We start from the raw sequence: 72,089 nt of genomic DNA on the forward strand, positions 1-72,089 counted from the left end.
TGGGCCCCGGTTTGGATTTCTTGTATGGCTTCTTGTTGGGCTTTTTCTTCTTTGGAGGGGCAGAACGCTTCTTGCCTTTATTTGGGGCTCCCTTTTTCGTACCATACGAAGGACCCACTAGAAAAACAGGCTTTTCTTTTTAATTGTGGCCTCATAATTAGTAAGCATATTGACCAACTCTTCAAGGGTGGCCTCAAGCTTGTTCATATTAAAATTAACCACAAATCCATCGAACGAGGCAGGCAAAGACAGCAAGAGAATGTCAGTCGAGAGCTCACTAGGTATAACCACGTCAAGCCCCACCAACTTCTCGATGAGCCCAATCATCCTAACACCATGCTCATGGACCGAAGTCCCCTCTCGCAAGCGTGTAGTCATGAGTTCTTTAACAGTCGCATGTCTTTCTGAACGAGTTTGTACAACATACAATTCTTTCAGATGAAGGTGAATGTCAGCAGCATTCACCGCCTCCTCGAACCTCCTCTGAAGTTCATTCGACGTGGAAGCCAACATGTAGCTCTTAGCTTGAAGATCATGATCCCAATGTTTCTCAAGCTTAGCCAATTCAGTCCTACTGATATCAGGAGCCGCCTCCTTAGGTGGCCTCTTCTCAAGCACATACGCAATCTTTTCGGAGTTCAGAGCAATCTTTAAGTTTCGAAACCAGTCATGATAGTTAGTGCCAGTCAATTTGTTTTGATCAAGAATGATTGAAAGCGGGTTACGAGTAGACAACGTAAATATACTGAAATTGAAAAACAGATAATGGTTACTGATAATTTTAAAATAATTCTAAGATATAAAATATGGATTTCATTTTATAAATTACCCTCCTACTATTTTGACATTTCCACCACCCTCTGATGAAAAAGGGAAATCGTATTTCTTTAGTAGGCACGTAGAGTCCAATTAGCCAATTATAATCCCGAATAATATCAGCCAATTATAATTTCTAAAAGGTAGAGTCCAATTGCATTCCTATGCAACCTCCACGTGTTCTGCCTCACGTTTAATAAGGGCCCAATAATATGACGCCGTTTATTTTCACGTGTCAAACTAACCCATCGATATTGAATTGTATTAGACGTTCGCCATGAGTTCCCCCAATAATATGAGCCGAAGTCATGGGAGTTCCACTCAATTCACATCATATGTCCGGTGGAAGTCACAGCTTTCCGGCGTACAGGTCTCCCCAATAATATGAGCCAGACACTGTCCGCGGGTAGCGATAAACATGCAACCACGGTTGATGGAAGGCAAGGAAAAATTAAACTCTTTTAATTTTTACTTTTTCGGTTTGATATAAATTTTGAATCTTATTCAAAATGAGGGATTTTAATTTCAAAAATTGTCTCATCATTTTAATTTAAAAACGCGTGCCACGAGTTTGTATGTTTGCCGGATTCATGCAACTATATTATTTAATAATATACATACATGCATACTACTATATATCGCATATATCATAATATGACATTCAACAATAAATAAGGATGATCGATCGCCAACACTATTAGATCCATGTGAGCCATACATGGATCCAGGTCCAAAACCTAGGTGAATGCAGGGATGCAAATGCAACGATTACAAAAGCTTCCAATATTTTACATGTCTTCATCTTGATCATCGGGTCCACCATCTTCCAGTCTTGACATCCCACTATTTCTAATAATTACATTTAAATAGCCAAGGTACATAAGGGATACATCTCATGGGGTGGGAACGGGCCATAAACCAGGCTCACTTTAATAATATCAAATATTAACAAAATGAATAAAACAGTAAAATATCATAACATACACCTAACACATTGGTCAAGGCTCTCGATCATCCTTCATACATTTAATATCAAATATTAACATCAATTTAATTAAACAATTTAATTAATTGATCAATCATATATCTAATAATTTTATCACTAACAACCACAATTATTAAAAATTTAATAAATTAAATAAACTCCTTTATTTAATTTCCAATTAAATCAATAATAATTGATTTCTTGTAAAAAATCATTTTTACCATAAATAATTAAAATCATATTTTAATTATTTATTTTACAAGAAAATTATTAATTTTTCAAAAATTAATTTTCCAAAATAAAAATTGAACCAATTTTCAAAAATATCAATTTTACCCAAAAATTTGAAAAATCAGAAAATTGCACCCTGGGCCCAAACAATTCAAGCCCTTCAATTTGCACGCTTCCCGAGACGATCCCGGGCAGCCGCCCTAGCTGCCCGCCCGCTGCCCGAACGTTTCAGGCAGCGGCAGCGGCCCTGCGCGCAGAACGCGCAAAGGCGCTCGCTGGCGCGCCGACGCTGCACGCCCGCGGTCGCGCAGGCGTCCGGCGCCTGCGCTTGCGCGGTCGCGCAGGCGTCTGACGCCTGCGTGCGGGCGTTGCGCGATGCCTGCACGCACGCTGCGCGCTGCCGTGCGCGGCCCTGCGCGCTGCCATGCGCGGCCCTGCGCGCACGGACTGCCCGGAACAGTTCCGGGCAGATTTAAATTTTTTTTTTTGTTTCGAAAATCTGAAAAATAAATTTTCGTGGTGCTAAATTTTCTGAAAAATTTTCTTGTGTAGTTAGAAATAAATTATTCAATATAATTTAAAATCATACGATTCAGAAAACCTGGCTCTGATACCACTGTTGGATCTGATTTTCTACACGCCCAAACGCAGCGGAAGTTTTAAAATTTTTTATTTTATTTTGAAAAAAAAATAATTTTCTTTGGGCGCTCATATGATTTTAACAAAACATACATAGGATGTTAAAAAATTATACCTTTGGTGAATAAATCACTAGACACCAACCGATCCGGTATAACAGATCTGGCTCTTGATGAATCCCCACGATCTTTCTTCAAGAGACTCCTTTCTTTCCTTCTAATCAGGTCCACGACTGAATAGATTGATCCCATTCCAAATTGCACTAGAAATATTGGAAGATATTTAACATAGGAGAGAATTATTTGAGAGACGGCTCAAACCCTAAAATAATTCAAGGTAGCCAAATTAAGTTGTAAATTAAAATAATTATTTATGCCAAATAAATTTTAGAAGTGTGTTAAAAATATGTATTTTAGAATATCGGAGAATTTAACGATATAAATTATATATAGAGTTTAAATAACACACGAGAGCAAATAAATACAGACCGGGATAAATGGGCTTGAGTTACTATTTTAGTAACCAAATACACAAGATATATATATACATATACATACACATAACTTACCAAATAAAAGAGAAAAGAAACGAGAGAAGAAGGAAAAGGAAAGAAAGAGGAAACCCATTCCCGTCACTTGTGTAGCGGCTGCGGGAAAATCGCGATATCTCCTCCGCCCGGCGTCCAAATCTCAATCGGTCTGAAGGGGTGTCTTCCTAACATCCTAAGCTTCGATTCAAGTCAGAAATCGCGAAGTTTGAGCAAGGATTCGGGTAGATCGAAGCTGCTGTTCGGGTGCTTTGTTTCTGCGATAATTCTTCCGACTTTAGGTGAGAGTTTTGGGTTTCTGCGACTTTTGTAATTTGAATTTGTAGAAATGACTTAAAAAGAACTTGTAGCTTTGTTTGTTAGCTTTCTATAGCCGCTAGAATCATCGAATTTGGATAAGAAACGGAATTGATATGATTTTTCTACCAAAATGTGTCAAATCGAATTCTGAAATGGTGCTGTGCAGGACACCTACTGTAATTCGAGTTTTTGTCAAATATGCGCTCGGATTCTGGACTTGTGATTCAAAAAAAAGTTGTAGAGCTATGTGTTGTCTTCGTAATGATATAAAATTCGTTAAATTCCATTAAGAATTGAGCAAGTTATGCTTGTTTTTCTGGAACTACTCAGTGTGTGAGATTCTGTCCGCGAATTCGTAAGTAGCAATGTGTTCTTGGAAATTCTGAGCTTTATCTACTGAGATTTGGAAAATGGTTTCCTCTAGAAAAAGTTAGATATTCGTATCTTTCATTTCCAATTGGCGGATATTGAATTGAGTTAATATTGAGCGAGATATGAATTTTATGCTCTTTTGTGCCAAATCGGACATTGGTGTGGAATGTAGTTTTCACGATCGGCTTATTGTGGTTTTGTTTAGGCCGAGAGTCTTGAAGTGAAGTGATATTGGATTGTCAAGTTGGTATAGGTATGTTACAGCTCGGTAACATACGACGGTAAAACATAAATTATGTTTAATTGTCATTCTGTGTTTCATTGATCAGGTGTATGACTTGTTGGTTGTTGTAAATTGTTAAATGCCTTCGTTGTGATATATGTTTATGACATATTATTGGTATTTAGCATTGGGCATACAGTTATGACATTCATGTTGAGCCCTATCGTTCTTGTTAGCCATTGTTGATATCCGTTGTTATCTGACACTGTTGTTTATCTCGGGATCATTGTGTGGCTGATAGGCCTATACACATGATACTGTAGATGTGATTGAACAATCCCATGATTAGTGCAGCCTTTTGAGGTGAGCGCTGGGATTGTGTCATCTAGTTCGTTCTGTTGTGCCATCCTGTTATATCGTATCAGCTGTATGGAGGCCGAGTCAAGGGTGTTATTCAGCACAGCTTGGCATACCTCGCATACTTGGCAGGGCGGTTTAGCTGCATGACGATGTAGCTCCCCTGTGTTGTTGTTGCTCGAGCATTATTCCAGTTGTTATCGTACCGTTTGTTGGCTCATGTTATCCCAGTTATTCGTTGAGCCTTTCATGCATTGCATATTACATTTTACAATATGATTATGCATGATTTATGTTATTGTTGTTATTGTTGAACTGTTTCATACCAGAATCCTAACCTCAGTTGTTTACTGGGAGGGCTGCTGTGGTTGTTATTGGACACCATGGTAGATCTCTCGAGTCGTTTTGCAGCATCAGGCCGAGGTTCCGCCAGTGGAGCTCGGGATTGAGGTTGGATTGCTTGGTTCTGTTCAGTGGAGTCTCCCAGTTAGTTTATATGTATGTCTTGAGTTTGTTTCAGACTTGTATTGTACTTTATTTGCCGGGGAGATGCCCCGTGTATCTGTATTGATATTTGGTTGTTCTGGTTATGTTCTGAGGCGACTCTGTGATATTCTTGATCTGGTGAGTATTTGGTAAGTTTTAAATTCTGTTTAGTCCTGGACAGTGCGGCTATAGGTTGTTGACTTTGGTTGTTGTTTTAATGATTCTAGTTGGAGTATATTTTGATATAAACTGTTGTTTGAGTTTTCGGGATGTCCTACTTACGGGGAGGTCATGCCGAAATTTTTTCTAGGCCCTGAGGTCCGTTTTAAAGTAATTTAAACCTTTTTCCGCTGCAGTTTTAAGTCAAACCATTATTGTTTGATCATTAATTGTTATTAGAGTAAATGGGCCTCACAAAAACTTTGATTATTTATTATGCTGGACTTGTACTCCTACAAGCCCATTAAACATATTACCCACCATATTTAATTTATTAATTAATCAACTCAACTCTTGAGCTTAATAAATTAAATACATTATAAATTCAACATTTGAATTTATTATTTAAATTATAAATTCAACTACTTGAATTTTTATCACCTCAAAAATTTAATATTTAATAAACCCAACATTTGAGTTTAATAAATTAAATCCTCAGATTTTTATAAATTCAACTCCTTGAATTTATTCTCTCAAAATTTAATTATCATAAATTCAACTCCTTGAATTTACTATATAATATAAATTCAACTTCTTGAATTTATTCTCTCAACGGGAACAAACAATCCAGTGCTTGTGTGACCCTCAATGGTTCAGGGATACAGCTAGCCGTGGGTTCACAACTCTTTGTGATTCAGGACATAATCCTTTATTCGGGCTTACCCTAGTTAGCCCTATTCTTTTCATCAACACCTTGATCAAGAATGTCAGAACTCATTTCTGATTGCACCCATTGGATCATGGTAAGAGCGTCTGGTAGCATCGCCCCATGATCCTCTAGGTATCACTGATATTGCCTGCAAGAACCAGTCGATTATGATTAACGTACAGTAAGGTCACTTCATCTCATATATCCCGATCAAATCTGCAACCATTGGTTTATCGAGGGTTGCATATTAATTCGATAACTATGTGATAACTATAATAGTGGCATCGCGTGTACTATTTGAGAACTCCTTCTCTAACGTACATCTCATACTCTGGCCAGAGATTCCATGCACTATTAATTCATCAGATCACACAGGATATCCACACCCGTAGGTGAGCGGTGAATCCCCGACTACAATGCACTGTCTCCTATATGTGTCGCATTTGTACCCAACCTCGCCACCTGATGACTCTCCTGGAGCCGGTAAACGAGTCAAAACACAGCCCTAGCATATAGAGCCTCAGTGTTGTCCCGGGTCGTAAGGACTAATGGTGTACAATCATAACCACGGACTTATCCTCTCGATGAATGATAACCACTTGGAAAGTCCGAGGGAGGGTTGTTCGGTATAATCATCATATGACTACCTATCTTCATGTTTGGACATCTCAATGCCCTTACCAAGAAACGCAGTACACAACATCACAGATGCTAGTCTCAAGCTCAAGCGACCTTTATCCATGTTTTAGGCGGCTGAATCGACTAGGAACGAATTTAGATTATACAGTGTTTACAAACGAGTTTCAACATCGAATTACGATTCATTTGTATTAAAGTATAATCAAGGTCTTTATCTATGTTTGATAATATTGGTATACAGAAAAAGAAATAACAAACCATGAAATAAGAATTATATTAAAATAAAGATTGTTCTTTACAACTGAGTCAATAAAATCCCTAGCCAACAGTTGGCTTGCAGGGCATCTTCTCTAACATATATACCAAATTTCTCATTTTACAAGGATGAAAATAATGGTCAAAAAGACATTTCCTCAGTTTTTCCCTTCAATTAAAGAATTAAATTAGATTTAAACAACAGAATCAAATTATAATTAAATTTCATACTGAAACAGGAGGTAGAGGAAACTCAAGTTGGGCTTTACCTCTCTCAATAAAAATATGTCAATGTTCCATCAGCATAATCCCAAAGCTCCTGTTTGCTCAACGTTCCATTCATGTCTTTATCAAGAGAAAAGAACATGTCTGCAAACATCACCCATAGGGTCTATAAGCTCATGTATTGACTAAAATACAAAGAAAAGAAGTAACTATAAACAATCTCTCAGCAATTAACTATTTTTATTACACAGAACCTACTTCAATGAACACGAATATAATGAAAAATACTCCAACGTGAAAAAAGATTGTAGCCAGAGTGTAGAAATGGAACAATCAATTTTGAGTTGATTTCTTCCAACCTCTAAGTCAAACCTTACAACTATGCTCGAAAGCTACTCGACCAAGATCAGATAAAGAATAAGATGTTTCATGGAACATAGCTCCATATATTAATATGAAGCCCAGAGAAGAAAGTCAGAGCAAAATGATGAAGCTGAACAATTCATTAAAAATAAGAAACCTGTCCCAGAGTATAAATTCTAACCACATATGCGCTCAGCAGAAGTCAAAGAGAACCAATTTTCTGCTTGTTCATTATCAGTAACTTCTTCCTCACTTTCCTAGTGCAGATCAAAACAGAAAATAATTATTAATGGAACAAGCATCATAAGACAAATTTATTTTCATTGACTAATAAATTCAAACAATGTACCTGGTGAAGTTCCATCAATTCCTGGAGACAATTATTGAGTAGGACTTTCTTTATGCATGCCTTACCTGTTGCCATCGAACACTGTTAGATGCAGATAGAGCCAAATTATTTGACATGATGCGAAAAAAGCAGTCGAGTGTGAACCTCGTTTATGAGGATCACAAAAGAAGAAAAACTTGTGTGCAGCTATGCGACAATACATCTGCATTAAAGCTGTCGGCAAATCGCGCAGTTGTGCCAAATTACGAATAAGACCTCCAATATATGATTCTATTTCCTTATTTTCGTAAAAGCGAGAAATAAGCACGTATAAAAATCACCAAATTATGGTAATTAGAACATAACATCGCGACCATGTTGCTGAACAAAATGATCAAAGCACAATAAACATACATGAGGCTGTAGAAAGCCATCAGAATCTTCGTCAAGCTCACTCATATCATTTCTGGCTTGAATAAGTTAAACCTGGAAAGGAACCAAAGAAAATTACAAGGGTTCTTTTCATTCATCTATCGTTAGTTTTTCTTATTGCTGAAAACTAGTAAATCCTTATTAATTTTCAATTTTCATTAAAAGGGGCTCGTACATGTTCTGAAGTAGCGTTCGTGAATAATCCACCAGCATGAAAAGTTCTCAATGTTAATTGAGTACCGGTAGGTTCGGTTTGTAGGTAGGTATATATAAATTCTAACAGTTGAACTATAAAACCCAAATATGGGGTATAAAGGGAGGAGGCAGTATCCACACCATGCTAGTCTTAGAGGAGAAATAGCACTTACAGAGTTACAGTAAGCATGACATAAAGATAGAAAGGTAGGATGGCGATTCTTCCCAGTTCGTCTTCCTCAAACTTCATGAAATATGAAGGACTGAAAAAACGTCGGCATTTAGGGCCTATTTGTGTTAGAGTAGATTCTCTGCAAGCCAACGGTTGGCTAGGGAATTTATTGACTCAAGTGTAATAAACAATCTTTATTTTAATATAATTTAACTTTTTATGGTCTTATTATACTTTATCTGTATACCCATGCAAACAGCATAGATAAAATCTTTGATTATGCTTTAATACAAATGAATCGTAATTCGATGTTGAAACTCATTGGTAAACACTGCACATTCTAAATTCGTTCCTAGTCGATTCAGCCGCCTAAAACAGGGATAAAGTTTGCTTGAGCTCGAGACTAGCATCTGTGATGTTATGTACTGCGTTTCTTGGTAAGGGCATGGAGATGTCCAAACATGCAGATGGCTAGTCATATGATGATTATACCAAACAACCCTCCCTCGGACTTTCCAAGTGGTTATCATTCATCGAGAGGATAAGTCCGTGGTTATGATTGTACACCATTAGTCCTTACGACCCGGGACAACACTGAGGCTCTATATGCTAGGGCTGTGTTTTGACTCGTTTACCGGCTCCAGGAGAGTCATCAGCTGGCGAGGTTGGGTACAGTTGCGACACATATAGGAGCCAGTGCATTGTAGTCGGGGATTCACCGCTCACCTGCGGGTGTGGATATCCTATGTGATCTGATGAAATTATAGTGCATGGAATATCTGGCCATAGTATGAGATGTACATTGGAGAAGGAGTTCTCCAATGGTGCATGCGATGCCACTATTTATATGTATCACATAGTTATCGAATTATTATGCAACCCTCGATGAACCAATGGTTGCAGATTCTATCGGGATATATGAGATGAAGGGACCGTACTGTACGCTAATCATAATCGACTAGTTCTTGCAGGCACTATCAGTGATACCTAGAGGATCATGGGGCGATGCTACTAGACGCTCTTACCATGATCCGATGGGTGCAATCAGAAATGAGTTCTGACATTCTTAATCAAGGTGTTGATGAAAAGAATGGGGCTAACTAGGGTAAGCCCGAATAAAAATAAATATTATTCTGAATCACGAAGAATTGTGAACCCACAGCTAGCTGTATCCCTGAACCATTGAGGGTCACACAAGCACTGGATCGTTTGTTCCCGTTGAGAGAATAAATTCGAGGAGTTGAATTTATATTATGATAGAGTAAATTCAAGGAGTTGAATTTATGATAATTAAATTTTGAGAAAATAAATTCAAGGAGTTGAATTTATGAGATAGTAAATTCAAGAAGTTGAATTTATGAAATTTGGAGAGAATAAATTCAAGCAGTTGAATTTATAAAATTTGAGGATTTAATTTATTAAACTCAAAAGTTGAGTTTATTAAATATTAAATTTTGGAGGTGATAAATTCAAGGAGTTGAATTTATATTTAAATATTAAATTCAAATGTTAAACTTATAAGATATTTAAATTAAATGTAATGTGTATATGTATAATGGGCTTGTAGAAGTACAAGACATACATACATATTATTAAGGTTCTTAATTGAACTTTAAAAGATTAATTAATTAATTAAACTAATTGGACTAGAATAATTAATTGATTAAGCCCATTAAGTATTTAATTTAATTAATGGGCCTTATGCTTATACATATGTGTATTAGGTTTAGGGTTAAACACAATTCATTCACAATTTTGAAAACCTAGCCTCCACTCATTCCATGGTGATTCACGAGAATTGCTCTCAAAATCCTCAAAATATTTTGGCCACTTTTCAAGAAAAAGAAATTTGAGTCCTCTCTCAATTTTTGATCTCAACGTAAAAACTTCTTTCAAATATTCTAGTGCTATTTGAAAGAGGAACAAATCTTCTAGTCGTGGACCTGATTAGGAGATTGAAGAAAGAAGATTTGAAAGACATACGTGGGATATACAACAAGAGCTACGTTCGCTTATACCGGCGTAGTTGGAGCCAAGTGAAAATTGTTCACCAAAGGTAAAAGTTTTAAACATCCTATGTATGTTTAATCATAAAACCATACAAGTGCCCAAAACAAATAAATTTTGATTGTCAAAATAAAATAAAAAATTTAAACTTCCGCTGCGTTTGGGCACGAGAAAACCGAGATCCAACAATTTGTTCCATACATATAGAGGCAATGTGGCAAAAGTCTTCGTAGTTCATCTAAATAATGACAAAAATTGTTAATTCAGTGTGATTATATTCATTTAAATACAGAAGATACTGGGTAATGGACTAATGAAAAGAAATATAATGTAACAGTGAGCCCAACAAAAAATGTCATACTATTATATATTTCCTATCGAAATAAAAAAATTTCACACGCGCAATCCACATGGGAACATAAACAATATAGCAAGATGATTGTTAGGATTATTTTGTCCGACAGATGCTCAAAATAATAAAAATATCAGTATACGATGTAAAATAGTAAATTTGTGTTTAAACATAATTAAGTGTTGTTCCAGATGTTACAACATCTCGGACAACATGCAGCGGAAAATCATATTTTGCAACACAAATTCACTTTCAATAACTAAATGGACGAGATTAAATATGCACAAGTATAAATACTTGTGCGGTGCCTTATGGCGAAAATTAATCACTAGAAAATCAAACCGATTACAAAAACCTAACACTAGTGATTATGACAAAAATCAATTTTCTCAATAAGTTGAGAAAATAAAGCTTTCTAAAAACAACCAACAATATTAAAACATGAATAAGAAAGCAAAAAACGAGATCCCTAAAAACACGAGCAGCTAAACACGATCTTCAGCCAACATCGTTACGGATGTTGTCTGTAGATGTTGGCAACATTCAGGGCAACACGTAAACCAGCACTCTTCAAAACAGCAACGTTTTCGTAGAATTATTTGTCTCTGAAATCTCGACGTGCAAAAGTGCATGAGTTATGCATTCATGAAAACCTCCAAGCGAAGAGTGGAAAACAAAACGGACGACTCCTCTTCAAAACAGCAACGCCTTTGTAGGATGTTTTTCTATGAGAACCATGACGTGCACAGTGCGTGTATATTGATTGAAAAGAGAGAAAAGACCACCACGAAGAACTCCCACGAATCACCTCCACGAAAAACTATCTCCACGAAAATCTCTTCCACGAAAAATCTCTTCCACTAAAACTCTCTGAATTTTTCTTCGTCTCTCTCTCTATCCTTTTTATTAAATCTCCGTCCCCCTTCACCACAAGTTGATCACCTCTTATTTATAATTTATTTCATCTCACCAGGAAATCTACAAAATAAAGAAATCAAGAGTTAAATCAATAATATCATATCTTCAAGATCTTTATCATAAATATAATATCTAGAAATGGCAAACCCAATATTCCACATAATCTTATCTAAGAATGAAATTAGATTTAAGGAAGATATTACATCACAATAAAATCTTAACATAATTATCTAGAAAGACAAAACCATAATTAAATATTACACTCAATCAAATCAACAAGGAATAGATAATATTAGGGAAATAAATCAATAAAATATATCAATTAAAATTAGGAATAAATATTTCTCTTTAACGATAATGCCATTTTATTGAAGAAAAAAAAAATGAAATTTGGAATGCAATAGAGAGCTAGCGTGGGAAAAGTTCCACCACAGCAAATATTTCTGATGTGGAAGAAACGAGCAAAAATTAGATAAAAAATAATAACTCAGAGGAAACTTTGATCTAGTACTCACCTTTTCAGCACCCGTGGCATCATCTATAACACAATTTTCCCTTAGGCAAACCCACATAGCATCCAAATCATCAGCATTAAGCAACAGATCAGATTGTTTCTGATAGGAAACGGAACTTTATCAGGCTCAGGATGTCAAAAAAGTAGATTCGAGTAAGGAATCATATAAATTCATAATGGACCAAATATTGTAAGACAAACTTCCTGCTTACAAAGAGATATCTCCTTGACAAAAAACTTCAAAAAATAATTCCAATGCTTAATATCATGAAACAAAGCTCTAATATCGGTAACGAGTAGCTCATAAGTGAAAGTAAAAACCTTCAGAAACCGATACTTTGCCAGTCTCTGTACCCTATGGCTGATGGAACCTTCTTCTGGTTTCTAAATGAAACAGGAGTGTCAGTGTAAAGAAAGGCAATTTCAATTAACCCAATAAGAAGAACAAGCCATGCACGATTGAGGATTAGTGCAGAATGTTTGCAGGCAAAAGAATCGATAAGCAAAACCTAAAAAGACAGAAAATGGAAACATTTAAGAATTAAGGAGATTATACATCAAAACATTGGAGTTCTTTTTCTTTCAATTATTTTATTTTCCATGAAACTTCAACAAAATACCTTCTTGTAGAAGCTTGGGATTGTGCCAGCTTCAGCGTTCTTATGATGCTTCTCTTTAAAAATTTCTAGCAAAATCCTTTTCGTTTCTAATTCTGGAAAACAGAAATTGTATACTCTAAGATCGCAAGGGTACTTCATATGCATTTGGTTTCATATAAGAAAAACTTAGCCTACAGCTGCAGAGTATACCGAAACGATCAGATTACTTGAGGAAATCCATATCCAAACAACCTCAAAACTGAGCCCAAAGAATTGCAACCAAACGTATGCTTGCCACTTAACTCACATCTCGGATCTTTTGGTGGTCTGCAACATTGAGGGGGTCCTCCTTGAAAAAAAAAGATTTTGTTTCCAAAAATTATTCATGCCTATGTTCTGAGAGCTCAATTTCAAGAATCAAACCAATTTGATCTTAAAACACACACACGTTTCCATTTCATATATTTAAAAACCAACCGTACTTAGCTTCTACTCGCCAACAAATATATTGTGCTCATAACTACAGAATTTCTCTTGAGCAATAGGTAAAACCAGGCGGGGAAATTTTGAGCAAAAAACGTTTCTGCTGAAATTCGATGACTCCCTAATTACTGCTGCTAATTCATACAACCAGAGTTAGAGGGGGAAGAACAAACAAACCAATGAGAGCTTCGGACCCGAGGCCCGCCCCGGCTCCGATATATCTGCGAATGTTCGGGACCCAAAGCAACGAAGAAGACGGCGGAATTTTCCTCGCCGCAGACATATCGTGACTTTAACCATCACTCGATCCACTATACGTGCTTCACTTCAAAAAACCATAAACCGATAGAATTATTTTCAAAATTAATATAGTATACGTAAGAATCACATGGCACTTTGAATTTTAGCAAGGGATAACTAGTGGGAGTAAAGGGAGAATCATAATATATAGGCATACATATTAATGAGACATCTTGTAAAATAATACATCCTCGATGAGGTTCTCTGGTTCTTATAGCTTGGAAAATTAATTAAAACTAACAAATAAACAAAATTATTTAAAAAATAAAATAAAAGACATCACTTATATAATAATGTAAACACTTATATAATAATGTAAACTTAAGGTGAAAACTGTATTTTAAATTGCATACGGGTTAATATTATTTAAGAGATAATAATCTCTACATCAGACACAAAAACTGCTATAAAACAATCTCACGTGTCAATTTTGTGTGACAAATCTTATATTTGACTTGACCATTGAAAAATTATTATTTTTCATGCTAAAAATATTATTTTTCATTTTAAATATGAGTCAGATCGTCGTGCTTCACTAATAAAATTTGTAAGACCTTTTAGGAGACCTACTCTTTTAAAAATGACTTGCATTTGCAACTGTAAGAGAATAGTGCAATTTCTCTACTTGGGATCCCCTGGTTTGGTCAATGGTCACTTAAGCCATCCACCGTCCGAGACATGTTTTTTGTAGTATAAAGTACTCTGGGAGATCGACAATCGCTCAAGGGAACCAATGGTTTTAAGGATGTGAAAATGAAATGATACTCAGTCTCTGTCTCTCTAAATCCATTAAATTTTACTTCTTCCAATCGAGTGTCACGACAATCAAATGTTCCATGAACAGGCTACATGCACAAGAACCAAAGTAAGTATTAGCCACAAATATTCATAAAGCAAAGCACATTATCATGGTAGACTAGATGTAATGTGATGAATACCATTGATAACTGGAACTTTTGTAGAAGGGAGAGAGCATCCAGGAACGTAGAAGGGGAGCTTATCTCAGGTTTGATGGGTGCAACTATCCGAGGTGAGACGGATATCAAACGACGAGAGGATAAATTCAAGAACAAGCGACCCCTTCATCGGTCAGTCGTCTCAAAATGGTCAGAAGTTGAAACTACAAAATCAGTTCGGTGGAACATCCAAGGGGACCCCCGACACCCAGAACTCAAGCAGTGTCCTACATGCAACTTCCGACACGTTGGAAAATGTCCCCAAAAAACTGGTGCTTGTTTCAATTGTTGAAAGTTGCTGATTGTCCCGAACCCATAAAGGCAAGAACGGGGCCAAACACTAGAGCTACTCAAGGAAAGCCGAAGGAAAATAATCCAAACGCCCATGTGTTTGCCATCACTCAAGAAGAAAATGATGTCGTGACAGATAGCATTTTGAATTATATACAACATAAATAGAAAGAAACACGTAATACAATAACCGATAAAATGGATTATTCATAACGAGGAATAGTAATCTTATTATACTTGTTGGGATGCAACCAAAGTTCCATATTGGAAGATCTAGAGAAAGATCATGAGTTTATAAAGATGGAATGATATCTCCATTGGTATGAGGCCTTTTGGGTGGTTCCAAAAGCAAAACCATGAGGGTTAAAACCCAAAGTGGATAATATCATACCAGTGTGGAGATATCCGGATTCCATTGGTCCTAATAATACTCATAGACTTGCACGAATACCTCACTTTCTGACAAAACGAAGGTGCGCACTGATTGAAATGGAAAGGCCTTTTTTCTTCCCTTCCATTTCTTTTTTGTTTTTGATTCTAAAAGGATAGAACAACTTCGGTAGAATTCGAATATATTTAGCTACATTGCTTAGTTATTGATTTTCTCCCATAAGCGTAAAAATTTATGGTATAGCTTATTGTTTAAGGAAATCAAGCCATGATTGCAAAATAATGTTAAGTTACATGGGTTTTTCAGAGAACTGTGGAAGTTGACATGGTATCATTTCATGGAAGTGGTATGATTTGGCTACACTTGGGAGCATGTTATGGTTCTTATGGAGATTGCACTGGCATCCTCTAATATCTTCCACTTCCTCCCGACCTCTTACTATTGATGTCCGCATATGGTCGAGCATTTTAGCCTAGGTAAAATTGATATATGAGCTAGGTTCAAACCTTCGCCTCACTAATACATTGATTGATATGCATTATGTATATTAAAATGGTCGAGCATTCTTTTGGCCTAGGTACAATTGATATATGAGCTAGGTTCAAACCTTCGCCTCAATAATGCATTGATTGATATGCATTATGTATATTAAAATGATAAAGACTTTATTTGATGGAATACAAAAAAAAAATCTCGTCTCATGGAGTATTATGATTGGTGGGTACACCTACACGAGCAACTATAAAAATGCCTATTGGAAAGATTCCTTCATGTAGATCAACCAAAGACCATACTTTGTTTGATTACATATATTCCGTCACGGATTTCATGGCTTCAAGCCATTTGGATGAATCGACATCCGATAATGTAACGTCACCTACTTTTTAGCTTTAAAATGCTACCAAATTATATTTTATTTTTTTATAAAATTCGAAACATTCATACTAAAATAACCCAACATTTCCAAAATCCTAAATGCATAAAAATTCATAAAACGTAAATCACCAAAATCATACGTCAACATTCAAAACAATCCAAAATTAAACTTTAAAGCAAATCCTCAAAATCTTTTCGTAAAAACTTTAAATACTAATAAGTAAATAAATGCGAAAAATCAATGTCCCTCGGGAGAATACTTTCGGACCCGATCCACTCAAGCGTCAACGCCTCTCTCCATCTCATCCTCACAACCATCCAAACCTAGTGAATCTAATGACTCAGCACGTTCTAACCATGAGTAACAAATAATACATATACAAGCACATGCGTAAAAATCATACTTTTATTTAATATATAACGTAAAATTGTAAGCATAAATAAATCATAAATCACTTAATCGTAAAGCTTTTCATCATCATATATAATTTCGGGTGAAGTTTGATTCCTGAAGTGACTAGCTGTAATCGTATCATAATGTGGTTGATTGATCAGTCTTAACTCACCATTGCCCATATGGACGGGCACTAGGCACCACCGTAAGTGAAAATACAATCGTCGAGCTCCCTCTAAGCCTTTTTCCAGTGAACGGGCACCCTGTGGGCCTTCTCTCTCGCGATATTCCCAGTCATATCATATCATATCATGTTTGTCACAATCACTTCACATCCTTAAAAATATTTTTCTTTCCTTTTTTATTCATATAATATCGTGTCATTTACAAATTCGTAAATTAGCATTTTAAGAAGAAAAATCGTACATCTTTAGCATATATCATAAAATTCCATTTTTCATCATATACCTTTTAAAATATCATTTAGCATGTATTATGATTCTTCGAGACACTGCCAAGCCTTTCGTATTACCCAGGACTCAAAATGACCATTTTACCTTTGGACTCGTAAAATTCTCGATTTTGACGTTTTCTTACTTTTATCGACCCAAGCCTATACCAAAAATCATCCTATAAGAGTTTTAACCCGAAATAATTCCAAAACTCAATATTTTATTCCCAAACTTTAAACTTAAGCTTTTCATACCTAAACTACCCTCATGAACCATGAATCGACCAGAGTTACTAAAAGCGTGCGCCTAGCTACGCCTAGGCGACAGGCCCAGCCAGACGCATCCATTGCGCCTGGGTTATTACCCAGGCGAATCACTTGAAACAAGCGTGCCTTAAAGCATGCGCCTCTGCCTAGGCGCGAGGCTTCGAGAGGCGCAAAATCGTGTGCTTTAAAGAAGTGGACTGATATTTTGTAGGTGAATAAAAATTAACTCGAACTCAACCAATTTTGAAGCTCAATTAGCAAAGTCCCTGGCTATTTAATGATTAAAAAAACCCCTATTGTCGCTAATTTATGCAAGATTTTTTTAACAAAAATTTCATAAGTCAATTATTCAAACTTTTACTGTAATCTTCCTTCTTTTACGATGATGATGATAGTTGAGCAGGATGATAAAGAATTTAATGATTTAGATGATAGTGTAATCTTTTATACAAACTTTTATTCATATGATATCGTGTCATTTCCAAATTCGTAAAACAAAATTTTAAGAAGAAAAATCGTACAGCTTTAGCATATATCATAAAATTTCATTTTTCATCATAAACATTTTAAAATATCATTTAGCATGTATTATGATTCTTCGTGATTCTGCCAAGCCTTTCGTATTACCCGGGACTCAAAACGACCATTTTACCTTTGAACTCTAAAATTCCCAATTTTGACGTTTTCTTACTTTTATCGACCCGAGCCTATCCCAAAATCATCATATAAGCGTTTTAACCTGAATTAATTCAAAAACTCAAAATTTTCTTCCTAAACTTTAAACATAAGCTTTTCATACCTAAACTATCCTCATGAACCATGAATCGACCATAGTTATTAAAAGCTGTGCGCCTGGCTACGCCTAGGCGACAGGCCCAGCCAGGCGCACCCATTGCGCCTGGGTTATTACCCAGCCGAAGCACTTGCGTGCCTAAAGCGTGCGCCTCTGCCTAGGCACGAGGCTTCGAGAGGCGCAAAATCGTGCGCTTTAAAGAAGTGGACTGATATTTTGTAGGTGAATAAAAATTAACTCGAACTCAACCAATTTTGAAGCTCAGTTAGCAAAGTCCCTGACTATTTAATGATAAAAAAACCCTATCGTCGCTCATTTATGCAATATCTTTTTAACAGAAATTTCATAAGTCATTTATTCAAACTTTTACTGTAATCTTCCCTCTTTTTCGATGATGATGATAGTTTGAGCAGGATGATACAGAATTTCATGATTTAGATGATAGTGTAATCCTTTATACAAACTTTTAATCACATAATATCGTGTCATTTCCAAATTCGTTAAAACAACATTTTAAAAGAAAAATCGTACAACTTTAGCATATATCATAAAATTCCATTTTTCATCATAAACATTTTAAAATATCATTTAGCTTGTATTATGATTCTTCGTGACACTGCCAAGCCTTTCGTATTACCCGGGACTCAAAATGACTATTTTACCTTTGGACTCTAAAATTCCCGATTTTGACGTTTTCTTACTTTTATCGACCCGAGCCTATCCCAAAAATCATCATTTAAGCCTTTTAACCTGAATTAGTTTAAAAACTCAATATTTTTTTTCCAAACTTTAAACTTAAGCTTTTCATACCTAAACTACCCTCATGAACCATGAATCGACCATATTTATTAAAAGTGTGGGCCTGGCTACTCCTAGGCGACAGGCCCAGCCAGGCGCACCCATTGCGCCTGGGTTATTACCCCGGCGAAGCACTTGAAACATAAAGCGTGCGCCTCTGCCTAGGCGCGAGGCTCTGAGAGCCGCAAAATCGTACGCTTTAAAGAAGTGGACTGATATCTTGTAGGTGAATAAAAATTTACTCGAACTCAACTAATTTTGAAGCTCAATTAGAAAAGTCTCTAGCTATTTAATGATTAAAAAAACCCTATTGTCGCTCATTTATGCAAGATTTTTTTTTAACATAATTTTCATAAGTCATTTATTCAAACTTTTACTATAATCTTCTTACTTTTACGATGATGATGATTGTTGACCAGGATGATAAAGAATTTGATGATTTAGAAGATAGTGTAATCCTTTATACAAACTTTTAATCATATAATATCGTGTCATTTTCAAATTCGTAAACCAGGATTTTAAGAAGAAAAATCGTACAAATTTAGCATATATCATAAAATTCCATTTTTCATCATAAACATTTTAAAATATCATTTAGCATGTATTATGATTCTTCGGGACACTGCCAACAATTTCGTATTACCCGGGACTCAAAATGACCATTTTAACTTTGGACTCTAAAATTCCCGATTTTGACGTTTTCTTATTTTTATCGACCCGAGCCTATCCCAAATCATCATATAAGCATTTTAACCCGAATTAATTCAAAACTCAATATTTTCTTCCCAAACTTTAAACTTAAGCTTTTCATACCTAAACTACCCTCAAGAACCATGAATCGAATCGACCCTCGTGGACCGCGGTTCGAGTCCTTACCTTCTCCCTAGCCATGTTCGAGCTCTAAACCTTAAACCAAGCCACGTCTTCCCCCTAAACCCAAGAAACTGTGGACCAAACCATTCCCAGACCCTCCTAGACCCTAACCGACATAGCCTAGACTAGCATCGAACCTGCCCAAGCCCCTAGCCAACCCGAGCACACCTATCCTCCCTTCTCCAAAGTCGCGGCCCCAACCTACTCGAGCTACCTTGTACCACAGCCTCACCAGACCATGTCCTGACCCCAAGCCATCCTCCCTAAACCCTACTGGACCAGCCTAACAAGTCCTACCCGAGCCGCGCACCCTCTTCCATGAACAAGCCGCGCGCGAGCCCTAGGTTCTCCTAAGGTTGGCGCATGGCCTCCCCTCACCCAGCCACGAGTCCTGCCCCCCATGGACTCCTACTAGCCTCGAGTCGCAGCCAGCACAGGTCTCTGCCCGAGCCCTGATGCGGCTGCCCCCCCCCCCCCCCCCCAGCCGAGCCCTTAAAACCAAAAACTCCATGAAACCAAAGCCTTTAACCCTAACCATGGATGAATCCCTTTCTTTTTCATGTTCACCCTTCATATCGTCCCTAAACGAGCCTTTTTCCATCACTTAATCATCTTATATTGCAGCATGTCCCTTAGAATTGATAATGTTCACAAGTAAATCGTAAAATCATCAAAACTTTGAAAATAATCATCCAAACGATAAACGATTTGAACTGAAATATTTTTCATGCTAAAATACATAAAACATGTATCATATGATTTGAATGGTGCATCAAAAGAGTTTAGAAGTGTGGGGACCCGGACGCTAATCCTCTTCTTAATCATCTTCGGGATTGAATTATCAATTAAGATAAACAGGGTCTAAAAATTTTTCTTTTAAAACACAAGTGCGGAGCGTAATGGAATGTAACTAATATACATCTCAGTATATAAGTACAATAATGTACAACAATTATTCAAAATAGTCTAAGATTCAACTACTAAATTTCAAGTATTAAACCAAGTCTACAATAAGTCCGGAATCACCACTCTAAACTCGTCTTCTCTCATCATCTTCTTGACCCCGATCCTGTCCCACCTGTTGTCATGCACACATACAAAACAAGACAACAGCCGGATACTCCGGTGAGAATAAATCCCAGTATAAAACATGGTAGACATGCATATACACAGTATAAATCATAAAGCATATTATCATGCATAAAATCAATAGCAATAGGTTTCATAGTCTATGAAACTAAATCAAAATAAGCATGCAGTAACAAAGGGGTTCCATAATCTCTGAAACCGAAATAAAATAAGCACGCAACTCAATTCAATTCATATCTTGACTCAACTCAATTCTAACTCTAGGGATCCCGGTGTGAATAAGACGTCACTGTCTGTCACCTACCCTCCCAATCGGGGTGACTGTACGTATTATTCCTAGACTTCGGCCCTGTCTGTATCGAATATCTACAATCGGAGTGACTCTGATCCGAAGCGTCGATACCACCGAACATCTAGTAATTTGGCGAATCTACCAAATGACTTTCCTATCTCAAATGCTTGAATATAAATCTATAAACAAAGCATAATCATATAAAAAGATAAACAACAATTCTAGTATGTGATTTTGTTGGGAAACTCAAATTAAATCTCATTTGAGTTGTGTCTTCCTCAAACAAAACATGAATTATACCTTTGTCTTCCCGGTCTGACGAAGACGAAGTCTTGTATTCCAATCTGTCCATACCCAGTCTGGCAATGACAATCACATAAATACAATATCAGTATATAATTCGATTCAAAACCTGTTCTGATCAATATATATAATCTGATCCATATCTGAACAAGGTACAATCTAATTCATATCAACGATATCATCGAAATCATTACTGAATCTTATTATTCTAAATCAACTGATGTTTCGACGGCATAACAATACAGTTTCGATATCCCCGTCAATCTCAACATCACATATATAATATCAGAATTCATAATTTCAATATCGGTACACTTAAAATCAGTAACAACACAACTCTGATATCATATCTCAATCAAATCAACTCCGAAAATCATAACAATTTCATAAACAGGCTATCCTTTAATCTGACTTCAATTATACAATGACTACTGTAGCAAAAACACTATATCTGATTCATATTCAATTCTGACAATATCATAATTTCAAATCATGTCTAAACGTAACAAAACTTATGTCCAGTTGTAGCCTGCGTTGATAGGAGTACAGTACTGAAGTCGGATATAAAATCGGACGGGCGGATTTTGTGAAATCTTGATTTAGAATTTCACGAAGAAATTCCTCAACAATTTTCCTTCGATTCCTTCTTTTTGCTTCTGAAGGTTGGCTGGTCTTATATATATATTGCATGTAAATTGTACGTGGCTTCTCCAGAATTTGCCAAAAAACCTCACGCGCATATGCGCGCCCAAGCCCCGCACATATGCGTGAGATTTATTATCTCGGCGCTTGTGTCTCAACCGCTCGCGCATATGCGCGCCCATCGTCGCGCATATGCGCGAGACCTACTGTCTCGTGCATCCCCTTACTCGCGCATATGCGCGCCTTCCGTCGCGCATGTGCGCCGAACTCTCTGGACGTTCCGCGCATATGCGCGCATTAAAGCCGCGCATGGTTCTGTCTTCCTCGCGCATGTGCGTCCATACCTGTCGCGCATGTGCGCGGGGACTTTTCCTGCACAAAATGTCAAATCTTCTTTCGGCTCTCCCGGTCTGATCCGTTCCGTCTATAATCATCTCAATTAATAAATAAATCTGTAAAGTTCCGAAAATTTGAAGGTCCACGTGTACCTCGTGCATGCAAATTATTAAATTTCGTTGGTATTTTATTAAATTGTTTTAAAGCATTGAATGCATGTTTATTTCATTAATTTGTGTTTAATTATTTTATACATTTTATGCATAATTCATTCATGATAGAATTTATTTCATGTTATTTTATAAGTTCATGCATTAGGGATTCTAGGTGCATTTCACGCCTGAACGAGGATCAGAGACCGGAGAATTTTCAGGAAAATTATTTTAATACATGAATAATTTTTATAAATTAATTTATGGTGTTTAAGTGGATTTTTCAAATAATGGAAATTTTTGAGTATTTTTACCCGCATGACTTTATTTTTAACGGTACGCAAATTTTATCGAATCGAGGGACTTTTTGAGGATTCGACTAATAATTTCAAAATCTTTCCAACACGAAATATTTTTCAGGAGTGCGTTTGGATTTAATAGGCCTACTTTTGGACCTTTTGGGCTTAAAACCCTTTTATAAATCTTTAAAATAAAATTGTGGTCCATTAACTTAAGATTATCTATATAATTAGCACCTAAACACCATTTACCCTAAACCTAAAACATGTATCAGCCGCCGACCTCCTCCAATTGGCCATATCCTTCGTGAGTTGCAGCATCAAAGATTTCAGGTGCTTCTTTTTCCACCAAGCTCAATTCTTTCCACGTCCCGTGTTCCTCCGAACGTTTGTGCACCTAGCATCATAAGTCACGCTTGTTACTTCTTTTTTTGCATCATGCACGTCATATTAATGTTGTGTGTGCACTTCTTCACGAAAACTTTCGATCCAACCAAGGGTGTTTGAGATTTTCAGGTTTCGTGTGAACATTTCATTTTTTGTGTGCGTCAACTCTCACTGTTTCTTGTTGCTGTGCAAGGGGACTGTCGGTTGCTGTTGTGAAGGGCCGAGACATGTCATGGTATGTAGAGAAATAGGGCTGGAGTCGGTTTTGGTTGGAACTTGGGTAGATCGGGCGTGATGTCCCATTTCAGTTCGGTTTTGGGGTAGGGTACGTGCAAGGGTCCATCCAGCAGTGTAAGGGCTCAACCGTGCCATGAATAAGACCCTGATGGGTCTGGGAGAGGGCCTGGAAGGGCTCGGAACCTGCTGGAACAGCCCCAAGCGCGAACCGTGCGGTGTTAGTGAAAAGAGTCGCGGCGGTACTCCTTGGTGTCTAGCGGTCGTGGGCTTTGTACAGCCTGCATGGGGCTGGAGCCGTGTGTCTAGTGTGTCAAGTAGGGTCCCAAGGTGGTCAAGGGGAGGTCGGTTCAAGGCTGGTACGTTGAGTTTGGGTGGTGGCTTGAGTTTTTGGAAAAAGAGTGCACCAAGGGGGGGTAATTGAGGAAAGGGGCCGAGAGTTAGGGGAATTACTGGAAATTTTCAGCCGGGTGTTAGGGGGATAATGACATGGTTTTAGGAACATTTTAGTGTTTTTAAGGTATGGTAAAAAGTTGGGAAAATTTTGATTAAGTTTCGAGTCGATTCGGGTTAAAACCGGGACACCGGTCCAAGTTTTAAAACGAATAGGTTAAGACGTTTAAGAATGCTTTTAAATATGTTTTGGGACATTTTAAGGAGTTTGGTAAGCTTCGGGTCAATTTTAGAGGTGCAGGGTTGAACCGATAGTTTTTGGGTTTCCAGGGGCAAAATGGTCATTTTGCACCCGGAGTGAGATTTTGGTCCTGGCAGCGCCCTGAGCACAAATTCATGATATTCTCAATGTTCATGCATCATGTTTACAATTTTTACGCAATTATGATAATTACGGTGCATGCTTGATTTAAATGAAAAATTATGTATATGCATGCTTTTATTAAGTGATAAATATGATGACACGTTTTGAAGGAAGTGATTTAGTTGTGACTAACACGATGACACGATGATATGATTGGAGATATCGTGAGGGAAAAGGCCACAGAGGGAGCCCGACGATCGTATTTCCATTGACATGATATGATGATATGATAGGCTCGGGCTCAGTTGACGGGTGAGAGTGTCGCTGATGTCACCCGCCGCAGGGTACCAGCGGTTACACGTAGATGGATCCATCGACTGACATGATGACATGATAATACGAAAGTCACAGCTAATGAACGGAATTCAAATTAAAATTTTAACACGTATATGCTGATACGATTATACATGCTATTACCATGTTTTGACAAGTCACAGTTACGCATATGATATGATAACATGATGAGACATGTTTTGACACGTTACTATTTTACACGACACGCTTATGTTCATGTTTTTAAGCTCATGAAATGTATTTTGATTATGCTATTTTTCACTGTTGTGTGCTACGTATATGTACTTGTTATTACTGGTACAGGTGTGTTGAGTCTTTAGACTCACTAGGCGTGTGTGATGCAGGTGAGCATTTTGATCAGGGGACCGGAGGTGCCGAAGACTGAGTAGGAAGGCGGGATGCGGGGTGACACGACCTGAGGACCGCATGTTTTCCGCATTATGATATGAGATTTGAGAGGAGATGAACATTTTTATATGTTGATAATATTACGATTTTTACACGTTTACGCTTTCGTTGATTTTGGAGTAGTTTAGAAATTTTAAAACTGCGTTATTTTTATTGTCAAATATTTAAGATCATTTTTAAATGTTATTTCGAGATTGCAAAGCTTTTATTTTTTTTAAAAAAAATGTCTAGTAGAATTTTGAAAATTTGCGAGACGTTTCAGTTTGTATCAGAGCAAGGATCCTGTATAGGGTTGTGCCACCGCCAGTTTCTGCCGCTCAGTTTTCAAGCCTCAAGTCTATAAGTTGTATGATTTTACATGTTTTAAATGTTTTAATGCTAGCACCTGCATGTTCACATGATATATGCTTACAATACATGTTTATATGTTGCTATGTTTTGAGATTTAGTGTTTTAAATTTTTTTTATGCATGTTACGACATGAAACAAGAAACTATAGATTTTCATGCATGCCGGCCTCGTGGTGGAATTGGACATGAATAAGAATTTTGCTAATGGGCAGTAATAAAGTATTGAAAATGATTTGACAATATTAATTTTTGGTTAGTAGTACTGATGTTCTAGTTTTTGGATCATAAGTTAATCTTGAAAGTTATGAATGCTTTTGGAGCATGTAGGTTTTCTAAGAAAAATATTGCGGTTCATGGTTACTAGTTGAATTAATTTTTTTAGGATTTCATGTAAGGAATAACGAATCGAAGACTACGACGATTTTTGGAAGTATAAAGACGTGAATTTATTTAGGATGCATGCTCTATATAGTGGGATTTAAGGATTGAATTGCATGAATTGAGAATTTTAAGGACCTACTTGTAATAACCAATAATTGAGGACTTAAATGTAAAAATAAAAATTTAAGGGGCTATTTTCAAATTTTCGAATTTTGGGATTAAATTCTGAGTTTTGAGGATTTTAAGGTTTAATGAGGCAAAAAATCGAAATTTTATGGGGACCAGAAATGCAAATTTCGAAGAGTTGTATGGGCCAAAAATGTAATTTTCGAGAACAATAAGGGCCAAATTGCAAATCTCAAAATTTTTGAGGATTAAATTCGAAATTCTGATAAACACTTAGGATGTTAAATATTTATGGAAATGTAAGACTGGTTATGAGACTTAATTTTGGGTTTAATAAGCTTAAAATTATTGAATTTTATGATACGGATAGCCTATAAAATGGAATTAGGAACACCAAGAACTTATGGGTAATTGTGGAATTTTCAAGACTAAGGACAAATTGGATATTATTCGAGGAAAGTAAGAATTAATTTTACAATTTTTAAGAAATTTGGGAACTTATTTAGCAGTGAGTGAAAATTGAATGATTTAAATGATAGGAATTTTCAGTGATTTAAGTTTGAGGGAAATATAGAACATTGAGAGACCTGGATTATAATGTTATAATGAATGGTAATCGAGGACATTGTGGGATGAATCAATCTTGAGCTTGAAAAATTTAAGCGTTAGTGAAATAATGTTGTGACAAATTAAGAATTTAAAGTTATGACGATTTAAGGTAAAGTTGATCGGTTAGTTAAGTTATAAGGATAAACATTGAGTTAACAAATTTTTGGGAACCTAAGTTTGGTGTGTCATAAGTTTTAGTCATGATCTTAACAGTTAAGATTATATCTTTGTTGAATTTAATTTTTCTAGGAAGTTGGGTATGATTGATGGTTAGGTTACTCGATAAACGCATGTAAGAATCGAGGTAAACACCTTGTTTTGAGAAATTTTTGAAAGTCTTTAAGAAACTTGGAACTAAGCGGATATGTGTGTTGAAGTTATACTATTCATTACTATTTGGGTTGTGTAAACTTGAATTTCAAGTTTATGAGATAAGTGTTCATATGAAAATTTGGGGTGAAGTAAAAACAAAAGTGAATTAGTGGTGTTCAACATATGTTATCAATGAACGAATATTAAGATTTTTACCGATTAAGAAATCAAAATCTTGATGTGGGAAATCTAGAATTCTATGGGCTATAGGTAAAGTTGATTTATTAGAGTTAGTCCAACATTAACATGAGACAACTTAGTAAGTTTTATACGCTATAATTAATTAAGCATTAAGGATACGTAAGAATGCGACATTCGTTCCAATGAGGAAAGTTCAAGGGTCTTAGGCCTCAACTATATTGTAATTGGGAAAGAAATAGTTTAAGAATGTAATTGATACTAGAATGGTTTTATTATTAAGGTAGAAGATCGATATTGCCAATCTTGGGTTTTATGGATTAACGTTACTCGAATTTAAGATTTGCAATAATTTAATATTTGGGATGTACTTGTAAATAATTAAGTTATGTAAGTTTGGTGCTGTAAAATAATTTGATTCAAGGATCTTAGGCTAATATTATTATGGGGTGGGATAAAATTTAAATTGAGTGTATTATCGGGGATAGGAATCGATCAATAAATTTTGGTGCTAAGGTTTCTTAGGATGAACTGCATAAATACAAATGTAATAGATCAATGAACATTACGGGTACAGTGTAAGAAAAGTAAGACGCAATAAAATTCGGACTGCCATTTCTAATATTGGGAAGTTTGAGAAAAGTCAGAATTCGAGGCCAGAGTAGGATAGAACTAAGTCACCATAAGTCGTTCTAAGTTACTATTCGCAAATGAGGATTTTGGTAGGCAATTTAATTAGGATTGAAGAGACGTAAGGACAACCTACACTTATTTTATCAGAGTGATGCAGCGGAAGCGTGGATTATTGGGATACTAGAATTAAGTAAGAGTCTAAACTTTTTGATTATTAAGGATAAGCGAATTTCGGGGACGAAATTCAATTTAAGGGGGTAAGATTGTAACATCCCGAAAATTTGAAGGTCCACGTGTACCTCGTGCATGCAAATTATTAAATTTCGTTGGTATTTTATTAAATTGTTTTAAAGCATTAAATGCATGTTTATTTCATTAATTTGTGTTTAATTATTTTATACATTTTATGCATAATTCATGCATGGTAGAATTTATTTCATGTTATTTTATAAGTTCATGCATTAGGGTTTGTAGGTGCATTTCACGCCCGAACGAGGATCGGAGACCGGAGAATTTTCAGGAAAATTATTTTAATACATGAATAATTTTTATAAATTAATATATGGTGTTTAAGTGGATTTTTCAAATAATGGAAATTTTTGAGTATTTTTACCCGCATGACTTTGTTTTTAACGGTACGCAAATTTTATCGAATCGGGAGACTTTTTGAGGATTCGACTAATATTTTCAAAATCTTTCCAACAAGAAATATTTTTCGGGAAGTGCGTTTGGATTTAATGTGCCTACTTTTGGACCTTTTGGGCTTAAAACCCTTTTATAAATCTTTAAAATAAAATTGTGGTCCATTAACTTAAGATTATCTATATAATTAGCACCTAAACACCATTTACCCTAAACCTAAAACATGTATCAGCCGCCCACCTCCTCCAATTGGCCCTCCTTCGTGAGTTGCAGCATCAAAGATTTCGGTGCTTCTTTTTTCACCAAGCTCAATTCTTTCCACGTCCCGTGTTCCTCCGAACGTTTGTGCACCTAGCATCATAAGGCACGCTTGTTACTTTTTTTTTTGCATCATGCACGTCATATTAATGTTGTGTGTGCACTTCTTCACGAAAACTTTCGATCCAACCAAGGGTGTTTGAGATTTTCAGGTTTCGTGTGAACATTTCATTTTTTGTGTGCGTCAACTCTCACTGTTTCTTGTTGCTGTGCAAGGGGACTGTCGGTTGTTGTTGTGAAGGGCCGAGACATGTCATGGTATGTAGAGAAATAGGGCTGGAGTCGGTTTTGGTTGGAACTTGGGTAGATCGGGCGTGATGTCCCATTTCAGTTCGGTTTTGGGGTAGGGTGCGTGCAAGGGTCCCTCCAGCAGTGTAAGGGCTCAACCGTGCCATGAATAAGACCCTGGTAGGGTGCGTGCAAGGGTCCCTCCAGCAGTGTAAGGGCTCAACCGTGCCATGAATAAGACCCTGATGGGTCTGGGACAGGGCCTGGAGGGGCTCGGAACCTGCTGGAACAGCCCCAAGCGCGAACCGTGCGGTGTTAGTGAAAAGAGTCGCGGCGGTACTCCTTGGTGTCTAGCGGTCGTGGGCTTTGTACAGCCTGCATGGGGCTGGAGCCGTGTGTCTAGTGTGTCAAGTAGGGTCCCAAGGTGGTCAAGGGGAGGTCGGTTCAAGGCTGGTACGTAGAGTTTGGGTGGTGGCTTGAGTTTTTGGGAAAAGAGTGCACCAAGGGGGTGTAATTGAGGAAAGGGGCCGAGAGTTCGGGGAATTACTGGAAATTTTCAGCCGGGTGTTAGGGGGATAATGACATGGTTTTAGGAACATTTTAGTGTTTTTAAGGTATGGTAAAAAGTTTGGAAAATTTTGATTAAGTTTCGAGTCGATTCGGGTTAAAACCGGGACACCGGTCCAAGTTTTAAAACGAATAGGTTAAGACGTTTAAGAATGCTTTTAAATATGTTTTGGGACATTTTAAGGAGTTTGGTAAGCTTCGGGTCAATTTTAGAGGTCCAGGGTTGAAACGTTAGTTTTTGGGTTTCCAGGGGCAAAATGGTCATTTTGCACCCGGGGTGAGATTTTGGTCCTGGCAGCGCCCTGAGCACAAATTCATGATATTTTCAATGTTCATGCATCATGTTTACAATTTTTACGCAATTATGATAAATACGGTGCATGCTTGATTTAAATGAAAAATTATGTATATGCATGCTTTTATTAAGTGATGAATATGATGATACTGTTTTGAAGGAAGTGATTTAGTTGTGACTAACACGATGATATGATTGGAGATATCGTGAGAGAAAAGGCCACAGAGGGAGCCCGACGATCGTATTTCCATTGACATGATATGATGGGCTCGGGCTCAGTTGACGGGTGAGAGTGTCGCTGATGTCCCCCGCCGCCGGGTACCGCGGCTACACGTAGATGGATCCATCGACTGACATGATGACATGATAATACGAAAGTCACTGCTAATGAACGGAATTCAAATTAAGATTTTAACACGTATATGCTGATACGATTATACATGCTATTACCATGTTTTGACAAGTCACAGTTACGCATATGATATGATAACATGATGAGACATGTTTTGACACGTTACCATTTTACACGACACGCTTATGTTCATGTTTTTAAGCTCATGAAATGTATTTTGAGTATGCTATTTTTCACTGCTGTGTGCTACGTATATGTACTTGTTATTACTAGTACAGGTGTGTTGAGTCTTTAGATTCACTAGGCTTGTGTGATGCAGGTGAGCATTTTGATCAGGGGACCGGAGGTGCCGAAGACTGAGTAGGCAGGCGGGATGCTCGGTGACACGACCCGAGAACCGCATGTTTTCCGCATTATGATATGAGATTTGAGAGGAGATGAACATTTTTATATGTTGATGATATTACGATTTTTACACGTTTACGCTTTCGTTGATTTTGGAGTAGTTTAGAAATTTTAAAACTGCGTTATTTTTATTGTCAAATATTTAAGATCATTTTTAAATGTTATTTCGTGATTGCGAAGCTTCTATTTTTTTTTTTTAAAATAATGTCTAGTAGAATTTTGAAAATGAGCGAGACGTTTCAAAATCATTTCAGATTAATCTCAGATCACATTAATAAAATCTCGGGCCTTCCATTTCTCTCCCTTCGGAGATACGATTTCGTCCTCGAAATCACGAATAATCAATTCATATATCAAAACGAAACGTATACAGAGTTTAAATAAGAAACTCATCTCAATGAATCCATTCTGAAATCTTAATCTCATGACAAATTCTGCTTTCAGATAGTCTCTTTGATGCCCTGTCAACTTACTGTATTTTCAATAATAGAATAGTCTTCATTCTGAAATATCTTTCTTGTACGGATCTGTGATTCTAAATTGGAATAATAATTCTAGAGCATAATATCATGATACCCTTCGAAATAACTCTGACAGAATCAATCTCACAATACTGGCTATACAACATCCGTATATACCAATCAACAGCTCATACCAAATTAATATCATCAGCTGTTATCAAATCTGTTTATCACAGTCAAGGATATATTAAATCTTCGGCCCCAAATACCAATCGTCACCATCCGACGTCGGCATATTAAGTCTGTCTGGTCTGAGCTATCTTCATTCTTTTCTGAATTAACTACATTTTCTTTGTCATATCTCTGACCATATCAGATCCTATCTCAGGTATCTCCGAGATATTATTCTAATACCAAAAAAATCTGCAGTACTCGCTGTACAATATATCGTCTGTAACTATTTCATTATCCATCTGGTTATCTGATAACTATTATCGTACAATAATTCACACAACGACAATATGTCATATCAACTGGTGCTAGCATCCAGCACTGCAACTCTCTGGATATCTCTCAATATCCGGATAGTACACTCTGGCTATCTGTCAGTCGGTGGATAATATATGAATGAGTTCATGGTATGTTCTGCCACAATTACAAACTCAATCAAAATTCACAATCTGGTATAATCTATTTCAACATTCTGATCAATCTGACCATTTCTTTGACATCGATCTTTGTCATCTGGTCATGTTTGTACGTCATCTGGTCCAAACTAATAGATATAGATTGAACAATCTGTCAATCACAATCATATTATATCATAATCTGGAAAGTACTATAGTGATCTCACTACGAAATTCATCGAATTATACTCCCCATGTCTAGTCAGAAATATACCAATTCTGTAATAACTCTTCTGGTTTCTATCTTTCTATCTTCATTTATTGGCGATTTTCAGACATTTCAGTACAAATTCTGCTAACATTTCAGTACAACTTCTGTTACAACTGATTTAATCTGTTTATGTCAAAACTATCAGTTCGAATATCATACATTCTCATTCACCAAAATGAAAACTGAATCCACTACGGTGCGTTTTTGACACTATCTGTCATTTCAGATTCGAACTATTTGGTACAAACAAATCAGTTAATAATATAAATTAAAAAAAATACCTACCTGGTATTCGGTTCTGACTATCTATATCAAATTCTGTCGTGCAAATCTGACACATTTGACATCATACGATAATCATTCTCATACAGTAAAAATCACATATCTGCCACTCTGATTGATGTTCTGCTCTAATTATCGAATTTAAGTTCTAAACATTCTGGTTAAATCTCTGAACTGCCGAAATCCTCGAATTCAGCTCTGATTCGGTTTGAATAATCTGTATCAAACACTGATTCAGAATAACAATACTATCAAATCAGATTCACAATATCACTAATCTATACTGATCTAGTGAGTTCAGTAAACTCATAAAACGGCAATTTCTGGCAATATCGTCAATTCTGACTAATCAATCACGTCTTCATGTCGTTCTGATCGACTGCTATATACCATCTGCAAATATAATATGCCCTCAAACAATATAAGCTGTCTCAAATATTGTTTTAGAACAATAACAATACTCAAGCAGATCCAAAACAACAATCGTATAAGATAATCTGCCAACTCAGACCAAAAATAAATTTATGACATTTCTGAAATTTCTGGTCTTTCTGATATCGGTATCGTTCTCAGTCACTGATCACAATCTCAACTGTGTAAAAATCAATCGATATATTAACTTCAGATATCGCTTATTCTGAATACAATCTGTTTCAAGCAAGATTCTTATCTGAATAATTTCTGTATACAATAATCACAATTCTCAGAGTATCCAATACAATCTTCAATTGTTTGATTCAATCGATCAGTTGCTGCGAATATATCCACATATCATAGATATAATAAGCATAAATCATTAGAATACATCTGAACACATGATTTATCAATCTATAGACAGAACTGAATATTTCCAAGAGAAGCACTAAATCGGATGTAACTCTTGGTCAGTATTCTTCTACCGATATTTCAATTCTTTCAATTCATTCAGTGACATTCTGTACATTCAATATCATTCTGTACTGAATTCTAAAATACAAACAGTAACTGGTATCAATTCAATTTTGAAATCTATCTTCCTGATATAAAGCAAATCCAAAATCTTATCTAGGAAGACGTCAACCAACTCGTACATCACTTGGCAAATCTGCCAATACTAGGCTCGATTTCAGCATGTCTACTGAATACATAAGGATACCATCTGCTCCTTTCTGTATCAATCGAGTCATAAACAATACAGATATCAAAGGAATTCTAGATCTAGAATCCTTACCTTGGAATTTCTACTCATCAGCCCTATCTGGTCTGAATCTTATATTTTTCTGGAAGGAATCTACAATAGTGCTGTACTTGTTCAGCATATTAATATCAATAATACGGTCAAATCAGAAACACAAGTACATCATAATCTAACTCGACTTTATTCTCATCTTACTATAGTATACAATATTTCACATAAATCTCTTATATCAATCTTTCTTTTCAAAAAGTAATGGAATCAATACTACAGTACAAACAGACTCAACAGATACAGCATATCTCAATGCAACTCAGTCAAAGATAATCGTAGGGAATGCATTAGTATATATCAATACCTATGCAATATAATCATAAAAGAATAGTACCTGCCACTATATCATCAGGTGTGTCCGGTGTCTTTTCCTCGGTCTTCTGCTCCCTAAAATCTTCGGGAATTTCTCTGAGGACAAACTCTAGCAAAGTGTCCCGGCTGTCTACAAATATGGCAACTACCAGTCACTCCCTGGCATTGCTCTGTGGGATGTCTCCCTTCGCAAGTTCTGCAATATACTCTAGTATAACTCGGGCTAGAACCACTGGAGCTAGACGAACCACTCAGTCCGCTCCCTAACTTCTTAAACTATTTCTTTCGAGCTTTCAGCAAATCTTGCTTTCCACTCGTACTGCCTTTATCAAATCTAAGAGGGAGTTGTTGTGTTTGGAGTGGAGTCACATCCAATCTTTCTTGTTGTCGAATCAGACTCACCTCAGCTCTTTTTTCCCTACTCAAAGTATCAGCAAGATGGTAAGGTCGCTGCATATTTATCAATGCAACTATCTCTGAATTCAATCCTTCGATGAACTGATCAGCTACAGCTTCATCATTCTCAACTATCTGAGGAACAAAACGCAGTAGAGTAGAGAATTTAGCAACATATTCTTCAATACTCAGTTGGCCTTGTCTCAAGTTCTCAAACTCTACTCTTTTGTCTTCTCGGTATGAAACTGAGAAAAATCTTCGATAAAATTCAGCTTTGAAGACTTCCCACGTGATCACCGTACCACGTTGTTCTAATATTCCTTTGATTGTAATCCACCAACTCCTGGCGGCCTTTCGTAACTGGTTGGGCACCAATTTAATTCTCTGTTTATCTGAATACTTAAGCAAATCAAACAATAGTTCTATGTCATCTAACCAATTCTGACACTCTTCAGACATCTCAGTACCCTTCAAAATCGGCGGTTGAAACGACTGAAATTTCTTCAACTGTATTTCCATCTGAGTTTCTGATATATCTATCTGTTCAACCGAAGTACTGCCCCGTTCTGAAATTCTTCTAGGAGGTATATCTGATTACCAAAACCATTGGTAACCCAAATACTACAAACCTGTTCCATTCTTTCTCGGATCATCTTACTGCTGATCATGAATCAGATCTGATTCATACTCAATAATACATAACACCAACTCAAATCGGATAATCAGGTAAACATGTATTTCAAAGCAGTAAATCATAGTATGATGCTAGCATACATAATGTAAATCAACATTAAAATAAATCTCATGCTAGCAATCACATGCAAGGAAAGAAAACTCAATCTACCCCGCTCATTCTCTTCTATCTCAGTCTAAAAGATCTATCGCTCTGATACCACCTGTTGTGGGGACCCGGACGGTAATCCTCTTCTTAATCATCTTCGGGATTTAATTATCAATTAAGATAAACAGGGTCTAAAAATTTTTCTTTTAAAATACAAGTGCGGAGCGTAATGGAATGTAACTAATATACATCTCAGTATATAAGTACAATAATGTACAACAATTATTCAAACTAGTCTAAGGTTCAACTACTAAATTTCAAGTATTAAACCAAGTCTACAATAAGTCCAGAATCACCACTCTAAACTCGTGTTCTCTCATCATCTTCTTGACCCCGATCTTGTCCCACCTGTTGTCATGCACACATACAAAACAAGACAATAGCCGGATACTCCGGTGATAATAAATCCCAGTATAAAACATGGTAGACATGCATATACACAATATAAATCATAAAGCATATTATCATGCATAAAATCAATAGCAATATGTTTCATAGTGTAAGGCTCGAGATTTTATTACTGTAATCTGAGATTAATCTGAAATGATTTATTTATTAATCGAGATGACTACAAACGGAATGGATCAGACCGGGAGAATCGAAAGAAGATTTGACGTGAAGTACGAGAAGAGCCCCCGGGCACATGCGCGACAGGTATCGGCGCACATGCGCGAAAATTACAGAAGTATCGGCGCACATGCGCGAGATAAGGCGCGCATATGCGCGACCCGTCCAGAAACTTTGGTGAATATGCGCGAGATGAAGCGCGCATATGCGCGAGTGGTTAAAAAGCCGAGACCCGTAGGTCTCGCGCATATGCGCCGATTGTGTCGCGCATATGCGCGAGACGTGTTATGTGAAGGAGTGAGCCACTTGCCTTGCATGCACGAGATATATATATATATATATGTATATCCAAGCAATTTCCTCAGAATGGAGAAGGAAGCACCGAGGAAGCTTTGCGTGAGATTTGAGATTTACGAGTGATCCGTCCTTCTGATTTTGAATCTAAGTACGACACCGAGTTCCTAGCGACGACAGCTTCAACTGGACGTAAGTTTTGTTACGTTTAGATACGATTTGAAATTACTGATGTTGTCAGAATTGAATAGGAATCATATATGGTGTTTCTGATACAGTAGACATCGTATAATTGAAGTCAGATTAAAGAATAGACTGTTTATACAATTGTTATGATTTTCGAAAGATATTAGTTGAGATTCTATATCAGAGTTGTGTTATTATTCACATTTTGAATTGTACGGATACTGATTATGAGTTCTGGTATTATATCAGTGATGTTGAGATTGACGGGGTATCAAGACTGTATTGTTATGCTGTCGAAACATCAGTAGATTGATATTGATCAGATTATATACCGATTTGAGTATTGATCAGAACAGGTCTTGAATTGAGTTATATACTGATATGGTATTTATATGATTGTCATTATCATATTTGGATATGGACAGATTGGGATACGAGACTTCGTCTTCATCAGACCGAGAAGACAAAGGTATAAATTGATGTTAATTGGGAGATCGACTTGAGTTAGATTTAACTCGAGTTTCCCTAAACCACATACTTGTATGGTATTGTTTTTATACCTTTGTATTTTAATGATTATGTTTATTCTATTGAATTAGAAGTAGAAAGAAGAGAGCTATTGAGTGAGAGTCACTGACAGAGGAGTTAGATTTTGACAGTATAGTCACTGACCCATTGCACATTGTCAGACTAGGCTTAGTCTTGGTAGATACGCCAAGGCACTGGACGTTTGGTGTATCGATATGCTTAAGATACAGACATTGTTCTTATTGTAGATTATTCGATACAGCTAGACCAAAGTCCAGAAATAAGAACGTACCGCCACTGCGACTGGTAGTAGTAGGTGAGAGACTTGTTACGTTCTTATTCACCGGGATCCCTAGATTAGAATGAGAGATGAGTCGAGTCTTAGATATCGAGACTAGAACTTGATTACAGATTTGTATTAATTTATGTTTCGTAGATTACGATTCAGATATTAGTTACAGATTGGTATTGATACATGTTGGTTGATTATGCTACATGTGATAAGATATAATTCATGCTTTTATGTTAATTCAGTTAACTGCATGTATACATTATTTATACTGGGATTTATTCTCACCGGAGTATCCGGCTGTTGTCTTGTTTGTATGTGTGCATGAAAACAGGTGGGGCAGGATCAGGGTCAAGAGGATGATGAGAGATCGAGATTAGAGTGGTGATTCCGGACTTGGATGTAGACTTGGTTTAACACTGGAAATTAGTAGTTGAACCTTAGACTAGTTTGAATAATTGTTGTACATTATTGTACTTTTATACTGAGATGTATATTAGTTAAATTCCATTACGTTCCGCACTTATATTTTAAAAAGAAAAATTTTTAGACCCTGTTTACCTTAATTGATAATTAAATCCCAAAGATGATTAAGAAGATGATTAGCGTCCGGGTCCCCTCAACAGGTGGTGTCAGAGCGATAGATCCTTTAGACTGAGATAGAAGAGAATGAGCGGGGTAGATTGAGTTTTCTTTCCTTGCATGTGATTGCTAGCATGAGAATTATTTTAATGTTGAACGACATTGCGTATGCTAGCATGACATTATGCTTTACTGCTTTGAAATACATGGTTACCTGATTATCTGATTTGAGTTGGTATTATGTATTATTGAGTATGAATCAGATCTGATTCATGATCAGCAGTAAGATGATCAGAGAAAGATTGGAACAGATTTGTAGTATTTGAGTACTAATATTTTGATAAGCGGATATACCTCCACGGAGAATTCCAGAAAGGGGTAGTACTTCGACTAAACAGATAAATGTATCAGAAACTCAGATGGAAATACAATTGGAAGAGTTTCAGTTATTTCAGCCGCCGATTCTGAGTGGTACCGAGATGTCTGAAGATTGTGAGAACTGGTTTGATGACATAGAAATACTGTTTGATTTACTTGATTATTCAGATGAGCAGAGAATTAAACTGATATTCTACCAGTTACGAGAGACTGCCAGGAGTTGGTGGATTACAAGTAAAAGAATGCTAGAACAGAGAGGTACTAGTGATTTCGTGGGAAATATTCAGAACTGAATTTTATCGAAGATTTTTCTCAGTTTCGTACCGGGAGGACAAGAAAGCAGAGTTTGAGAATTTTAGACAAGGCCAACTGAATATTGAAGAATATGTTGCGAAATTCTCTACTCTACTGCGTTTTGCTCCTAATGTAATTGGGAATGATGAAGCTGTAGCGGATCAGTTCATCAGAGAATTGAACTCGGAGATAGTTGCATTGATGAATATGCAGCGACCTTATCATTTTGCTGATGCCTTGAGTAAAGCGAAGAGAGCGGAGGCGAGTCTGATTAGACAACTAAAAAGGGTGTGTGCGATGCAACCCCAGACACAGCAATCCCCTCTCCGATTTGATCGCGGCAGCACGAGTGGAAAGCAAGATTTGCTGAAAGCTCGAAAGAAACCATTCAAGAAGTTAGGGAGCGGACTGAGCGGTTCAACTAGCTTCAGTGGTTCCAGCCCAAGTTATACTGGAATGTATTGCAGGATTTGCGGAGGGAGACATTCCACAGAGTAATGCCAGGGAGTGACTAGTAGTTGTCGTATCTGCCGACAGCCGGGACACTTTGCTAGAGTTTGTCCCCATAGAGATTCACGCAGATTTCAGGGAGCTGGACCATCTGGTGGTAGTGACCGAGGAACAGACCCAAGAGGCACTTGATGATATAGTGGCAGGTACTGTTCTTTTATGATTATATTGCATATGTATTGATATATGTTAATGCATTTCTTACGATTATCTTTGACTGAGTTGCACTGATATATACGGTACCTGTTGGGTCTGTATTGCTGTAGTATGAATTTTTGTACCTTCGGGAAAAGAAAGATTGATATCAGAGATTTCTGTGACATATTGTATACTACAGTAAGAGAAGAATGAGATCGAGTTAGATTATGATGTACTTGTGTTTTCTGATTTAACTGCATTATTGATATTAATATGCTGAACAAGTACAGAACTATTATAGATTCCTTTTAGGAGAGTATAAGATTCAGACCAGATATGGCTAAGTGGAGATTCCACAGTAAGGATTCTAGATCCCGAATTCCTTTGATATTTATATCATCTATGACTCGATAGTTACAGAAAGAAACATATGGTATCCTTATGTATTCAGTAGATGTACTGAAATCGAGCCTAGCATTGACAGATTTGCCAGTAACGTACGAGTTGGCTGATATTTGCCCAGATAAGATTTCAGATTTGCCTTGTATTAGAAAGATGAATTTCAGAATTGAATCGATACCAGGTATTGATTGTCGTTTTAGAATTCAGTACAGAATGATATTGAATGTACAGAATGACACTGAATGAATTGAAAGAATTGAAAGATCAGTAGAAGAGTACCGACCAGGAATTACATCTGATTTAGTGTTTCTCTATGGCATGTTTCAGTATGTTTAGAGATATTCTGTTGATTTCATGCTGGTTGTATTTATGATATTTTGATATACTTGCAGCATCTAATTGACTGAATCAAATATCTGAAGATTGTATTGAATACTCTGAAAACTGTAATTATTGTATACAGAAATTATTCAGATATGAATTCTGCTTGAAATAGATTGTATTCAGAATATGCGATATCTGAAGTTAGTATACCGATTGATTTTGACACAGTTGAGATCAGAATCAGTGACTGAGAATGATACCGATATCAGAAAGATCAGAAATATCAGAAATTTCAGAAATGTCAGAAATGTCAGAAATTTATTTTTGGATGATATATAGCAGTTGATCAGAACGACTATGAAGACATGATTGATTAGCCAGAATTGACAATATTGCCAGAAATTGCCGTTTTATGAGTTTACTGAACTCACTAGATCAGTATAGATTATTGATATTGTGAATCTGATTTGATAGTACTGTTATTATGAGTCAGTGATTGACAAAGATTATTCCAAACCGAATCAGAACGGAATTCGAGAATTACGGCAGTTCAGAGATTTAACCAGAATGTTTAGAACTTAATTTCGATAATCAGAGCAGAGCATCGATCAGAGTGACAGATATGTGATTTATACTGTATGAGAATGATTATCTGTGACGTCAAATATTTCAGAATTGTACAACCGAATTTGATATCGATAATCAGAACCGAATACCAGGTAGATATTTTTCTTTAGTTTATATTATTAACTGATTTCTTGTGCTGCATAGTTCGAATTTGAAATGACAGATAGGGTCAGAAGCGCATAGAAATGGATTCAGTAGTCGTGCAGGTAACAGAAAGTGTATGATAATTCGAACAGACAGTTTTGACATAGACAGATTAAATCAGTTGTGACAGACTTTATACTGAAATGTTGGCAGACTTTGTACTGAAATGCCTGAATCGCCAATAAATTAAGACATAAAGATAGAAATCAGAAGATTTATTACGGAATTTGTATATTTCTGACTAGACCTAGGGAGTATATTTCGATGAATTTCGTAATGAGACCACTACAATACTTTCCAGATTGTGATATGATATAATTGTGATTGACAGATTGTTCAATCTATATTTATTAGTTTGTACACGATGACGTACAAACATGACCAGAGGACAAAGATCGATGTCAAAGAAATAGTGAGATTGACCAGAATGTTGTAATAGATTATATCAGATTGTGAATTTGGATTGATTTTGTACTTGTGGCAAAATATACCATAAATTTTCTTATATATTATCCACCGACTAACAGATAGTCAGAGGGTACTATCCAGATATTGGAAGGTATCCAGGGAGCTGCAGTGCTGGATGCTAGCACTGATTGATATGACATATGGTCGCTGTGTGAAATATTGTATTCAGATTACCAGATGGATAATGAGATAGTTACAGATGACACATTGTACAGCGAGTACTTGCAGAGTTCTTTGATATAAGAATAATATATCATAGATACCTGAGATAAGATCTGATACGGTCAGAGATATGACAAAGAAAAGGTAGCTAATTCAGAAAAGAATGAAGATAGCTCAGACCAAGGCAGACTTAATATGCCAACGTCGGATGGTGACGATTGGTATTCGAGGCTGAAGATTTAATATATCCTTGAATGGGATAAACAGATTTGATAACAGCTGATGGTAGTGATTTGTTATGAGCTGTGGTTTGGTATATACGGATGTTATATAGCCAGTATTGCGAGATTGATTTTGTCAAAGCTATTTTGAGAGATAGAATCTAATATAAGATTGAGATTTCAGAATGGATTCATTAAGATGAGTTTCTGATTTAAACTCGTTATACATTTCTTCTGATAAATCTGAATTGATTACTTACGAGTTCGAGGACGAACTCAGATCTAAGAGGGGGAGAAATGTAAGGCCCGAGATTTTATTACTGTAATCTGAGATTAATCTGAAATGATTTATTTATTAATCGAGATGACTATAAACGGAACGGATCAGACCGGGAGAACCGAAAGAAGATTTGACGTGAAGTACGAGAAGAGCCCCCGCGCACATGCGCGACAGGTATCGGCGCACATGCGCGAAAATTACGGAAGTATCGGCGCACATGCGAGAGATAAGGTGCGCATATGCGCGACCCGTCCAGAAACTTTGGCGCATATGCGCGAGATGAAGCGCGCATATGCGCGAGTGGTTAAAAAGCCGAGACCCGTAGGTCTCGCGCATATGCGCGGATTGTGTCGCGCATATGCGCGGATTGTGTCGCGCATATGCGCGAGACGTGTTATGTGAAGGAGTGAGCCACTTGCCTTGCATGCACGAGATATATATATATATATATATATATATATATGTATATCCAAGCAATTTCCTCAGAATGGAGAAGGGAAGCACCGAGGAAGCTTTGCGTGAGATTTGAGATTTACGAGTGATCCGTGCTTCTGATTTTGAATCTAAGTACGACATCGAGTTCCTAGCGATGACAGCTTCAACTGGACGTAAGTTTTGTTATGTTTAGATACGATTTGAAATTACGATGTTGTCAGAATTGAATAGGAATCATATATGGTGTTTCTGATACAGTAGACATCGTATAATTGAAGTCAGATTAAAGAATAGACTGTTTATACAATTATTATGATTTTCGAAAGATATTAGATGAGATTCTATATCAGAGTTGTGTTATTATTCATATTTTGAATTGTACGGATACTGATTATGAGTTCTGGTATTATATCTGTGATGTTGAGATTGACGGGGTATCAAGACTGTATTGTTATGCTGTCGAAACATCAGTAGATTGATATTGATCAGATTATATAGTGATTTGAGTATTGATCAGAACAGGTCTTGAATTGAGTTATATACTGATATGGTATTTATATGATTGTCATTATCAGATTTGGATATGGACAGATTGGGATACGAGACTTCGTCTTCATCAGACCGAGAAGACAAAGGTATAAATTGATGTTAATTGGGAGATCGACTTGAGTTAGATTTAACTCGAGTTTCCCTAAACCACATACTTGTATGGTATTGTTTTTATACCTTTGTATTTTAATGATTATGTTTATTCTATTGAATTAGAAGTAGAAAGCAGAGAGCTATTGAGTGAGAGTCACTGACAGAGGAATTAGATTTTGACAGTATAGTCACTGACCCATTGCACATTGTCAGACTAGGCTTAGTCTTGGTAGATACGCCAAGGCACTGGACGTTTGGTGTATCGATATGCTTAAGATACAGACATTGTTCTTATTGTAGATTATTCGATACAGCTAGACCAAAGTCCAGAAATAAGAACGTACCGCCACTGCGACTGGTAGTAGTAGGTGAGAGACTTGTTACGTTCTTATTCACCGGGATCCCTAGATTAGAATGAGAGATGAGTCGAGTCTTAGATATCGAGACTAGAACTTGATTACAGATTTGTATTAATTTATGTTTCGTAGATTACGATTCAGATATTAGTTACAGATTGGTATTGACACATGTTGGTTGATTATGCTACATGTGATAAGATATAATTCATGCTTTTATGCTAATTCAGTTAACTGCATGTATACATTATTTATACTGGGATTTATTCTCATCGGAGTATCCGGCTGTTGTCTTGTTTGTATGTGTGCCTGACAACAGGTGGGCAGGATCAGGGTCAAGAGGATGATGAGAGATCGAGATTAGAGTGGTGATTCCGGACTTGGATGTAGACTTGGTTTAACACTGGAAATTAGTAGTTGAACCTTAGACTAGTTTGAATAATTGTTGTACATTATTGTACTTTTATACTGAGATGTATATTAGTTAAATTCCATTACGTTCCGCACTTATATTTTAAAAAGAAAAATTTTAGACCCTGTTTACCTTAATTGATAATTAAATCCCATAGATGATTAGCGGCCGGGTCCCCACACATAGTCTATGAAACTAAATCAAAATAAGCACGCAGTAACAAAGGGGTTCCATAATCTCTGAAACCAAAATAAAATAAGCACGCAACTCAATTCAATTCATATCTTGACTCAACTCAATTCTAACTTCTAGGGATCCCGGTGTGAATAAGACGTCACTGTCTGTCACCTACCCTCCCAATCGGGGTGACTGTACGTCTTATTCCTAGACTTCGGCCCTGTCTGTATCAAATATCTACAATCGGAGTGACTCTGATCCGAAGCGTCGATACCACCGAACATCTAGTAATTTGGCGAATCTACCAAATGACTTTCCTATCTCAAATGCTTGAATATAAATCTATAAACAAAGCATAATCATATCAAAAGATAAACAACAACTCTAGTATGTGATTTTGTTGGGAAACTCAAATTGAATCTCATTTGAATTGTGTCTTCCCCAAACAAAACATGAATTATACCTTTGTCTTATCGGTCTGACGAAGACGAAGTCTTGTATTCCAATCTGTCCATACCCAGTCTGGCAATGACAATCACATAAATACAATATCAGTATATAATTCGATTCAAAACCTGTTCTGATCAATACTCAAATCAGTATATAATCTGATCCATATCTGAACAAGATACAATCTAATTCATATCAACGATATCATCGAAATCATTACTGAATCTGATCATTCTAAATCAACTGATGTTTCGACGGCATAACAATACAGTTTCGATATCCCCGTCAATCTCAACATCACAGATATAATATCAGAATTCATAATTTCAATATCGGCACACTTAAAATCAGTAACAACACAACTCTGATATCAAATCTCAATCAAATCCACTCCGAAAATCATAACAATTTCATAAACAGGCTATCCTTTAATCTGACTTCAATTATACAACGTCTACTGTAGCAAAAACACTATATCTGATTCATATTCAATTCTGACAATATCATAATTTCAAATCGTGTCTAAACGTAACAAAACTTATGTCCAGTTGTAGCCTGCGTTGATAGGAGTACAGTACTGAAGTCGGATCTAAAATCGGACGGGCGGATTTTGTGAAATCTTGATTTAGAATTTCACGAAGAAATTCCTCAACAATTTTCCTTCGATTCCTTCTTTTTGCTTCTGAAGGTTGGCTTGTCTTATATATATATTGCATGTAAATTGTACGTGGATTCTCCAGAATTTGCCAAAAAACCTCACGCGCATATGCGCGCCCAAGCCCCGCACATATGCGTGAGATTTATTATCTCGGCGCTTGTGTCTCAACCGCTCGCGCATATGCGCGCCCATCGTCGCGCATATGCGCGAGACCTACTGTCTCGTGCATCCCCTTACTCGCGCATATACGCGCCTTCCGTCGCGCATGTGCGCCGAACTCTCTGGACGTTCCGCGCATATGCGCGCATTAAAGCCGCGCATGGTTCTGTCTTCCTCGCGCATGTGCGTCCATACCTGTCGCGCATGTGCGCGGGGACTTTTCCTGCACAAAATGTCAAATCTTCTTTCGGCTCTCTCAATCTGGTCCGTTCCGTCTATAATCATCTCAATTAATAAATAAATCATTTCAGATTAATCTCAGATCACAGTAATAAAATCTCGGGCCTTACAAGAAGCGTGCCTTTGCATTAAAAATGCTCGAATATTCGATCGTTGGCGTAGAGGGCGAAGGAGGACGAACGAGCGACGAAACTCCTTGAATTTGGCTCTCCAAAATCTCAAAAATTTGAGTGTGTGTTGTGTGAATTTTTCGGCTGCTAACCAAGTCAGGAACATATAAAATGTCTCTCAAGAGTAAATTAAAATTATTGTTTAATATTTAATAATAAATAAATATTTCGCATGGCCTTCGCAGCTATCCTTGCTCTATTGTCCATCCTCGGGAAGGTCTCTTCATTCCTTAGCCTTCTACTTCTTGTCATCATCTATAAATCATGAAAACCAAATCCAGTATCTAATATCCAAGAAGTTGAATTAATTGAGATATTTACTTCGAATTAAAACATACCCTTGCCAAAAATTTTTTGCACTATATGTTACTTTTGGTTATTCTTCCAATGTCCGGACTTCTTGCAGTGGAAGCAAATGAAAGCAAACATCTTCTGTCTTATAAAGCTTTGTGGGCCCTTTAGAAATGTTTGGATCCTTCTTTTTGGTGGGTTTGTGTCTCTTCGAAGGAGCATGCCGGATGTTTATTTCCCTTCCTTCGTGTGCGTTTCTTCATCCCAAACAAGGAGCACACTAGGAAAACATGATTTTCCTTCTTGATGTTGGCTTCATATGTGGTACGCATATTGACTAGCTCTTCAAGGATAACCTCCAGTTTTTCATATTGAAGTTAACCACAAACTCATCAAACGAGGATGACAATGATAGCCATAGAATATATATAGACAATTTGTTTGGGATGACAAGGTCCAGAACCACTAACTTCTTGATGAATCCAATTATCTTCACACCATACTTATGGATCGAGGCCCATTTTCGCACGCATGATATCAGCTCCTTGACAGTAGCATTTCTTAATGGCCGTGTTTGTGCACAATACAAATCTTTTAGGTGATCTTAAATGTCAATAGCATTTACAACATCCTCAAACCGCCTCTACAGTTTGTTTGACATAGAAGCTATCATATACAGATAGAAGATTTCGCTCGACATCGTAAATATACTGAAATAGAAACAGAATAAATGTTACTAATTATTTTAAAATATTTTATAAGACAAAATATGGTCTTGTGTTTTTATATGAATTACCCACCCCTCCCCCACAATTTTGACATTTTCACAACTCTATGATAATAATCGGAAATCTAATTTCTTTAGTGATTACGCAAGGCCCAATCGCTAAATTATGATCCCGAATAATATTAGTCAATCATAATTTCCAAAAGGTAGATGCCTATTGCAACCTCTTTCAACCCTCACGTAATTTGTCTCATGTTTGATGAGAGACCAATCATATGATGCGCTTTCTCTTCACGTATTGAGCATGACCCATCAATGTCGAACCTTAGAGGACGGTTACCGTGAGATTGCCCAAAAATATGAGCTAAAGTCATGGCAGTTCCACTTAGTTCACATCAAATATGTCAGTAGAAGTCACACCTTTCCGGTGTCCAAATCTCCTCAATAATATGAGCCAGACATTGATTGTGAGTAATGTTTATTATACAACCACCGTTGATGGAAGACAAGAAAAGATTAAGCTATTTTTAATTTTCTTTTTATGGATTTGATATAAATTTTGAATCTTATCCAAAATGAGAGATTTTAATTAGTAAAATTTGTTTCATAATTAATTTTAAAATCCGATGTCATGTTTATTTGTATGTGTATCGGATTTATGCAACTCTTGTTATTAGATTAATAATAATACATATACTGATTATTTATAATATATCAAATGCATTATAAATAATAAATTATTATCAATAACTGAGAGTTAATTCATCAATATGTGCCAAATATGGATTCAAGTCCAAAACCTAGATAAATGCAAAGATGAAAATGCAATATTATAATAGCTTCTCATATTTTACAAGTCTTCGATTTTCAAAAATCTTGAGGATATGGACCCACCATATTAAAATCTTGATCTTCCAGTAAATCTAATATTTACATTAAAGTTCTATGGCACATTGGGATACATATATAACAAGTAGGAACGAGCCACATACATACCCACTTTAATAATTATCCAACAATTAAAATACAACATGTAATATATCATAACATACACACAGCAAATTGGCCTAACTCTCAATAATCTTTTTACCATATAATATCATATATTATATAATAACGTAATATAAAATATTATCAAATCACGTATCTTACAAATATGTCACTAACCACCATAATTAAAAATTAAATAAACACATTTATTTAATTATCTAATTTATTAATAATTAAATTTTTTTCAAACATTTTTACCATCAATATTATAAAAATCATATTTTTAATTATTTATTTGATAAGAAAATCTCATGATTTTATTAAAATTATTTTCAACTAAAAATTTATCAAATTTTCATAAAGTATCAACTCTGATTTATAATTTCTGAAAAATCATAAAAAAATCGCACCTTGGACCTAAAATTTTCGAGCTCATGGTCCAGGGACCGCCTGAAGACCATCTCGGAAAGTTGAGTCTCTGCTTTACCCGCTGCCCAAAATTTTCAGACAGTCGCCGATGGGCAGCAGCGTTCCGCACAAGGGCAGCGCACTACCCTTTAAATTAATTTTTTTATATATTTATCTGTGCAATCGTCGATGCCTAGATGTGAAACGGCTGCCTGTGGGCAGCCATTGCATGCTTGCACGCATGCGTGTACTGCCTGGGACTGTTCTGGGCAGTACACGCAAGAAATTTTTTTGTGTTTCGAAAAATTTTCAGGGCATGCGATTTGTTTGGGTTTATTTAGCGGTTAGAAAACGACTTGTTCAACATGATTTAAACAATTAACGATAGTAAAATCATAAGATTGAGAAACCTGCCTCTGATACCACTATTGAAATATCGTTTCTCGCACTCAAGACACATCAGAAGTTTAAAAAAATTGTTTTGACGTTTAAAACGTTTTTAGTGTTATATGATTTAAAATCATTCATAGGGTGTTTAGATTTTATTTACCTTTGTGTATTTAATGTTGGCTCCAACTATCCCGGTGTTTAGACAGTAATAACTTTTCTTGTAAATCCCTGTGAACTTTCTTCAACCTTCTAATCAGATCCACTATTAGATACTTTGTTCTTCTCCTAGATTGCACAAGAAAACTAGAAGAAATCTGCATCGAGGTTGGATCGCATAACCTTCTAATCTCAATGAAATCGATAAATGGATCAAAATGCATTCTAGTACGCATAACCCTTCAGGTTGTCTCAGGTCAAAGGAATAATGATATACAACCATAACAACGGACTGTTTCTATCGATCAATGATAACCACTTAGACAGTCCAAAGGAGATTTGTTTAATACCCAATCAAATGATCATTCATCTGTATGAATGGACATATTCATGTCCTTACTAATGAAACGTGATATTTATATCACATATGTTAGTTTCAAACTCGAGCGACCTTTATTCTTATTTTAGGCGGCTGAATCGGCTATGAATATATTTAGATTATACCTAATGAATTTCATGATCCATTAGACTCTTGGAATTCATGGCACTTATAGTATATTCAACGATTTTATCTGTACAGCTTCCATGGATATACAGATAAAATAAATGTCATTATTAGATAAAATCATAAAATATTATTAAAATAAATATTATTGCTACATAAGAGTCAATAAAAGTCTAAACCAAAAGTTGGCTGGTTAAACACCTACTCTAACATAAAATTCATTCATGGATCATATCTCCTCAAAAAAGATGTCCATGGACAACAAACCTCTAGCTATATTACAATTAGTTGCTACTGTTACTCCTATTCCTGCTTCAACTACTTTATTAACCACATCATTCAGCAAAATATGACCTTTAAATCATGCGAAACCAAATTCAATTCAACCAACAATTTCAGTTATTCTAACGTAGTGTCATATTATATAATCTTCATTTATACTGTCAACAGTAGGTTGTACTCGCTTAACAAGATCAAAGAAGGATTTTAACACTAGAATGTGAAAACTGGTGTTTTGATGTGGAATGAATGTTTAGCAAGACAGATAATCGAAAGAAAAAACTGTTCCATCAAGTACACAACATAAGTGCAATGCGCAACAAACTGAAATCGTTTTAATTCAATCCATGCCTGAAGGCCACTCAATGAAGGAATTAAGCTATCTCAGCAATCTGGTGGAGAAAACAGTGAGAACGAATATGGGTGAAATGCTTGGAAAATATATGTAGAAGTTGAGAAGCAATTAAAATAAGCTCTCGTAAAAACTATGTGGCAGATTATAGGTTACCTTGCTAAGACCAACATCAACACGCGTTCGTACAGAACCTCCGTCTAGGTTTTTCCGCGCGATACCTACCAAGAAGAAAGGACTTCATACATTACATTAATGGTAAATATTTACTGAAAACAGGAAGGAGTAAAATGACGAACAAACAAAAATGTCAAATAATACATCAACTTTAATGATATAACAAGAGCAAGGTCAAAAAAATTGAAGAAGGAAGCTACTTAGAAATTAGAATACAATTAAGAGGGAAAAAGAATAAAAATGTTTAAATTAAAATCAGAAGATTTATGGGCATCAGCGAACATAATTCATCGACGTGAACTTATCTGAAGTAATGCCCAAATACACAGACATGCTAAAGAAACAAAACTAATTTAATTGCAAATCATTTTGTCCTTCGAGACAACTCCAATCAGTTTTAATGTACAAATTGATACCTTATTTTGTATGTGGATATGATTATATGAGACATAAGTCAAACGTCAGCTGGGGACCCTTATTTCGACAATTGATACAAATTTTTTTCTTTTCTTAGGTTCTCCTACTATACTCTTTTCAACAATAGAATGTCAAGCTAATACATGAAACCAATAGCTAGCAATGAAGAATGTAGACGGTATATTGATAATCAATCCACTAAATTATTTGATCGACGATATATTTTGTACTTTTTTCGTTAACTTAAGTTGTGACCCTTATTGACCTAGCACAATGAATCAGCTTTTCCAATGACTCGAAGAGGAAGAGAGATAACCATGATTGAGGATATTTAACGATGAATGTGACTAATGACAATAGTTTCCCTATACGAACACCATTCATGCTTACGTAAATGATGGCGGGGAATCAAGGGGTAATAACAGACCCTGAACATGGTCATAAAATGATAATAATTAGATAATAAATCAGTTTCAACATACTGCCTCATAAAATGATACAATTAGATAATTAAATCAGTTTAAACATACTACATTAGATAATTAAATCAGTTCTGTAATCTTCAAATGCTCAATTTGTCAAACTCTGAAATTCTGATTCCAACAATTTGTCCCTTTTTGATGATATGAACTGAACTTTGTAGATAAAATAATCTTCTATTTACAAATAATCTTTCACTGTACAGATTCGTACAAAGAATGAAAGAATGTCTTCTAATTGATATTCTGCCAAATCAAAGAATAAACGAATAGAGACTGTCTTCCAACTGATCTTTATTTCTTAGCTCTTTTATCAGCCGGTTCTTGATCAGTTGGTTGACTTGGTCTCTTCTTTGATTGTTGTTGCTGCTCTTCTTCTCCCTTTTTGTCAACACCACCAACTCGCTTAGATAAAATGTGGACTTCTGAAGTGACTTGGAATTTAGCATTTAACATTTATTCCTGCATCAAATCCATTCTCTTTGTCATACTTGTTTGTATGAAATCAATCCGATTGATAAGCATGTCTTGAGTTTTAAAAGAGCTGGTACTGTCATTATGTCCTTCTTCAAGTGATCTACTAGGAAAAATAAGGAAGCAATATCTTTAGTAACCAGGTGTAGGCTTTTCATAGTATTCTCCTTCATAGAATCAATCTTTAATGTATGCAGTAGTTGGGTTGACTTCATATCAGAAATAGTTGAAATTAGATTGTGCAATCTGGACTGGATTTCTTCAATCATAATATCAGCAGCCATGGGTATCTCAAGAGACAGGGTTTTAGGTGTATCTGGATCTTCGTCATTGTCTTCTTCATTGAAAATAACCATGGCCAGCTGTGGTGCTTCAGTCTCAGCTTGAGCTAGTTCAACAATAGCTTCTTCAACTGGTTTATGATGAGTGTCTTGTGCAGAGGTAGAAGTTTGAGCAGCAGTTGAGCTGGTTGGCTCTTCAGTTCGCACTTGCACATCTTCTATTTGGTCTGAGTGCAAATGAGCTATTTCAGCTGGTTGCTGTTGTTCAGTTGTCACAGTCGACTGAACTAGTTCTTCAACTTCTTGTATCACAACCTCTGAGGCTGGTTCTACTGTTGTGCTCTGGTCTTCAAATGTTTGATCAGTTATATGATTCAGCCAGATGTTAGTGGAAACTGATTGTATTACTTCGTCGACATTTTCCAGTGACAACTCAACATCTGTATACAGCTGAAGACTAACTGGAGGAGATTTAGTAGGAGCAAAAAAAGATGATGGTTGAGCATCCTGAGAAGTAGCAACAATCACTAGCTCATAAGTTTGTTCAGCATCTGGTTCCTTCGATGGCTCTGACTGACCCATTGATGTTTCAGCCTGCTCCGCGGATGTTGGGCTTTGGGAATTAACTGGTATGTACAGTTGTTAATTTAATTCCCAAGCTTTGATCCTCATTTGTAATGATAAGTTATCAGAGTCCAACTGTTAAAAACTGCTCTGTCATTGTAGGCAGTTGGACTGATCGGATCATAATTTTTTCTTAGCTGAGCTGCTATTTCAACTAGCTTTATTGACCGCATCAGATAAAAAAATAAGTTCTCCTCTCCAGTGCTTGAGCGGTCATGACAACTTTAATTGTCTTCAGGACTATTGTTTCCAGGGCGATTAACTTGTTTAAAACTGATGTCTTCCTCAAATGCCTGACAAAAATTTCATTCCTATCTCTGACCCATTCATCATAAGTTTCCAATTTTGATTCAGATAACTCATTTATTTCATTCCATATCAGATCAATGTGAGTTTGAATCGGATTGGTCGGTCTGGGCTCTTCAATCAACTTTCCCTTACCTTTTTTGTCAGTTAAGGGCGTGAGAAATGCTCAGTCCTGAGGTGGTGGCATCCACCTTTTCTCGAATCACCACACCCTTAAGTCGAGCAACTGGTAGAACAATTGGTCTGTCGACAATGATGAGTGGTGCACGAAGTCCTACCAATGTCAGTTTCTCACCATATTCAGTGACAATCTTATTTTGGAGGAGCAATTGGCTTCGTGCACTGAGGTTCTTTAGCTAAGGATGCAACTGGAACTGCTCGAATTGGTATAACAATTACCGGTGATTCAGCTCCAGTTGGAATAATGCTTTCAGCTGGAATCGCTTCAATGACAGCTGGCTTGGTCTTCTGGGACCTTGGCTTTTTAGCAATTTTTTAAGATGGAGTTTTCTCCGATTCAGTTTTGCTGACAATCAATTTCTTTTTGATTGTCTTTGTCTTTGCCAAGTCCTTTTTTTTGGACTTCTTGACTGATTTGGGAGCTGCCAGCATCCCAATCTCCTTCTTGATCTTTATAAACCAGTCAGGAGATATGTGCAGCTTTGTCTTTGGTTGCTGAACATTTTTGGCATTGAAGACCTTGAATTTGGATGACTTTTCAGCTGAGTCATCCACCAAACCAGATTTCTTCAGTAGGTAGCTGAGTGGCACAAAAAAGCCATTGGACTGTTTGGAAGACTGAAGCATATTTTTCATTATATTGAAGATGATGGTCAACCAGTTCAGCCTCCTGCCAGTCATGATTGCTGTCATAACCTGAAATTTCTCAAGGGTAAGGGCAACAAATGAGCTTGCCATGGCAAGAACACCCTTGACAACGATGTCAGCCAGCAACTGTATTTCTTGCTTCAGTTCCTTCTTGGGATTAGATACCTTGATCTTCTTCCCATCAGCAGATAGCAGCGTCTGCATTTCTTCAGTATCAGCAATTTTTTTCTCAGAGAAATGAGATAAACCATCAGAGGCTAGTTGGAAGAGGGTGATGAAGGAATCCTCATCCATGGTCAGCAACTCGTTGTTGACGGTTGATATGATTTTTCCTTCATCGGAGATAGTGCTGTTGGCATAGATTTCTTGAAGTTCCTTGGGGTAAATCGCTTGTGTGACACTCTAACCCATGTAAAAAAAATAAAATCTATAATGCAGAAGCTTTAAAAATAGACTTGGAAGTATGTGCTTTAAAAATTTTGGCAGAGTTTCCCCGTAAAAAGGAACTCACCACCTGTCTCAAGCAGTAAAACCAATACATCATAAAAATTCCCACAGCTAATACATAAAGATATACAAAATCAAAAGTATTGCATTTGATTAACAAAATAATTGAGCCAAGTTTAAATTCCCCAAATATCAAATGTTTTACAACAAAATATATTAACCAACTTCAACCATTTCAAAACAAAATAAGTTCATAACCATCCATAGACAAAATAATCATTTCATCCTTCCTCCAAGCTTGACGCATTTCCTTCTTCCATCTCGACACCCAGTTGTATCAATCTCAGTTACCTGCATCTGAATCCCATGAACATAACTGAAATGAGTTATAAAAACTCAGCAAGTATACATTGTAATAACAAATACATATACCATAGTGTAAAGAAGGAATCTGTATAATTTCTTAACCGTAATATGCCATCAGTCAATAAAATGCGTATATAACAATTATAAGATGATATTCTGATAAGCCCAAATCTTATAGAGATTTTAGGGATTTTATTTTATAATATTTGTGCTTATTTAGAATTATTATCCCTAATTTTGTGCTTATCTTAATTAATTTTATAATGATTGTAGATTTGAATAGAAGAGGAAAAAATGCCTAAATTGAGAGATAATATGATTTTATAAGATTTCAAAGTAAACGAAATATCAAAAGAAAGGAAATAAAATATTCTCATTCATTGATGATATTGAAAATTTAGAAAAATCTATATAAATCTTGATAAATATCTTATCTACATTTTTTATACTTGACATGGGCTTAAAATATTTGAAAGAGGAGGCCCATTGAGAAGAATAAAAAGGGGCAGAAGCGTAACAGGAGAGGAGGCGCAAAACAAAAGAAAAAACCAGCGCAGAAGGGACAGAACAGAGAAGAGAGAAGCATACAGAGGGAAGAGACTGAAGAAGGCATCGCAGAAGGAGAGAGAAGGAAGAGAGCAGAACAGAGGAGGAGGGCCGTAACAGGAGAGAAGAGGAAGAAAGCACAGAAGAAAAAAAGCTATAGTGAAGTAGCGACAACGCGGAAGAAGAACATAAAGGGAGGAAGATTGGAGGACAGAAGCTGAAGGAATTCCTCATACACGCCTAAATCATAGAGAATTCCTCTTATTTCCTTCTCTATTTTGTTTTCTTCTATGAACTTAAATATTACTTTTCACTTCTATTTTGAATTCATGGATTAATTTTATTTAAGCTAAGACTACAATAGGGCCAAACATTACTTTGTTTGATATTTGGTTTATTTCCAATATATTATTTTTCTTGATTTAAATTATTAATTGACGTTGGTTTAATGTTTCTTGTTAATAGCCTGATCAACTATTTACATGTTTGTTGATTAATCACCAATCGGAAGATGATTGGTTAAATATAGCAACAAAGACGTCATCAACACATGGTTAAACTGACTAGAAATAATATTCGGTTTTAGTGTGCGGTTTTAGGTGAAAACTGAAATTTCACGAATATTTAATGCATTTAGATCTAATTAAATTCAATTAGAAATAATTGGACTGTAAGATTTAAATAGGTTTATTAACTCGAGGAATCGTTTGATAAATAAATTTGGGGATTTCACCGTGATTGTCAAGAATTAAATAATTAATTGAATTTTAACACGTGTCAATATAGTAGAGTTTGGTACCGTTGTGTCTCATTGTTATTTATTTGAAGTTGAATCCCTCCTTTTTAATTGCAATTATTTTATTTAATAATTTAGATAAATAATCCACGTATCATCTTTTTATTTATTTTTTCTAGCTTAAGTTAAGTGATATAAATTCTAGTAATTAAAGATCAGTCTCCGTGGGATTGATACTTGGACTCATCATCCATGTGGGGACCCGGACGCTAATTCAATTCTTAATCATCATTAGGATCAATTTATTAATTCAAGTAATTTGGGTCAAAAAAAAAATTCTTTAATTGCGGAACGTAATGGAATCTAACTATTATACATATTCGTATAAATAAAATACAAGTCCTGTACAGTCTATATTCAATAAAAACTAAGGTTTAACAACTAATTATCAAGTGTTCAAACCCTATCTTTAATCCAAGTCCGTAGTCTCCACTCTAATCATGATCTCTCTCTCTTCTTGTCTTGACCCTGATCCTGTCCCACCTGTTGTCATGCACACATACAAACAAGACAACAACCGGATAACTCCGGTGAGAATTCTATTCCCAGTATAAATCATGTATACATGCCTTTCATATAAACAATATAAAAGCATGAAATAAACATTCATAACATGTATCAAAATCAGAACATGAATCAAATATTCATCACACGTATTATAATCCTAAACATGAATCAATATCAAGAATAAATTATATTCTAAACATATATCATCATCAGGAACATAATTCCATATCAAGCAATGAATCACTCTCCGTGATTCTCAGACTCAGACTTGACTCAGTCCTAATCTAGGGATCCCGATCGGAATAAGAACATACACCCACCTACACTCCCGATCGGGGTGGTAGTATGTTCTTATTCACGGACTTTGGCTCTTTCCATATCGAACACCAGTAATAGAAGAAACTCCAATTCTATCCACTCCGATATAGCCAAACGTCCGGTGTCTTGACCTAACCGTCACAGACTTTGGTATTTTCACCAATATCCTATCCTGTGACAATGTTCAATGTGCCGATGACGATTCCATCACTATCCGGCACTACTGTCACAAGATTACTCATTCACAATTAGGCGTATCCGCCTAATGACTCAATACATAAATCAATAAATCAAAGGTATCAATCTCATACAATTGAAAATATCGATGCAATAAAGTAAAGTATGTGATTTTGGGAAACTCAAGTCAATCGGACTCGAGTTGTGCAATCCCACATCAACATAAATTTATACCTTTGTCTTCGCGGTCTGTCGAAGTCTCGAAGTCAAATCTGTCCATCAATCTGAAATACAATATCGCATAGGCACAATCTCAATATGCAACTCAATTCAAAATCTATTCTGATCAATACTCAAATCAAACATAATCTGATCAATATCGAATCAAGATACAATCTAATCCATATCGACGATATCACGATATAATCGAAATCACTACTAAATCTGATCAATATCAATTTACTGATGTTTCGACGGTATAACAATACAGTCTCGATAACCCCGTCAATCTCAACATCACAGATATAATACCCGAATTCATAATCAATATCGGTACAACTTATAATCTATAACAATACAGTTCTGATATCGAATCTCAATCAAATCAACTCCGAAAATCATAACAAAGACATACACAGTCTGTTCTTCAATCTGACTTCAATTATACGACGTCTACGATATCAGAAACACCATATATGATTCATATTCAATTCTGACAATATCATAATTTCAAATTGTATCTAAACGTAACAAAACTTACGTCCAGTTGTAGCTGTCGTTGCTAGAAATACGATACCGAAGTCGGATTACAATTCGAACGGACGGATCGAAATATAAAGGCATAAGGATTTGGAGCTTCCCTCCCTCGGTTCTTTTCTTTCTTTCTTCTGAAGAATTTCAAGGTACATATATATATATATATATATATATACACACACATTCACGCATGCAAGGCAAGTGGCTAAATGTGCATACTGCACGTCTTGCGCATATGCGCGACCAGCATCGGCGCATATGCGCGAGACACAAAGTCTCGACGCGTAGCATCACGGCAGCTCGCGCATATGCGCGCCCCATCATCGCGCATATGCGCGAGACCTACTGTCTCGTGCATTCTACCACTCGCGCATATGCGCGACTTCACCCAGCGCATGTGCGCCCAACTCTCTGCCTACCTCGCGCATGTGCGCGGCTCACGTCGCGTATGTTCGCGCAACTCTCTGCCTACCTCGCGCATGTGCGCGGCTCACGTCGCGCATGTGCGCGCAACTCTCTGCCTACCTCGCGCATGTGCGCGGCACACGTCGCGCATGTGCGCGCAATGTTCTGTTCCAGCCCCTTGGCTACTGGACACCTCGCGCATATGCGCGCCCTTACGCCGCGCTGATGCGCGGGGTCTTCTGCCAAACCCGCGCATGTGTGAGCACCAGATCGTGCATGTGCGCGGATGGCATCTCTCTCGCACATATTTTGCGTCTTTTCTCGTCTTTCCCGATCTGATTCATTCCGTCTATAATCACATCAATTAATCACTAAATCATTTCAGATTAATCAAAGATTAAAGTCAATAAAATCCCGGGCATTACATTTCTCCCCCTCTAAGATACTATTTCGTCCTCGAAATCACAGGCAATCAGATCATATCACAGGTAATCATATCAACTCGGAAGAAATGTATACCGGAAGTCAATCAGAAAACTCACTTTAATGAACTACTTCCAGAATCTTTATCTCATTTCAGATTCCATTCAGCAAATAGTTTCTTCACTACCCTACCCATTCCTTTGAATTTGCAAAAACGGAATAGTTTTATCCTGAATCATCTTTCTTCTGCTGATTCTGATTTCCAACTGGAATAATGCTTCACGAAGTGAAATCTCATAATACCACTCGAAATAACTCCAACAGCATTAATCTCACAATACTGGCTATACAACATCCGTATATACCCATCAACAGCTCATAATAAATCACTATTAACATCTCCTATCAACTCTGATAATTCCAATCAAGGTTATATTCAATATTCCAGCTTCAAATATCAACAGTCATCATCCGACGTTGATATATTCAATCTATTTATTCTGAGCTGTCTTTATTTTCTTCTAAATCAGTTTCAATTTCTTTTTCATATCTCTGATTCCATCCGATCCAATCTCAGGTATCTCGGAGATATAATTCCCATACGAATAAAATCTGCAGTTCTCACTGTACAATGCCTCGAATGATGCTATCTCGATACTCATCTGATAGCTATCGTTATACGATAATTTACAAGTGACAATAAATCATGTCAACTAGTGCTAAAATCCAGCACTACAGTTCCTGGATATCGTCCAGTTTCAGGATAGTTGCTCCAATTATCTGTCGATCTATAGACGATAAGTGAAAGAGTTTATTGTATATTCTGCCAAAAGTACAAAATCAAACGAAAATCACATTCTGATATAATCAACTTTGGCATTCATTACCATCTGACCCCTTTTTCTGACATAAATCTCAGTCGTCTGGTCGTATCTGTACGTCATCCTGTACAACATCATATGAGCAGATTCAAGCAATCTGTTAATCATAATTATATCATAGCACAATCTTATCCAGATTTCAGTAGTGTCGTTACACAATTAATAGAAATGTACTCCTATTTCTATTCAAGAATCGATAATTTATATAACCAACCTCCTGATTTCTATTTTTCTGTCTTCATCTGTCGACGATGCATACATTTCAGTACAAACTCTGCTACAACAGATCTCCTCTGTTTATATCAAAACTGTCTTTTTGAATAATCATACATTTTCTGCCACCAGAATAAATACTGAATCGACTACCGTGCGCTTCTGACTATATCTGTCATTTCAGATTAGAAATATTCGGCACAAACAAGTTGATTATTCACATATTATACAGTATTACCTACCTGATATTCTGATCGACACCCTGTTCTGATTATCGAAACCGCGTTCTGAACATTCTGACTAAACTTCTGGACTGCTTTAATTCGCGAGTTTAGCTCCGATTCGGCTTGAACGGTATATACTCTCAACGGTTCCCAATAATCTGTATCACATCTTCGACGTTGTTTAAATCAACTGCTATATCATTTTCGGATGTAATGTCCCACAAACAATATAATCTTTCTTTAATACTGTTTTAGAACAATAACAATTCTCAAGCAATTTCATAACAACAATCACATATACAATAATCTGTTAAACTCAGGCAAGAAAATAAAGAAGTTTCTGACATCGGTATCATTCTCAGCCACTGATCACTGCCTCAGCTGTGCTAATATCAATCGGTATACAATATTCGGATATCACATACTCGGAATACAGTCTGTTTCAATCAAGATTCATATCTGAACAAATCAAGATTCATAGCCGAACAATTTCTGTATACAATAATTTCAGTTCTCAGATCCTTCAATACAAGATATTCGATTTAGTCAGTCATATGCCACGAGTATATCACAAAATATCATAGATAAATGACCTAAAATAATCAGAATACCTCTGAATACCGGATTCATCAACCCATAATCAGAACTGAAGTACTTTACAGAGAAACACACAATCAGATGTAACTCTCGGTCAGTAAATCCTCTAACTGATATTTCAATTCTTTCAAATCAATCAGTAACATTCTGTACGGAATTCTAAAATAAAACCAGTACCTGGTATCAAATCAAGGCGGGAATCACACTCCCTGATATAAGGCAAATCCGGAATTTCATCTAGAAAGACTTTTGCATTTCTCCTGCTACTGACAAATCAGCTCATGGTATATTCATTTTCAGTAATCAACTGAATGCATAAGGAATAACTCCATTCCTTTCGATAATCATCGAATCCTAATTAATACGGAAATCAAAGGAATTCAAAATCGAAAATCCTTATCGTACATTATTCATTCTTCGGCCATTTAAAGTCCGAATCTTACCATCTCCTGGTAAGAATCTACCCTAGTTTCGTACTTGTTAATACATCAATATCAATAATGCAGTCAAACTCAGACAACACAAGTACAACATAATCTAACTCAATCTCATTCTCACTTCACTGCATTATACGATATTTATATTCACTGGTATCAATCTTTCCCCTAAAAGATAAAGAAATCAATACTACAGTATATACAGACCCAATAGAATAAAGCATATGTCAATGCAATTCACTCAGAAATCATGTATAAGATGTACGAGAATCTCCCAATACATATGGGACAAAATCATAACAGAACAGATACCTGTCACTACATCATCAAGTGCATCCTGGATCTGTTCCTCGGTCACTACCACCAGACGCCTCTGCTCCCTGGAATCTTCGGGAACCTCTCTATGGACATACTCTAGCAAAATGTCCATGCTGTTTACAGACATTGCATCTACCAGTCACTCCCTGGCAGTGCTCCGTGGGATGTCTTCCTCCACAGGCTCTACAATACGCTCCGGTATAACTCGGGCTAGAACCACTGGAGCTAGATGAACCGCTCCCTAACTTCTTAAAATGTTCCTTTCGAGCTTTCAAATAGTCTTTCTTTTCACCACTACTAATACCAGTCTCGATTTTGGGAGGTAGTTGTTGTGGTCTCGGTGTTGGAAGAACATACGGAGCTTCCTTTTGTCTCATCAGAACTGTTTCTGCTCTTTTGGCTCTGTTCAGAGTATCAGCAAAATTATTCGATTGTTTCACATTTACCAACGTACGGATCTTTGGATTCAATCCCTGGATGAACTGATCAGACATAGCTGCATCATTTCTAGCCACGCGAGGGGCAAAACGTAGCAAAGTGAAGAACTGGGCCAAATACTCATCAATATTTAACTGACCCTGTCTCAGATCTGCAAACTCTGCACTTTTATCCTGTCGGTATGATAAGGGGAAGAATCTTTGATAAAATTCAACTTTAAAAAATTTCCACGGAATCACTGAACTACGCTGTTCTAAGGCTTCTTTGGTTACCAGCCACCAACTCCTTGCAACTTCCCGTAACTGATGCCCAACTAATCTAACTCTACAATCATCTGTAAAGCCAAGAAATTCAAAAAGCATTTCTATGTCCTCTAGCCAATTCTCACAATCCACTGGTGTCTCAAAACCCTTCGGAATCGGCGGTTGAAACGACTGAAATCTCTTCAACTGTGTTTCCATCCGAGTTTCTATCTCATCCATCTGATCAGTCGAAGTACTACCCCTTTCCGGAATTCTTCAAGGAGGTATATCTGATAATCACCAGAGTTAGCAATCACAGGAGATAAATCAATCTCAGTCCCTTTCTGATCAGCTTACCTCTGATCAAGAACTGGTTCCGATTCATATTCAAATCAAACACATTACCAAATCAACTCAGATATTCAGGTAACATGTATTTAAAAACAATAACACATAATATCATGCTAGCACACACAATGTAATTCAACATTATAATAAATCATATGCTAGCAATCACATGCAAGGAAAGAAAATTCATTCTACCCCACTCACTAGCCTCTATTTTAGTCTAAGGTAACCTACAGTTCTTGAACCTACTGCTCTGATACCACCTGTTGTGGGGGACGGGACGCTAATTCAATTCTTAATCATCATTAGGATCAATTTATTAATTCAAGTAATTTGGGTCATAAAAAAAATTTCTTTAATTGCGGAACGTAATGGAATCTAACTATTATACATATTCGTATAAATAAAGTACAAGTCCTGTACAGTCTATATTCAATAAAAACTAAGGTTTAACAACTAATTATCAAGTGTTCAAACCCTATCTTTAATCCAAGTCCGTAGTCTCTACTCTAATCATGATCTCTCTCTCTTCTTGTCTTGACCCTGATCCTGTCCCACCTGTTGTCATGCACACATACAAACAAGACAACTGCCGGATAACTCCGGTGAGAATTCTATTCCCAGTATAAATCATGTATACATGCCTTTCATATAAACAATATAAAAGCATGAAATAAACATTCATAACATGTATCAAAATCAGAACATGAATCAAATATTCATCACATGTATTATAATCCTAAACATGAATCAATATCAAGAATAATTTATATTCAAAACATATATCATCATCAGGAACATAATTCCATATCAAGCAATGAATCACTCTCCGTGATTCTCAGACTCAGACTCGACTCAGTCCTAATCTAGGGATCCCGATCGGAATAAGAACATACACCCACCTACACTCCCGATCGGGGTGGTAGTATGTTCTTATTCACGGACTTTGGCTCTTTCCATATCGAACACCAGTAATAGAAGAAACTCAAATTCTATCCACTCTGATAAAGCCAAACGTCCGGTGTCTTGACCTAACCGTCACAGACTTTGGAATTTTCACCAATATCCTATCATGTGACAATGTGCAAGGTGCCGGTGACGATTCCATCGCTATCCGGCACTACTAACACAAGATTACTCATTCACAAGTAGGCGTCGCCGCCTAATGACTCAATATATAAATCAATAAATCAAAGGTATCAATCTCATATTATTGAAAATATCGATGCAATAAAGTAAAGTATGTGATTTTGGGAAACTCAAGTCAATCGGACTCGAGTTGTGCAATCCCACATCAACATAAATTTATACCTTTGTCTTCGCGGTCTGACGAAGTCGAAGTCTCGAAGTCAAATCTGTCCATATCAATCTGAAATACAATATCGCATAGGCACAATCTCAATATTCAACTCAATTCAAAATCTATTCTGATCAATACTCAAATCAAATATAATCTGATCAATATCGAATCAAGATACAATCTAATCCATATCGACGATATCACGATATAATCGAAATCACTACTGAATCTGATCAATATCAATTTACTAATGTTTCGACGGTATAACAATACAGTCTCGATAACCCGTCAATCTCAACATCACAGATATAATACCCGAATTCATAATCAATATCGGTACAACTTATAATTAATAAAAATACAGTTCTGATATCGAATCTCAATCAAATCAGCTCCGAAAATCATAACAAATACATACACAGTCTGTTCTTCAATCTGTCTTCAATTATACGATGTCTACGATATCAGAAACACCATATATGATTCATATTCAATTCTGACAATATCATAATTTCAAATTGTATCTAAACGTAACAAAACTTACGTCCAGTTGTAGCTATCGTTGCTAGGAACACGATACCGAAGTCGGATTACAATTCGAACGGACGGATCGAAATATAAAGGCATAAGGATTTGGAGCTTCCCTCCCTCGTTTCTTTTTTTCTTTCTTCTGAAGAATTTCAAGGTACATATGCATATATATATATATACACATTCACGCATGCAAGGCAAGTGGCTAAATGTGCATACTGCACGTCTCGCGCATATGCGCGACCAGCATCGGCGCATATGCGCGAGACTCAAAGTCTCGGCGCGTAGCATCACGGCAGCTCGCGCATATGAGCGCCCCATCGTCATGCATATGCGCGAGACCTACTGTCTCGTGCATTCTACCCCGCGCATGTGCGCCCAACTCTCTGCCTACCTCGCGCATGTGCGCGGCTCATGTCGCGCATGTGCGCGCAACTCTCTGCCTACCTCGCGCATGTGCGCGGCTCACGTCGCGCATGTGCACGCAACTCTCTGCCTACCTCGCACATGCGCGTGGCTCACGTCGCGAATGTGCGCGCAATGTTCTGTTCCAGCCCCTTGGCTACTGGACACCTCGCGCATATGCGCGCCCTCACGCCGCGCATATGCGCGGGGCCTTCTGCCAAACCCGCGCATGTGCGCGGATGGCATTTCCCTCGCACATATTTCGCGTCTTTTCTCGTCTTTCTCGGTCTGATTCATTCCGTCTATAATCACATCAATTAATCACTAAATCATTTCAGATTAATCTCAGATTACAGTCAATAAAATCCCGGGCATTACAATCCATTTACTATAACTTGACCTGGTCCGCTTGCTAGATTATTCCCAACCGAAATCGTCGGTCAAGTTTTTGGCGCCGTTGCCGGGGACTAATTTATTTAATATTGGAATAAATTGCTTTATTTAGAGTAGACATTTTTTTTCCCAAAAAAAAAAGATAAAAACATCATCTGTTGTTTTTCTAATTTATTTGTTTTATTGCGAGGTACTTCAAGATGGATCATCGGAGAGTGTTCACGAATTTTTCCCAACAATACTCGGAACCATTCTATGCTTCTTGGATGAGATTCAATGATCTGGCAAACAACTTTCGATTTCATGATTTGTCAAACTACACTCTTATTCAAATTTTCTATTTTGGTTTAAATGAAGCAACAAGAAGTTGGTTAAATTATGGAGCTTTGACAACTGGTAATCACTTATTTAATAGAGAATAAAATAGTGCGATGCACTTGTTAGATGATATGGCAGATTTCGACTACCACTGGCATTGTGATCCTTCACTGCAGGGTTGTAGTCACCAATATCCTCCACAATTTTGCCCCAATTTTCTAAACCAACCATTTGAGCAACAAGAAGAGCGTAGTGCACATTTAGATGAAAATCATGGCCCAGTGAAAGGAGATGGTCAACTCTTTGTGTTTCATCGATGAACAGATTGAGCTTCTAATGCAACCAATGTCCGAAATCCACCAAGAGGACGAAGCAATTTTTGTCGATCAATTAATAACCAATCAGATATGGGTGAATGATGACAACTCAAACAATAAAGGTTTGGAGAGTTATTCAAATCATGTAAAAATTTCATCTGAATCTGATCTTCCAGAAGTATTTGAGCTGAAGGTAGAAGAATTCTATGAGCAATCCCTATGCAAAGATGAGGCAGAAGTGAAGCTGGAGGAAGAAGAATCCTTTGAGGAATCCCTACGCAAAGATGAGGCAGAAGTGAAATTGGAAGATGTAGAGGAACAGAAGGCGAAAGATTTGAACTCAAATATGGTTTTAACATATATTCCACCAGCAGATCCTTTATTTCTATCAACGCAAACTCAAGAATACTGCATCCTCTACGAGCTTTATCATGGATTGGATTGTTCTTCCCCTAATAATCAATTTTTGCTTAGTGTTGTTGGAGCGACGAGCTTACAATGTCAATATCATGCCAAGCTTGAGGGTACACATAATCAAGACCTATATGTAATATCGTATGATACTTGCTATGGGCGGAAGCCGTTATTTGAAGGCTGCTTCTCCATAGTCAAGCTATAGACAATGAATTTAGCGGTTGCTGAGAGGCAACCTAGTGATTTATTTTATTTTGTTTCATTTATTTTTTTATTTTTACTTTTTCATTTGGTTAGTTTAATTCTCTGTGATTTTGGTGTGTGTAGGGAATATTGGAATGAAGTAAGATGATTTGGATTCTGGAAAAGATTTAACTGTTGAAACAAGAGACTACATGCACGGAGGAATTCTACCATCCCCATGTAGCATTCCATGGAGCTTAAAGCAACACTGTCAGGGAAGTGTTCTCTTACTATTCTATATCCAAGTTTTATATTCTTTTTAAATGTCATAACACTGAGGACAATGTAAATTTAAAGTGTGGGGGGATTTATTTTTGTTTCACGTCACCATACTTAGCACGTGCTTTAATGTCTAATCCCCGAACATGAAATTTTTTTTTGGTTATTATTTGAGAAACTGCACTTGTGATTACATGACACACTAATTGATTTTCTAGATTTTTGATCACTCAAGAGATTGAATCACACCTAGAACTGATTGAAATGAGCTGTAGTTGTAGCCGAAGGATTTGAGCACAAACTAGTTTTGTATCATATTTTGAGACATAATCTATGCACTTTAGGTCATACTTATATGAATTAATCGTGAATTGGTAAAAGGTGAGCTCATAAAAAATAAAAAAAAAAGAAAGAAAAAAAACAATTTAGAACTTGTCTGATTATCATTCGAGGTGAAAATACGGAGGAGAATGACTTAGGGATGATTTAGGCGATCTTTGGACCGTTTGAGCCTTTCGAGCCTACCCAATGCATCATTTATATCCCTAGTATCCCATTTTGAGCCTATAAAAATCGAATGGAGTGTGTCAAAGACATACAATTAGTCCCCATTCGTATTCCTTCAAAATCCCACATCAACTACCCAATTTTAGCTCATACACTATTCCTCTACCTTAATTTTGAGAGAAATAAACTCGTTAGCGCTTTAAAATTTTCAATAACTCCCATGTGCTGATAATTGATAAGAAAAATTAGAGGAATTTGAAAAAAAAAATCATGAACAAGGGAAGGGGATTTATGATATATATATATATATATATATATATATATATATATATATATATATATATATATAATGAAAAAGGAAAAGAGGGAGAAATATTGATGTGGTGATTGAAAAACCTAAAAAGGAGTGTTGTTGAAGATTGAAAAAAAAAGCGGGAGGAAGAAAAAAAAAGGGGAATATAAACGAAAGTACAAGGAATATTAAAAAATTAGATGGAGGATGATGAAACTCAATAAGGAGGAAGATAAGAGATGAATGAATGCGCTGAAGGAATAATTGTTTATTTTATCTCATTTTGAATCTCACAACTTTTATTGTAGCCGTGAGCTGTGGCCTAACGTTATAAGCTTGAAAAGACCTATTGACTGGGTCATATTCCTCCAACATTTAGTGGATAAAGGTATGAAAGACAAGCTTATGGAGAATTTCTTTAAAAAAAATTAAAAATTTTTTCAGAAAATATGAGCACTCCTTGAACTAAAACACCTTTGAAGAATATGAGTTTTGACTTGCACACTACACACGTCTCATTATCTTGATCTTTTCTAGTGAATGCTTGAGTTTTTTAAAATTGCAACGAAAGTGAATTTTATGATTTTCGAATTGTGATATTTTGATTGAGTGTGACGGAATTTGGAAGGTTGAAAAGTGTTGATTGTATCAATTTTGTGGTGAATCATTGAATATTCCTCGGTTATATTTTTATTCTTTTATTTGTTCAAGGACGGACAAAAGCTAAGTGTGGGGGGATTGATAAGCCCAAATCTTATAGAGATTTTAGGGATTTTATTTTATAATATTTGTGCTTATCTAGAATTATTATCCCTAATTTTGTGCTTATCTTAATTAATTTTATAATGATTGTAGATTTGAATAAAAGAGGAAAAAATGCCTAAATTGGGAGATAATATGATTTTATAAGATTTCAAAGGAAACGAAATATCAAAAGAAATGAAATAAAATATTTTCATTCCTTGATGATATTGAAAATTTAGAAAAATCTATATAAATCTTAAAAAATATCTTATCTACATTTTTTATACTTGACATGGGATTAAAATATTTGAAAGAGGAGGCCCATTGAGAAGAATAAAAAAGGGGCAAAAGCGTAACAGGAGAGGAGGCGCAAAACAAAAGAAAAAACCAGCGCATAAGGGACAGAACAGAGAAGAGAGAAGCGTACAGAGGGAAGAGACAGAAGAAGGCATCGCAGAAAGAGAGGGAAGGAAGAGAGCAGGACAGAGGAGGAGGGCCGTAACAGGAGAAAAGAGGAAGAAAGCAAAGAAGAAAAAAAGCTAGAGTGAAGTAGCGACAAAGCGGAAGAAGAACATAGGCGGAGAAAGATTGGAGGACAGAAGCTGAAGGAATTCCTCACACACGCCTGAATCACCGAGAATTTATCTTATTTCCTTCTTTCTTTTTTTTCTTCTATTAACTTAAATATGACTTTTCACTTCTATTTTGAATTCATGGATTAATTTTATTTAAGCTAAGACTACAATAGGACCAAACATTACTTTGTTTGATATTTGGTTTATTTCCAATATATTATTTTTCTTGTTTTTAATTATTGATTGACGTTGGTTTAATGTTTCTTGTTAATAGCCTGATCAACTATTTACATGTTTGTTGATTAATCACGAATCGAAAGATGATTGGTTAAATATAGCAACAAAGACGTATGGTTAAACTGACTAGAAATAGTATTCGGTTTCAGTGTGTGGTTTCAGTTGAAAAATGTAATTTCACGAATATTTAATGCATTTAGATCTAATTAAATTCAATTAAAAATAATTGGACTGTAAGATTTAAATAGGTTTATTGACTCGAGGAATCGTTTAATAAATAAATTTGGGGATTTCACCGTGATTGTCAAGAATTAAATAATTAATTGAATTTTAACACGTGTTAATATAGTAGAGTTTGGCACCGTTGTGTGTCTTAGTAATTTATTTGAATTTGAATCCCTCCTTGATATTTGAATACCTCGTTTTTAATTGCAATTATTTTATTTAATAATTTAGATTAATAATCCATGTATCATCTTCTTATTTATTTTGTCTAGCTTAAGTTAAGTGATATAAATTTTAGTAATTAAATATTATTCTCTGTGGGATCGATACTTAGACTCATCATCCATTTACTATAACTTGACCTGGTCCGCTTGCTAGATTTATTCTCGACCGAAATCGTCGGTCATATTCCATAAAACATTACTTTCTTTACCTTTGCATGGCATTGATAGGTCATCCGTCGATGGTATACATGTACGTCTCAGTCAAAATCAGTCATAGTACATGTCATTATGTTAATCAACTTCCGTCGTGTGGGTTTAGAATTACCAAAGGTAACACCACTATACCATATAACCATCAAGCCATAAAAACTTTCATTGAATAATTTTATCAAACATGTGGTGTGCGTGCTAAAATCTTAGCTGCTTTACTTTGCCTTTGACATCAATTCCAACTCTTTCAATATATCAATACATAAAATATACATAATCAATGAGTTAAAGGAGCTAAAATTATTTAAAACATCATTTGTCATATACATAGTTCATAAGATACATTCAAATAGAAAAGTCTACTTAAAACCCAATACACAAGTGGTTGCTAAGCACTTGAGGGATTCCTATAACACAATAATAATAATAATACCATCAATCATTATATTAACAACCTTACCACTACATTCAAACCAAACAACCCATTATTTTCCTTTCAATCATTATCCCATGGAATAAGCTTTCTTACCTTGCTCCTAAACTCTTGAGGAGAAGAACTTCTAATCTCCAAGTAAAGATTAAGGTTTCAATCAAAGATTAATGTCTTGGAAGAAGTTGTATTGAAGGAGAAATGAAGAACCCTAGCTTCCAAACCGTGAAAAGAGAAAATAAGATAAGAAAAAATGAGTAAAAATTGTGTCCCATTCGATTTTATGCCTTAAAATACCCAAAAAACGCTTTTTCACTCTCCAGGCGCACTCGGGCGGTCATTTATTACCGCTTTAGCGCCAACCTCTTGGACAAAACAAAAAATCTAGAGCGGGACGCGCTGGGGCGGTCAAATCTTACCGCTTGGGCGCGCTCTGCGCATGGCTACATGAAAGAAAGCCGAAACACCTCTTCCCTTCATAATCTGAAAAAGTGGTAAACATAAAAGTTGTAGCCCTATGTCTTGGATTGCATCTCCAATTGGCTTCATGTTATTTGAAGGTCTGAGTAAAAGGTTATGATCATTCTCCCAACATGTGTGGTCACGTCCCGGGACGGGGATTGGTCGACACCGGTGTTGCTCTCAAATTTTACATTAAAATACAACAAGCCTCAGAAGTACAAAATTCAGAAACCAGTCTTTTATTCATAATACTGAATGTTCATTGTCTGATACAAAGTCAAATAATAATGTTTTACAGCGTAAATGTAAAACCTATCAGGATAACGTCTTAACAGATGCAGCGGGAAACATAAACTAAAACTGAAAATTACATTCTTCTTCACCAGCCCCAGAATTGAGTCTGCTCTACTTCTTCTAGCAACTCTTCCTCGTTCTTATCTGAGATGGGTTTGGTGGGTGAGTGATATGGTTGTCACTCAGTAAGCAGGGACGAGAATAACTCCCAGTTTTCAAAACCATTTTTAAGCAGAAACAGTAATACGAATGATATACAGAAATTCTTATTTTCAGAATAGAAATCAGTATTCAGAAATCAGAAATCAGAAATAAGTATTCAGTAATCAGAAATTTATCAAGTAAGCACTAAGCACGTTCGTGAATTTCATGGCTAAACTTATATAAGTCCCCTATATGTTCTCTCATCTAAGGGGCGAGGCTAGTAATCAGTAATTAGTAATCAGTAATGTTCAGAATATATATTCCTACCATTAGTTCACTAAGTTTCAGTGCTTCAAAAATCAGATATCAGAAATCAAACATACAGAAACTTTGCTTTAAAACATAAATCATCAAACTGGATTCAAGAAATTTATACATAAGCCCAATTACAGTAATTTTCTTAAAGAATTTCGGTTGAAGTCTGGAAATCTGCTTGCCTCGCTACTGGATTTTACAGCTTCGAAAAATGCACTCTCTTAGCTCTAATTTCAAGTGATAACTCAAGATTTTGGTAACAACAATTTCGGAGATTGAAGGTGCTATTTATAGGCCAAAATCTAACTGTTAGCCTCCCAATTAATGACCATAATCTGCCATTAACAGCCTTTATTCCATGTTAAATGCTTCAGTTACAAGTCCTGAGCAGAACCAATAGCTATCTGCTGGAATCTCGCTACTGAACTCTTCTGCCGTTGGATTCTGTCTGCTGGATTTTGTCTGCTGGAAAATATCATCTTCTGAAATCTAAGTTGCTGCTGGAATTGTTAGCTTTTGCTGAAATTTTCTAGCTGCTGCTACTGCTGGAAATTTGCTAGCTGCTGCCACTGCTACTGCTGGAATTTCAGGTTCTCACATCCCTCCCTCCTTATGAGAAGTTTCGTCCTCGAAACTTGGCTATACATGATCTTCAAAGAGATAAGGGTATTGTGCTCGCATCTTTTCTTCCAACTCCCAAGTAGCTTTTCTTTCGGTGTGGTTGGACCATTGTACTTTGACATATGGAATAGTTCGTCGCCTCAGTACTTGGTCTTTTAAATCCACAATTCGAATCAGAATTTCTTCATACTTCAGCTCTTCATTTAGATTGCTCTCAACCAGAAGTGGTCCAGCTTCCAGAATGTGACTTAGATTAGAAATATATCTTCTCCGCTGCGAGACGTGGAATACATTGTGAATTCTTGACATGTCGGGTGGAAGTGCTAATCTATAAGCAAGTGTTCCAACTTTCTCAAGAATTTCAAATGGTCCGACGTATCTGGGATTCAGTTTCCCAGCCTTATTGAATCGGATTACACCCTTCATGGGCGACACTTTCACATATGTCTTTTCTCCAACTTCAAATTCCACGGGTCTTCTTTTCAAGTCAGCCCAGCTTTTCTGTCGATCTTGTGCAGTTTTCAATCTCTCCTTAATCACAGCAACTTTATCCACTGTTTCTTGGATTAGTTCGGGTCCAAAGATGGCTTTTTCCCCTACTTCCTCCCAATACAGTGGTGATCGACACTTTCGTCCATACAAAGCTTCGTATGGTGCCATTCCAATGCCACTGTGGTAACTATTATTGTACACGAACTCGATTAAGGGCAGATGTTCGCTCCAATTACCACTAAAGTCTAGAGCACAAGCTCTCAGCATATCCTCAAGAGTTTGAATTGTCCTCTCTGTTTGGCCATCGGTTTGAGGGTGATAAGCCGTGCTAAAAGAAATTTTGGTCCCCATACCAAAAACGGGATGTAAACCTCGGATCTCTGTCTGATAGTATGCTAGCTGGGACTCCATGTAGTCGTACGATCTCATTCATGTACAATGTGGCTAGCTTGTCCAAATTATAGTTCATGCAGACAGGTAAGAAATGCGCAGATTTTGTGAGTCTATCTACGATTACCCATATTCCATCATGACCTTGTCTCGACTTGTGTAAAACAACTACAAAATCCATGGAAATATGTTCTCATTTCCATTTCGGGATTTCTAATGGTTGAAGAAGTCCACCAGGTCTCTGGTGTTCTGCTTTGACTTGTTGGCACACGTGACATTTAGAAAAAACATTGCCACGTCGTTCTTCATTACACTCCACCAGAAATTTTTCTTCAAATCTCTGTACATCTTGGTACTGCCAGGATGGACTGAAAATTTCGACTTATGTGCCTCAGACATTACTTCTTGTCAAAGGTTATCGATGTCTGGTACGCACAATTGTTCTTTCATCCACAAGATTCCTTTGTTATCCGTCTCGAAAAGATACTCTTGGAACTCGGCACTCAAGTACTCACCACCTCGATCCGATCGAAGTGTCTTGATGCTTCGTCCCAATTGCTTCTCTACTTCACTTCTGAATTCTTTGAACCTTTCAAAGGCTTCAGACTTGTATTTCATCAAATACACATACCCATACCTCGAAATTTCATCGGTAAAGGTGATGAAGTAGGCATGTCCATGCTTAGTGGTGATGCTAAGCGGACCCCACACATCGGTATGGATCAAATCCAATAACCCTTTGGCTCGCTCCACATGGCCCTTAAAGGGAATCTTGGTCATCTTTCCTTT

General features: G+C 36.5%; 1 protein-coding gene and 1 long non-coding RNA gene across 2 annotated transcripts; one reads left to right on the forward strand and one right to left on the reverse strand.

Annotated features, from left to right (window-relative positions):
- The first annotated feature begins 3,292 nt into the window (after positions 1 to 3,292).
- LOC142550509 (uncharacterized) lies at positions 3,293 to 5,129 on the forward strand. The gene is made up of 2 exons (XR_012821409.1): positions 3,293 to 3,499; positions 4,096 to 5,129. It is a non-coding gene; the product is annotated as an uncharacterized LOC142550509 (long non-coding RNA).
- Positions 5,130 to 6,825: 1,696 nt separating this feature from the next.
- On the reverse strand, positions 6,826 to 13,750 carry LOC142551150 (putative serine/threonine-protein phosphatase 2A regulatory subunit B'' subunit TON2). The gene is made up of 11 exons (XM_075660216.1): positions 13,484 to 13,750; positions 12,845 to 12,936; positions 12,546 to 12,608; positions 12,226 to 12,324; positions 10,629 to 10,678; positions 8,443 to 8,551; positions 8,049 to 8,120; positions 7,800 to 7,868; positions 7,656 to 7,720; positions 7,488 to 7,563; positions 6,826 to 7,087 (listed from the first exon to the last, which is right to left on the reverse strand). Exons 1-7 carry the CDS (start codon positions 13,587 to 13,589, stop codon positions 8,115 to 8,117), a joined length of 525 nt encoding a protein of 174 aa, XP_075516331.1. The 5' UTR covers positions 13,590 to 13,750; the 3' UTR covers positions 6,826 to 7,087; positions 7,488 to 7,563; positions 7,656 to 7,720; positions 7,800 to 7,868; positions 8,049 to 8,114.
- Positions 13,751 to 72,089: the final 58,339 nt, after the last annotated feature.

This window comes from Primulina tabacum, chromosome 7, assembly GCF_025594145.1.
Source record: "Primulina tabacum isolate GXHZ01 chromosome 7, ASM2559414v2, whole genome shotgun sequence".
NCBI lineage: Eukaryota > Viridiplantae > Streptophyta > Magnoliopsida > Lamiales > Gesneriaceae > Primulina > Primulina tabacum.

What these genes read in the sequence shown, in the direction of transcription:
- LOC142551150 (XM_075660216.1), bottom strand. Translation starts at nt 13,589, where the DNA reads ATGTCTGCGGCGAGGAAAATTCCGCCGTCTTCTTCGTTGCTTTGGGTC. An exon ending in TCCCAAGCTTCTACAAGAAG is followed by an intron (nt 12,609 to 12,844) that starts GTATTTTGTTGA and finishes TGTTTCATTTAG; the next exon opens with AAACCAGAAGAAGGTTCCAT. An exon ending in CAAAGTATCGGTTTCTGAAG is followed by an intron (nt 12,325 to 12,545) that starts GTTTTTACTTTC and finishes GTTTCCTATCAG; the next exon opens with AAACAATCTGATCTGTTGCT.